Here is a 71,310-nt window from a genome sequence, read left to right as displayed (position 1 = left end):
AAGCGACGTAGCAATGACGAAAGTCACTGAAGGGGGAATAGTCAATTTCACACATATGTACATATGTATGTATGTCACTGCACGCGTAGATAAAAGCCCATCGACCGTTTTTCACTGGTGTAGGCCGAGCAAGGCTTGTCTGTGTGTGGACCCACGCCAGTACACGCTGCGGTTAATACAGTGATGCTCACATGTATGCAGACGCCCCGCCGAAAGAAGATTTGGGGGCGAAGACGGCTACTGTAGTCGATCGGGACGCTGGGTATTTATATGTGTGGTAAGGTGACGAGACTGTAGTGGGTACGGCTTACGGCACTACGACCGGCGTTTCGTACGGACTTACGTACGGCCAAACCTATGGTTAGGTTTTTAAGAAAAAAAACGAACCTTAATTTTCTGTTGGCCGGCAGTTGGGGTACAATTTTCCCTCACCCGATGGGTTCGGCCTTCGCTTAATAAACGTAGGAATGGTCGGCTGATCTTTTGACTAGGTCTTAGCCACGATGGACACGCGGTAATTACGGTCGAGGTTAGAATTTTTCCTTTCACTGCACTACTTGAGTATTTTCCTCAGACGTCCGTCTGGGATCGCGAGCAAAATTGGAAAGAACATGCCCAAGCCACTCTCCTTCCGCTTGAGCCCTTGGTTCTCTCATTCCCCTTTTCTCACCACACCTTGACAGTAGCCGCTGTTAACTTATGTCATTTTTTTTTCTTGCGCTTAACTGCCCAAAAGGTGCAAGGTGCATGTCTAAGGGAAGGGGAAACCGTGGGACGGTTATCCGATATTTTTGAGCGTGACGTCGAGCGCTGCGTAGCCACTGCAAATTGATTTGTTCCTATTGGCTATAAAAATGATCTGATCTGATCCAGATTCAGCAATCTGATAGATATGGTCATCTATGATTCTGCGTTTTTAGATTTTCGTCCTTTGTGTGGGCGGAAGGAGGTGGGGCGAAATTTTGAGATATACGTTTTATCGTGAGATCTAACAGGAGTGCGGATACTAAATTTGGTTACTCTAGCGTTAATAGTCTCTGAGATTTGTGGATGCCCCAGATTTTCGTCCTTTGCGGGGGCGGAAGGGGGTGTGGCGAAATTTTGACACGAAACGGTCAAGGTCCGATATCACAGGAGTGTGGATACCAAATTTGGTTGCTCTGGCTCTTATATAACAGAAGTCTGGATCCAAAACATCGTTGCTCTAGCTCTTATAGTCTTTGAGCACTAGGCGCGGTCATAGCCGAGTAATACCATCTCGCCCAAGTACTCGTTATCCATTACAGTAATAATTAAGAAGATCTTTATTTTTGGCGCCCAACGTGGGGCCACCTTGTGTTGTACATCGGATTGACTCCGATTAATTAATACCAGGAGGACTCACACATTACATTGACCACAATTGTTTTCTTTCCCATCTGTCTTATTTACCACCTTGTATTGTCTGAGTGAATAGCGTAGGGTAGCTGTCCGTAAAGTTTACGCTGGTTAGCGTATAGCTTTGATGGCAAATATCTGTTTCACTACAAAGTTTTCTGCGAGCATGGAACCATGACAAAAACTTGGAATGCAGCCAAATTAGCCTCAGAGGCGATAACCTGTCCAGTGAGATGTGGGTTCGAGCGGGATTTCTATATTTTCAACAAGTGAAGGGACGACTGGGATAGAATGCATAGGAATTCAGAATGGGTCGGCTGCGAGCAGTTGCCTTCTGACCACATTTACCTAGCGATAGTTTTCACTTAACTTTATCTTTTATTTGTTTTGATGTTTTTGTTGAAAAGCCATTCTGACGATTGGAAATCAAGTTGATTCAACCTTAGGGATGAATCTCTGACCACGGCAGATGGACTGGAACGGAAACATGGCAGTTCTTCTATTTGTTTGTGATCGAGAAATTGAGTCGAGTAGGAAACAAGGAGAGTTTTTTTTGTCATGAAATGCCTCCTGTCCACGATTTATTTGTGTTGGTCAGTTTCATAAATTTGCTATTAGACGTTACCAAAAAAAAAGCGGACAATTGGTGTGCAGCTTCTGCAAGGAGCTATTGGGAGTCGGGAGATCATTCTTTTCTTTTGATGGTATAATTTCAAAGAATTAAATTTCTTTATATATTTGTTTTATAGAAACATTTTTATATTTTTCTTCTATATTTTTTTTTATAATTTTTTGTATATCTTATTTTTGTTATTTTTTTTTTTTATATATACTCACATACAGTGGCGAGCACGTGTGGATACATGTTTATCACTTTTCACTTTAAGCGCCTGTAAAATCTTTAAAAATGAAACAATCCTTGTGATTTTTATACCCGATACTCAAAATGAGTATTGGGGTATATTAGATTTGTGGTAAAAGTGGATGTGTGTAACGTCCAGAAGGAATCGTTTCCGACCCCATAAAGTATATATATTCTTGATCAGCATCAATAGCCGAGTCGATTGAGCCATGTCTGTCTGTCCGTCTGTCCGTCTGTCCGTCCGTCCGTCTGTCCGTCTGTCCGTCCCCTTCAGCGCCTAGTGCTCAAAGACTATAAGAGCTAGAGCAACGATGTTTTGGATCCAGACTTCTGTGATATGTCACTGCTACAAAAATATTTCAAAACTTCGCCCCGCCCACTTCCGCCCCCACAAAGGACGAAAATCTGTGGCATCCACATGTTTAAAGATACGATAAAACCAAAAAACGCAGAATCGTACAGGATGACTATATGTTCTAGAGTGTAAAATCTCAACCAGATCGTATAATTATTATAGCCAGAATCAAGAAAACAATTTCATTCTTTCTCGCTCTGTCTCTCTCTAACACAGGTTTCATGGTCGGCTTTGCCAATTGCAAAATATGAGTTCAAGGATCTCAGAACCTATAAGAGCCAGAGCAACCAAATTTGGTATACACACTCCTGTGATATCGGACCTTGACCGTTTCGTGTCCAAATTTCGCCACACCCCCTTCCGCCCCCGCAAAGGACGAAAATCTGGGGCATCCACAAATCTCAGAGACTATTAAGGCTAGAGTAACCAAATTTGGTATCCGCACTTCTGTTAGATCTCACTATAAAACGTATATCTCAGAATTTCGCCCCACCCCCTTCCGCCCCCACAAAGGACGAAAATCTGTTGCATCCACAATATTGCAGATTCGAGAAAAATAAAAACGCAGAATCATAGATAATGACCATATCTATCAGACTGCTGAATCTGGATCAGATCGGATCATTTTTATACTCAAAAGGAACAAATCAATTTGCACTGGCTACGCAGCGCCCGACGTCACGCTCAGACTGATTTTCTGTCTCTCTCGCACGCACTCTTTGTCGTGTCGTTTAATATTAGCGGCGTCTGCCGGAGGGGAGCCATACTGACTTAGTATCGGGTATAACTGTAGAGTTGCGGTGTCCGCAGCAACTCACAACGTTCCCCCTCGTTTTTTGTTTCGGACGGCCATATGCAAGTTAATATAACAAGAGTGCCAATCGCCACATAGCGGTAAGTTGGACATTGGGGTTTAGGTGTCGCTAGGTAGTGTTAAATGGAACATGGGTTTTATTCTATTACAGAATTCTCCCTTGGAAATCTACTTGGCACTTTGTGGTAATAGCGGAAAAAGATAATTGGGATCGATGACCGAGCCGGCCACAGCCACAACCAGCTGGCCATAGAAAGGGAAGAGAAGAGACTGCGCTCCCGAAAAAAAGCACAAGAACCGATCGAATTCGCCGCTGGCGCAGAGAAGCACAAGGCAGAGAAGAGTCCGCCGCTCCAGCTGTGGATCCGACTCAGTGCATCAGCAGCATCGTCGGCGCCGGGAAGCTGCGAAACTAAAGCGGAATATCGAACTTTTTTTTTTGCCCCAACTTTTTTTTGCGTAAATATCTTGCCCTCGGCCGACCTGGCTTAGTGAAAAAAAAGTAGAGGGAATAAAAACCCAGATCAAAATTATACCCATGAGCCAGTGCAGCGCCGTTAATTCAGTCTTGCTTTTCTTTTCCCTTAAACGGTAAGGGCTAGCCCTATGTGGAGCCCAAAGAAAAGAAAGGCATAAGGGAAAAGAAATACAATATCAATGCACAAAAGCAAAAAAAACACCGCAACTCTACAGTTATACCCGATACTAAGTCAGTATGGCTCTCCTCCGGCAGACGCCGCTAATATTAAACGACACGACAAAGAGTGCGTGCGAGAGAGACAGATTATCAGTCTGAGCGTGACGTCGGGCGCTGCGTAGCCACTGCAAATTGATTTGTTCCTATTGGCTATAAAAATGATCTGATCTGATCCAGATTCAGCAATCTGATTGATATGGTCATTATCTATGATTCTGCGTTTTTAGTTTTCTCGAATGTGCAATATTGTGGATGCAACAGATTTTCGTCTTTTGTGTGGGCGGAAGGGGGTGGGGTGAAATTTTGAGATACACGTTTTATAGTAAGATCTAACAGGAGTGCGGATACCAAATTTGGGTACTTTAGCCTTAATGGTCTCTGAGGTTTTTGAATATCCCCAGATTTTCGTCCTTTGCGGGGGCGGAAGGGGTGTGGCGAAATTTTGAAACAAACTCGTCTCGGTCCGATATATTAGGAGTGTGGATACCGCTAATGTTTTACTCTAAGCAAAGCCGCCTATGCTACGTGTGTGTTAGAGAGAGACAGGGCGAGAAAAAATGAAATTGTTTTCTTGATGCTGGCTATAATAATAATACGATCCAATTCAGATTCCGCAGTCTTAAAGATATGGTTATTCTCTACAATTCTACGTTTTTGGTTTACTCATATCTTTAAAATTGTGGATGCCACAGATTTTCGTCCTTTGTTGGGGCGGAAGTGGGCGGGGCGAAGTTTTGAAATATTTTTGTAGCAGTGACATATCACAGAAGTCTGGGTCCAAAACATCGTTGCTCTAGCTCTTATAGTCTTTGAGCACTAGGCGCTGAAGGGGACGGACAGACGGACAGACAGACAGGGCTCAATCGACTCGGCTATTGATGCTGATACTTTCCGTATCTTTCGTAGTGATGAGACGTGTTTTTGTTTGGCGCTCCGCATTTTTTCCTTTTGTTTTGAATAAACAGCCGGTGTTTTCCTAACTAAATTTTAAATTTACTTCCTAACCAGACGACAATCTGGAAACCTATTCTATTACGCGAGTGCATGCCTTTTGATTTGTGTTAAAACATTATTTAACTTTTTATTTTTCGGCGTCGGCTTGTGCTTGTGCTTGTGTTTGTGTTGTTGCAGTGAGTGAGTACGCATTACATTGCATTGCAGTCCGCTCTCGTCTGGTAGCTTTTGTTGTTTTATCACTCTCTCGCTATCACCTCAACTTCAATAACTGTTCTTACTCTCACGCTCTTTAAACTTTCTGAGCAATAGCGCTCTCTGCTTAGTAGCTCTCGCTATAACCGCTCTCCACTCTGCTCTCTTTTTTTTACCAATTCCGCTTTGAGCGTTGTCTGGCACATTGGTCTGATACCAATTTGTTTTGCAAACAATAGTATATATATAAATAAATAATAAAATAAAATGGAATACGCTGTGGTCTGTGCCAAAAAAAGCTGTAAGAAGCAGATCACCCACGATCAGCCGAATGTCCCCTGCTGGCTCTGCGACAGCGTAGTGCACGCAAAATGCGCTGGATTTTCTGGCCTCGTGAGTGATGCTATAGCCAAACGTAATGGCTTGCATTACAGTTGCGAGGCATGCCGTGCGGTGGAGAAAGACATGGTGGCTTTCATGAGGCAGACGCGGAGTGGCTTTAAGGAGCTGACCGTTGGTTTTAAAAACCAATACGATCGGCTCCTAGCCATGGAGGCTCAGTTTAGCGGTTTAAAACTGCTGAATGAGTCTCCGAGGCGCAAAAAGGTCACTCCGCGGGATCTGCAATTGCCAACCGTCACTCAGCCGTGCGCCGCCGAAAAACTGACTCCGACCACTCCAAGTGTGCAGCAGTTGATCTCGTTTGCCACTCCAAGGGCAACGACAGCTGCTGGCGACGCAGATTCGGTAGCCGAATTCATCGCCTCGGAGAATGTGCAGCCAAGTACGTCTGCAGCGTCCGTGTCCGTGGTGTCCGCAAGTTCGCTAGTTGTCCCGTCTATACCGATCCCACCAGTAAATAGACGTTCCGGACCTCCGGATATTGCCACCACAGGTACTAGGCCTGTGGTGACTAAACCACTGGTGGGAGTCCCACCAAAACGACAAGTTTTTGTTTCACGGCTGGCCCCTGACCTCACATCTAATGATGTAATTGCTTTTATTCAAAGCAAAATAAAAGCCGTGGGTTTAAAGGTGGAGAAATTTAACTTCTCTTATGCCAGGGAGATAGCCTCGTTTAAGATAAGCATCTCCCCAACTCAATTTGACACCATTTGCTCCGCCAAATTTTGGCCGGAGCATTTGGTGGTGAAGGAGTTTAAGGCTAAGAAGAAGAATAGGCCCCCCATATCCTTTCCAAACCTTTCCAGTGTGCCACCCTCAACCTCAACCTCAACTTCCTCTTCCTCAACTTCCCGTCTTGCTTCCACCTTTCCAAAAAACTAACTTCTCTTTTAGTAACCTATCAGAATGTAAGAGGCTTGCGTAGTAAGCTCAGCATTCTTTTCCGGGATAGTGTTGCATTTGCTTCCCACGTTATTGTGTTTACTGAAACCTGGTTAAAGCCGGACATTCTTAGTTCCGAGGTTTTGGCAGGTCGGTACACAACTTTTAGAAAGGACCGTTCGTCTCGACGGGCAGGGGGGGTTCTAATTGCAGTGGACTCTTACTTCACGTCGGAGCACTTCACAGTCCAAGTTCAACAGGAACTGGAATTCCTGTGTGTAAAACTGATTCTTCCCGCTTTCGCTATATTCATTACTTGCTCGTATATCCCACCTTCTTCGGATATTTCAATTTATGAGCAGCACTTGTCCGCTTTAACCGCTGTTTCTTCCTCGCTATCTGGTAAAGATCGTATGATAGTTCTTGGTGACTTCAACTTGCCAGGAACTGTTTGGTCTTCGGTAAACGAGTCTAGTATCCTAGTGCCCATGTCACGACATGACTTTGTTGACGGCTTGCTTGACCTATCCCTGTCTCAAGTCAACCATGTGAATAATTCCTTGGGTCGATTGCTTGATCTGTGCTTTGTATCGGATCCGACCATAGTGTTGTTAACCCGAGCCCTTCCGCTCACTATACCTGAAGACGCCTACCACCCTACTTTCGAGGTGTCGCTAGATAAAGGACCAACTGTATTGGATCGGTCGAGTAGGCTGCCCGAACGTGTCCGCTGCTTTCGTAAAGCCGAGTTTGCGAAGCTTAATAACCTCATTAGGGATTTTGATTGGTCCGTTTTGTACTTGTGCACTGATATCATAAAAGGCACAAACATTTTTTACAATGCTCTTGGCACATTTTTCGATTCTTGTGTCCCGCTTTCTTGTCCGACTAGATCTGGAAAACCCCCTTGGTTTACCAAAGAGTTATCCAGTCTAAAAATTTTAAAATCAAGACTTTATAAAAAATTTCAAGAAGTGGGTTCTCCTACTTCTCACTCTCGCTATGTATTAGCTCGGTCAAACTTTTCAGTTCTTAATGCTCAATGCTATAAGAACTACCTATCTCGATGCAGGATACGTTTTTCTCAGGACCCTAAACAGTTTTACAGCTTCGTAAACAGTAAGCGTAGAACGTCCGCACACCCATCCTCGCTATCATTTTGTAATACGTCGGCAAATAATGATCAGGCAATTGCCGATCTTTTTGCCCAATTCTTCCAAACCACCTATTCTGAGGAAAGCTACTCTGGTCATCCGTACCCATACTGTTTACCGAGGTCGAACGGCATTTTCAGTCCCTTGTTAAATGAATGTTCCCTACTTCATGATCTTCGACTAGTTAAGCCGGTGTTTTCACCGGGTCCAGACGGGGTTCCAGGTTGTGTACTCAGGTACTGCGCCGAGGCTCTGTGTGGACCTTTGCTTAAACTATTCACCCTATCCATTGATTCTTCTTGCTTCCCCCCGATCTGGAAGGAATCGTTTATAATTCCTCTCCATAAAAAAGGTAGCAAGTCTGATGCAAAAAATTATAGAGGTATAGCAAAGTTATCCGCTATTCCTAAAATGTTTGAGAGGGTTTTAACTCCGCACTTGCAACATCTCTGCAAGTCACTTATATCTCCAACTCAGCATGGATTTATAGGGCGGCGATCAACCACCACGAACTTGTTAGAGCTTACCTCTTTCATTATTAAAGGCTTTCAAGGTAACTTACAGACGGATGTTATTTACACCGACTTTAGTAAAGCATTCGACTCTGTAAACCATTCCCTTTTAGCGCATAAACTTGACCTTTTAGGGTTTCCGCCCAACCTCCTGAGATGGATTTCTAGCTATCTTTGTTCTAGGTCTCAAAGAGTCCTCTTCAAAAACTCCCTCTCTTTCCCAGTAAAGGTTTCTTCGGGAGTACCACAAGGCAGCCATCTAGGCCCCTTACTCTTCACACTCTTTATTAATGACTTACCTTCAGTATTAACATACTCTCGAGTACTTATGTATGCGGATGATGTTAAACTCTGTGTCCAGTACAAGGACATTTCATTTCATTCTCGCTTGCAATCCGATCTCAATATCTTTCAGTCATGGTGTTGTGCAAACTTGTTACACCTTAATGCCTCGAAATGCAAAGTTATGACATTTCATCGTTCTAGCCCTTTGTTGGCTCCTTACACCCTATTTGGTGGTTCTCTTGAGAGAATTACCCTGGTGGATGATCTGGGTGTTATGTTAGACCCCAAGTTAAAGTTTTCCGAACACATTTCTACCATGGTAAATAAGGCCATGAGCGTGCTTGGGTTTATAAAGAGGTGGTCAAAGGAATTTGACGACCCCTATATAACAAAGACTCTCTATACCTCGCTTGTTCGTCCGATCTTAGAATACGGCTCCTGTGTATGGTGCCCTCAGTACAAAGTACACCAGGACCGTATAGAATCAGTACAGAAAAACTTTTTACTCTTTGCTCTGCGGGGCCTTAACTGGGATGCGGGTGTAAGACTCCCATCTTACTCTAGTAGACTACTATTAGTAAACCTCCCATCCTTAGTTAACCGTAGAAAAATGCTTGGTGTGATATTTATGCACAACTTGATCAGGGGTGACATAGACAGCCCTGATCTGTTGAGCCGCATAAACTTCACGATTCCTATTAGACTGACTAGAAATTTTATACCGTTGTTCCTTCCACTTTGTAGATCGAATTATTCCTTGCATGAACCGTTTAGGGTCTTATGCTCGGATTATAATTCCCTCTACCATATTATATCCACCACTAATTCTCTTCCTCTTATTAAATTATTAATCCTTACACACCTTTCTATTAATTAGTAACTGTAGTGGTATTTGTACTTTGATTGCATGCTTAGTTTCTTAGTAAGATTAGTACTAATTTTCCTCGAATGTTAGTCTAATAGCTATCTTTCTTGCATGTTCGCGTTTGGTTCGGCTACGCACCGCGCGTCATGCGGCAGCGCCCCTCGGTCGGTTGGGCGGGAGGAGGGCTGCGTTTTGCCTGGGATCCGCGCGTAACAGCCTTCTGCTGGTGTCACACGGGCCACTTGACGGTGCAGTAACTGCATCGCCTCTTGAAAGATGCAGTCATTGCATGTCAACGTCCACTAATATATACTTTATGGGGTCGGAAAAGATTCCTTCTGGACGTTACACACATCCACTTTTACCACAAATCTAATATACCCCAATACTCATTTTGAGTATCGGGTATAAAAAAAGAGGGGGAACGTTGTGAGTTGCTGCGGACACCGCAACTCTACAGTTATACCCGATAGTAAGTCAGTATGGCTCTCCTACGGCAGACGCCGCTAATATTGAACGACACGACAAAGAGTGCGTGCGAGAGAGACAGAAAATCAGTCTGAGCGTGACATCGGGCGCTGCGTAGCCAGTGCAAATTGATTTGTTCCTTTTGGCTATAAAAATGATCTGATCTGATCCAGATTCAGCAATCTGATAGATATGGTCATTATCTATGATTCTGCGTTTTTAGTTTTTTCGAATCTGCAATATTGTGGATGCAACAGATTTTCGTTCTTTGTGGGGGCGGAAGGGGGTGGGGCGAAATTTTGAGATATACGTTTTATAGTGACATCTTAAAGGAGTGTGTGTACCAAATTTGGTTACTCTAGCCTTAATATTCTCTGAGATTTGTGGATGCCTCAGATTTTCGTCCTTTGCGGGGGCGGAAGGGGGTGTGGCGAAATTTTGACACAAAATGGTCAAGGTCCGATATCACAGGAGTTGGATACCAAATTTGGTTGCTCTGGCTCTTATAGGTTCTGAGATCCTTGAACTCATATTTTGCAATTGGCAAAACCGACCATGAAACCTGTGTGTTAGAGAGAGACAGAGCGAGAAAGAATGAAATTGTTTTCTTGATTCTGCCTATAATAATTATACGATCTGGTTCAGATTCTGCACGCTAGAAGATATAGTCATCGTCTACGATTCTGCGTTTTTAATTTTCTCGTATTGTCGAAATTGTGGATGCCACAGATTTTCGCCCTTTGTGGGGGCGGAAGTGGGCGGGGCAAAGTTTTGAAATATTCTTGTAGCAGTGACATATCACAGATGTCTGGATCCAAAACATCGTTTCTCTAGCTCTTATAGTCTTTGAGCACTAGGCGCTAAAGGGGACGGACAGACGGACGGACGGACAGACGGACAGACGGATATGGCTCAATCGACTCGGCTATTGATGCTGATCAAGAATATATATACTGTATGGGGTCGGAAACGATTCCTTCTAAACGAAACACACATCCACTTTTACCACAAATCTAATATACCCCAATACTCATTTTGAGTATCGGGTATAAAAATGATCACGATGGAATATGGGCTTTTTGGTCCCCTATTAGTATACAACAGAATCTGTTTGGACTGTTCTTTGGAACACGCTAATTTACATTTCCGCCGGTCAGCCAACCATAACAAAACCGACAGAGTGAAGTTGGGTAAACTGAATAGAATCCAGGCTAAAATGTAAAACCCTAAGGGGAATACTACTAGAAATAGTGAAATGTGCGTGGTGCATTGTTTAATTTATTTGCACAAAATCATACTCTGGTAATGATGTATTAGTTTTACTTTCGGATAAACAGCTTACAAAAACTTACCAGAAATAAAAAATTGCTGAAATGGAGGGCGAACTTGTAATTGAAACAGAGCTTCATGCTTAATTTGTAGCGTGTTTTCTTCGGGTGTGGTTCAATCAATTGGACAGAGTGCAATATTTACAGCATGAAGAACGATAAGGAAAGCCTTTTGTGCAAGTCTTTGTAAACTGCAGTAGGCATGCTTGTAAAGTCAGAGGGGGAGCTCTCGATAAGTGAAAAATGTAACTATTTTCATCCGACGCGTCTTGCTTAGCTGCGAATTAAAAACTGAATAGCAGAGCGAGGCAAGAGCAATGTGTGGCAAGTTCAAAGCGAAAGCGAGACACTCGAGAGAGTAAAAACTATAATGGTCTCTTCTTTTTGTACTCCCACTCATTCGCTCGCTCCATCTGCAGCCAGATGGAACCACTTGTAAAAAGCTAAGGTACAACAAATACATGATGAACTATGCACGCGAGGGTTGATTTTTAGATTCATTATACTATACAGTTCTACTAGTATACCTATATAAAACCACAAACAATTTGCTTTCGAAATGGGGCAAATGTCGAGAGTCTTCGTGTAATGGGTGGGTATCTCTCTCTCTCTCTTTCTGTGGAGAGTTTGTTTAATCGTTATCGTTCACGATAGCCTACATGGCATACACGGCAATGTTCCGAGGCTTCTGCGAGTTCACCCAGGACCACCCGGTCACCGACAGGACAGCGACACATTCGGGCAGTCTGTCGTAACTTGGGGGATGCAGAGCACGGCCTTGGCGGGGCTGCGGTTCTGGCCCGTCTTGATCAATTTCCCCGGTGCTCCAGTCGCTCCAGTACACGTAGTCCTAGCTGCCAACCAGTACCTGACACTTGTTGCCATACAGAGTCGTCTCGTCTCATGGTCGAATATGAGCTCCCGGCCATGGTTGCAGCTCGGATCCGTCCATCGTGGCGCGGCTTATGGAGTCCGAGGCGACTCTGTTCAAGTACATGTACCCGCGACGCGTCTCGAGGACCAGGGAACGCGGCTTCCTTCCACAAGAGCACGACTGCTGCCATCCACTACGGTGACCTCGCCACCGACACGTTTAGGGCGTGCGCATCGCCCACATCCTTGAAAGTGTTCACCTCGCTGTACTCGGTCGAGATGCGGTCCAATGTGCTCCTGGCGCGAGAACAGCTGGAAAGCGGCAGGCACCACACAGGGCGCTCGCGGGGCCGGTACTGGCAGAGGTGGAGCAGGCCCCTCCCCACGGCACACGCGATCTTGTCTTGTCGGTCTTTCCATCGCAGCAGACGCCCGTTCTCAGACGAACAGCTGTTCCACCCCTACCCCACGTCCGGGGTCTGTTCTTCTTCTTCCTTTTTCAATTGTTTTTCAATCAAATTCGTCTTCTGGGGGCTGAGTCAGGGAGAAGTGGGCCACACAAAGGGCGTCGATGGTCGTTTCGGTATCGCAACTGCAGACTCTGTGGCTCGACTTTAACTGTAAATGCGAAGAATGTGGAATGCACGGAATAGCCGTGGAACAGCGGGGAGTGCCCTGTGACATCAGGACTTACTGTCATTTGAAGCCACTGTAGGCAGACGCACAAGGCACTTTTGCTCAAACAACAGAAATAATATAAGTATAAGAAGTATAATATAAGAGTAATATAAATCTCCCAGTCTGGCAATGATATTCATCTGATTTTTGTGCATCTGGCAGCCCTGCAGAGCGCACAAGCAACCTTGGGCTTGGCGGCAAATTCAAACTGTATTGGCGCTCAAACGCACCCTTGAGTTTTTCAAATTTCTTAATATGTTATGCGAGCGCCAGAAAGCGGAAGTATGCAGCGTGTGTTCTCAATTTAATTTGTGTATAAAGGGATTATTTTGGTTCATATTATTTGGTTGACATTTACTCGTTTTACTAAATTTTACCCAATACTAAAATTGTGCGTATATATTGTCTGAATTGGGTAACATCTAAACATTATAAACATTTCAATACTATCCTCATACAACACAAAGGTTAGCTTATTATTAATGTTTGGTCTTCACTAGAGATTTCCTCCAGCCCTTATAAAAAAGAGTTTTAAAAATATATCCGAGGAAGTCCTTTGGGGGTATAACTGTTTATCGCTCAAAGAGTTCGTGGAAGTCGAACCCACGCAACATTGAAATAAAAAAACACAGTCAAGAGACTGCACACAAGTGATAGGGTCGAAAGGAGTTGTATAGCAAAAAGAAAAGGACACAGTAGTAGACTTCAGTCATCAAGTTGAATGGCGAGTCTGGTCTGGCGTGTCTGGCGTCGTCGGCTGCGTGGGAAAGGCAAACTGTGAGTTTCCATGGTCTAAAAATATAATAAATTATGTGTGGTCACAAAAGGTTGCGCACAAGGAAACCGATAGGACAATGCAAGACAATTATAGATTGTCAGAAGGGGCCTTCGAGTTTCATAGAAACTGCCAAAATTCGCATCAAGGGTCGTAAAAGTGTTGCCAAAGGATTGCTCTTTCTGCTGGCAGTTGTGTAATTTACGGTCACTCCGAATCAGACTGACCAGCATTTTAAGCAGCTGCTTTCCGCCTCACAGCGTGATTGCACCACACGCCTTTTCGCTGCACGTGGTCAGTATTCCCTTTTGAATCCTTTCAATACATAATGCACAACATTAAATTACAAATTTTTGTAGCATAACCAATCGTATTGTGAAGCATGTCCAATTTAGAATTTGACTTTCTAATAATTACCCTTTGGCGGCAGACCGCAGTGCTGTGTGCTCAAGCTAAGATTAAAGAAGAATATGTACATTTCCTAAGAAAGAACTACTTTAGACTGCAGTGAAAATACTCTAGATAGTTTGTACCTTTAGCCACATTCATGTGCTATGAACATCCACGGGAAGCTGACAGGAAGTCAAATGATAAATTAACTCGAGTTTTTCTTCAAGTCGCGGGCTGAGACTTTCGCTGCACATTAGACATTTATTTTTACAGTCGTTGACATTTTATACCCGATACTCAAAATGAGTATTGGGGTATATTAGATTTGTGGTAAAAGTGAATGTGTGTAACGTCCAGAAGGAATCGTTTCCGACGCCATAAAGTATATATATTCTGGATCAGCATCAATAGCCGAGTCGATTGAGCCATGTCTGTCTGTCCGTCTGTCCGTCCGTCCGTCTGTCCGTCTGTCCGTCCGTCCGTCCGTCCGTCCCCTTCAGCGCCTAGTGCTCAAAGACTATAAGAGCTAGAGCAACGATGTTTTGGATCCAGACTTCTGTGATATGTCACTGCTACAAAAATATTTCAAAACTTTGCCCCGCCCACTTCCGCCCCCACAAAGGGCGAAAATCTGTGGCATCCACTAAAAACGCAGAATCGTAGAAGATGACTATATCTTCTAGAGTGCAAAATCTGAATCAGATCGTATAATTATTATAGCCAGAATCAAGAAAACAATTTCATTCTTTCTCGCTCTGTCTCTCTCTAACACACAGGTTTCATGGTCGGTTTTGCCAATTGCAAAATATGAGTTCAAGGATCTCAGAACCCATAAGAGCTAGAGCAACCAAATTTGGTATCCACACTCCTGTGATATCGGACGTTGACCATTTTGTGTCAAAATTTCGCCACACCCCCTTCCGCCCCCGCAAAGGACGAAAATCTGGGGCATACACAAATCTCAGAGACTATTAACGCTAGAGTAACCAAATTTAGTATCCGCACTCCTGTTAGATCTCACTATAAAACGTATATCTCTCCACACATAAAAAAATCAATTTGCACTGGCTACGCAGCGCCCGACGTCACGCTCAGACTGATTTTCTGTCTCTCTCGCACGCACTCTTTGTCGTGTCGTTTAATATTAGCAGCGTCTGCCGGAGGAGAGCCATACTGACTTAGTATCGGGTATAACTGTAGAGTAGCGGTGTCCGCAGCAACTCACAGCGTTCCCCCTCGTTTTTTTTAAAGATTCATTAATTTATTGAGAATGAAAAAAGACAACAATTTCAATTCAAAAAGATCCTTTTCCTTAAGAGATTTTAATTTTTTCAAAAAAAAGAGCATGTATCCACTTTTGCACGTTTCAAATTTTTTTACTTTAAAAATTTTTTAAAAATATTTGTTCCAAAGGGCCTTAGCTTTTATCATATTCCGAATAAGTATTGGCATGCTCTCGACTAAATTTAGTAGGTGCTGGCAAGGTATCATGCGCCACTCCGACCTCTCGCGCTCCCAAAGACTCACCCAATCCCTTTTGGTGGAATGTTCTCCAATTGGTTTAAATCGATGGAATAATGAAGAAAGAATATTATCTTTGTATTTATGAACCCATTTTGTCAAATTTTATAGAGAAATGTGACTTCCCCATATCCGAGATCACTTTATAGCAAGACGGTAGCCCGATGCACAAGGCTAAATTCGTGAAAAATCGTCCCAATAACTCGAGTTTTCACTTAATCCAGTGGCCTGCTCAATGGCCCAGATCTAAATCGCATTGAAAATCGATGGGCTCTGTTTAAAAAACACTGGAAAAGTAGGAGTCTGCACTAAAGGGATTGGGTGAGTCTTTGGGAGCGCGAGAGGTCGGTGTGGCGCATGATACCTTGCCAGCACCTACTAAATTTAGTCGAGAGCATGCCAATACTTATTCGGAATATGATAAAAGCTAAGGCCATTTGGAACAAATATTTTAAAAAAATTATTAAAGTAAAAAAATTTGAAACGTGCAAAAGTGGATACATGCTCTTTTTTTGAAAAAATAAAAATCACTAAAGGAAAAGGATCTTTTTGAATTAAAATTGTTGTCTTTTTTCATTCTCAATAAATTAATGAATATTTAAAAAAAAAATCACAAGGATTGATTCATTTTTAAAGATTTTACAGGCGCTTAAAGTGAAAAGTGATAAACATGTATCCACTCGTGCTCGCCACTGTACATACATTCATTATACAGGCTACATAAATAGATTTGATACATTTATTGGGGGGTTATTCCGCAATATGATGAAATTAATTCTGGGAAGAAATTAAATAGTTCTATGGGTCTGGATAGATCGCCACGAAAAGGGGTGCCTCCTCGAAGCATAGAATGCAGCTTATGCAAGTCAGAGTTGGGAACTGGGGAAAATTATAAAACGAAGTGCGGACATCCGTTTCATAAGGCATGTATAAAAACTAACTATAAAATACTAGCAGGAATACTTCTTTGGAGCAGCTACTAGGAATCAATGGGCAGCAACCAGATCCGGGGTTACCTCCGCGTGCTAACAGCGCCCGATCGGTAGGTTCGGAATTGGCCCAAAGACCAGACAAAGTATGCCACATAATGTCGAACTGGAAATTAAGATTTTCAGGAACCACCGATACAATAGGAATCGATAGCTTTATCTATAGAGTTGAGGCCCTTACTCATCAGACGTTAGAGGGAAATTTCTCACTTCTGTGTGGTAATGCGAATTCGCTATTTGATGGCAAGGCATCTGATTTCTTTTGGCGATATCACACGTCGGTAGGAGTAGTTCGTTGGCAGGAGCTTTGTGCTGCGTTGAGGAAGCAATGCCGAGACTCCAGAACGGATGTGGATATCCGCCAAATGATAAGGGATAGAAAACAGAGGGAAAAAGAAACGTTCGAAAGTTTCTACGATGCCATCCTAAAGCTAACTGATAGGCTCGACCAGCCTCTTAGTGAGAAGACGCTAATTGAAATTGTGAGGCGTAATTTACGTGCGGAAATTCAGCATGAAATTCTTAACATACGGGTAGATTCGATGGAAACCTTGAGGGATATATGCAGGAAAAGGGAATGCTTTTTAGATGAAGTCCGTAAGAATCATGGTTATCAGAAACCATCGGTCTTTAAGAAGCAGATATCAGAGCTCTGGGAGGAAGCAAACATCGATGATGCCGTAGAATTTTCTGAAGGAGAGGTAGAGGATGAGATAGGCGCTTTTGCTCTCGTATGCTGGAATTGCAGGAAGGAGGGGCATAGGTATCAAGACTGCGCGGAAAAAAAAAGAATTTTTTTGCTATGGATGCGGTATTCCTAATGCCTATAAACCTTCATGTGCGCGATGCCAAAAAAACGCGCAAAGGAGCACTGCAGCATCTCGTCCACTGACCAGTGTTCCCAACCGGCAAGCGGCGACAAAGGAGTGAGGATATATAGCAGTGGTGGGGAGCGGGAAATGACACACTCCCTTTCGGCTGGTCAGGCAGAGTATTTTTGGCATACTAAGCTGGAAAATATTAGGAAGATTGGGTTTCCGAGCTTTGGCGGCAAAGCAAAGACAAGTTCTCGCAGCAGTCGGCGGTTAAAAAAATTCTGGGAGTCAGTAAAGTACATAAATAGCATTAGAAGAAACAAAGGGGACAAACGCCCTTATGCTGAAGTTGGTCTTCTGGATAATAAGCGAGTGGGTTTGCTCGATACAGGAGCTGCTTTGACTTGCATCGGAGGGAAACTGGCCAAAGAATATATTATCAGCAGGAAGCCGTTTAAAAAGGTGCTGTCCAAGGCATGCACCGCTGATGGAAGTCATCAGAAAATAGTTGGTAAATTTAGGACTAGTATAGAGTATAAAGGTATAAGTAAAGAATTAGATATATACATAATCCCTTCGTTAAGTCAGGATGTTTATTTAGGAATTGATTTTTGGATGTCGTTCGATCTTTTGCCCTCACCCTTAGAGGTGGCAGAAATATCAGCCGCCACAGAGCAGCACGTTCTGACAGACATTCAGAAATTGAAATTGCAGGGAATGGTCCAACGTTTTCCATCATTTTCGACATCGGGTCTCGGGAAAACTTCGGTGTTGTCACACTCAATAGACACTGGAAACGCGAAGCTCGTTAAGCAGCGTCATTTTCCAGTTTCCCCGGCAATTGAGAAGTTATTGTACACTGAGATTGACAGGATGCTTCAACTAGGAGTGATTGAAGAATCAGAGAGCCCTTGGTCCTCGCCAGTAGTACTTGTCCGGAAACCGGGAAAAGTCAGAGTATGTTTGGACAGCAGAAAAGTGAATGAGGTTACGGAAAAAGATGCGTACCCCCTTCCCCAAATAGATGGCATTCTCAGCCGTTTACCGAAGGCAGTGTTCATAAGTAGTCTCGATCTGAAGGATGCATATTGGCAGATCCCCTTGGATCCGGCATCTAGGTGTAAAACTGCATTTACGGTTCCAGGGAGGCCCTTGTATCATTATAAAGTCATGCCGTTTGGTCTCTGTAATGCCTCTCAAACCATGACACGCTTAATGGATAAAGTAATTCCTGCGTCGCTTAGAAACGAAGTCTTCGTTTATTTGGACGACTTATTGCTGGTGTCAGATACGTTTGAGAGACATTTACTCGTTTTGGACACCGTGGCCTCGCGGATTCGGAAAGCTGGCTTGACCTTAAATATCGAGAAAAGTAAATTCTGTGTGCGCTCTGTGAGATACCTAGGGCATATAATAGGAGAGGGTGGTATTCGCACTGACCCCGAAAAAGTCTCGGCTATTTCGGATTTTCCATTGCCGACGTCGTTGAAAGCGTTGAGAAGCTTTCTGGGATTGGCAGGGTGGTATCGAAAATTCATAAACAACTTTGCGTCTGTATCCGCCCCGACCTATTAAAGCCGAAGCAAAAATTCGTGATGACAACAGAGGGCAAGGAAGCTTTTGAGCGGTTAAAGGGCATGCTTTGCAGTGCTCCGGTCTTGCAAAGTCCGGACTTCGGCAAACCATTTTTTATACATTGCGACGCCAGTAAAAACGGGGTAGGCGGAGTACTGGTACAGAAGTCGGTCGAAGGGGAAGAACTGCCGATAGCCTTTGTTTCGAAGAAGCTTAACAAAGCCCAAAGAAACTTTACGGTTACAGAGCAGGAATGTCTCGCTGCTCTGGTGAGCATAAAAAGATTCAGAGCCTATGTAGAGGGTCAGGAGTTCACTGTAATTACGGATCACGCCTCGCTGAAATGGCTCATGTCTCAAAGTGATTTGAATTCGAGGTTAGCGAGATGGGCTTTAAAACTGCAAGGTTTCCGGTTCAGTATCCAACACAGAAGAGGGAAGGTGAATGTTGTTCCGGATGCCTTGTCCAGGGTCCCATATGACCAAGTGGCTGCAGTGGATTTCAGCAATGGCTTGGTGGTGGTCATTGAGTCAGCTCATTTCAAATCGGGCGAATATTTTTAGCTGATAGAGGGAATTAAGAGCAATATGGCTCAACTGCCCGACCTTAAAAAAGTTGATTCTCTGATCTATCGGCGATCCGAGCATGTAAAAGGAGACATCCTTAACGACGCGTTTGCTTGGAAGTTGTGGGTACCCAGGGGGATGGTCACAGAAGTGCTAAAGAGAGCACACGATGATCCGCTGGCTTCCCATGGTGGAGTCTACAAGACACTCGAGCGGATCCGCCGTTATTATTTCTGGCCCGGGCTCGTCAATGACGTAAAAGACTACGTGGCAGCCTGCGAGCAATGTAAAATGTCAAAAGCTCCAAACGCTCCGTTACGTCCACCGATGGGAAAAGCGGCCGAGTCGCAAAGGTTCTTCCAGCGTCTCTATATTGATTTCTTAGGTCCGTATCCTAGGTCTCGCAGTGGAAATATAGGAATTTTTGTTGTCCTGGACCATTATTCGAAATTTGTTTTCCTCAAGGCTGTTAAAAAATTAAATGCGGATGTTGTGCTGAGGTATTTAGAGGAGGAGTTATTCCATACTTTCAGAGTTCCAGAGGGAATTGTATCTGACAACGGATCGCAATTTCGATCCGAGAAGTTTCAAGGCCTGCTCAGAAGGAATCGAATAACGCACACGCTAACAGCTGTCCACGCTCCCCAAGCCAATGCTTCGGAGCGAGTCAACCGTTCGGTCATCGCTGCCATTCGGTCGTATATTCGCAGTGACCAGAAAGACTGGGATGAGAGTCTTAGCAAAATATGCTGTGCGTTGAGGTCGGCGGTTCACTCAGGGTTAGGATCCACGCCCTACTATATGGTTTTTGGCCAGCAGATGGTGTCTTCAGGCGCAACGTATTCTTTGCTGAGGAAATTGGGGATGTTAGAGGACAAGGCAGCGACCTTCACACGTGAGGATTCATTGGATATCGTCAGAAAGAGAGCGTGTGAAGTGATGCGGAAGCAATGGGAGCGAAATCGACGCCATTATGACCTGAGGGCACAGGAAGTATCGTACCAGGTGGGGCAGGAAGTGCTACGGCGAAATTTTAAACAATCAATTTTCAAGCCGGCTACAACGCTAAGCTAGGGCCAATGTTTCCTTAGACGGAAAGTGGGGAACTCGATTTATGAGCTGGAAGATCTGCAAGGAAAGCTCATCGGAAGGTACCACGGGAAGGATATCCGGCAAGTGTAGCTCCAAGCCAGTCAGCCTTATGGATTCCTCAAGGCAGGCAATATCCCCAAGTCTGACTTTGGCAGGGGGGATTTTGTAAGAGGCTTGTAGCTGAGCTAAGGGCGAAAACTAAATTGACCGCCAACGGCGTTGTATGGGCAGCCATAGTCTCGCTGGTACAGGGGGTTTAGGAGTCAGGGGCTCTAAAACGGTGATCTGAAAGGTTGGCTCCCTCTGGGGGTGAGTTAGCGCTGATGGCAGTTGAAGAGAAAGAGGAGAAAGCGATGACATTCGAACGTCATCCAGCGGATCCGACCGGTCTCATAGTGGATGGGAGCGTGTCCATCTTCCTTTTGGAATTTGGATGTCGAGCGACCAACATCGCCCCGAACAGGCTCAGCAAAAATCATTAAGGAAAAAGTTCCAAAGTCAAGAAAAGAATATTGTCAAAGCGCGAGTGGTATCCAGCAGCAGCAAAGCAAAAGTCGCGGGACTAGGAAAACTGAAGCTAGGTCGGCCACTGGGGCCAAGATTGACGGGTAAGAGGAACAAAAAGTGGGATACCACAGATATTTCAGGGCCGAATACGTTAGACGGTTCTTTCTCCCTGCACTAGATTTGGCGCCTAGCAATTTGGGCTGGCGAAGCAGCGGCGCTCCAAGCAGCTGATCCGTCGCAGCACAGAGCGAGGGAGCAGAGACGCAGAAAAATTCAGAGAGGCTCGACCTTTGCGGCCAGCCGGATCGACGTCGGTGATGCGGCGGCCACAAAGCGGGACGGTCGATAATCCGCGATAGCGGAAAGTGCAGCAACCGGCGAAATACGAACGGAGAAAAAGGAGGAAAATCGCGCAAATCCTACCTAAACGTGCCGTATGGCAAATTAAGTTAACAAGGCCCAGTTAAGATCCGCAGTTTACATAGTGAAGGAAAGTGGTAGTGTGTTGTTGGAGTTCAAGACTCAGAGCTGCAAGGGTAATGCCAAAAAAAAATAAAGAGGGCGAGCGGAGCCAAAGGTGATGCGCGCATATGCAGAGAGTGAAAGAGGGGGAGAGAGAGAACACGCAAGCAGCAAAGGCAGAGCCCAATAGGAGAGGGAGCGAGCTATAAAAACGTTCGCCAGCAACGGAGCCGAAGGGGGCTGGCGATAAGCCGAGAGAAGTAACCTAAGTTAACATAAGAGTAAGCAGAATAGTACCGAGCAGCAGAACAGCTATTTAAGTTTACATATATATACATAAAAAAAGAAATGCAGAAATGAAGAACAGCAGTGAGGGAGCATAGAGTAGGAAAAGAAGGGCAAGAGGAAGAGTGAATATGAAACTAAAACAAATCCATAAATAGATAACCTTCCATGCACAGATCAAAAAAAAAAAAAAAAATAACAAAAACCCATATGTTTATAACCGAAATGCAATAATAATACACCCGAACCCAAAATATCATATTAACCACAGTTTTGCAGCAACCATCAGAAAGCGCTTTCGACGGTGGATCCGCAGTAAAAGTGAGTTTATTTACTAGGTGTTTGATCACAATCATTTGGGCATGGAAGAAATTGTCTATGGGTGTTCCGACCAAATTGCCTTACCGTTTCGTAGCCCGTAAGAATCAACATTTATATTATATCTTTAAATTTTAATCTTTACCATTGCACATTTATTCAAATACTAGTTTATAAGTTTACCTGATCCTAGTTCAAGGGAACCAGGCCCAGGTAGCCTATGGGAGGGAACATATACCCCGTATTTTTATGTATAATTTAGTTCCAATAAATATCATTATAATGTTTAACTAAACCCTTCTTATGATCTCCCCTTCCAAGCCCCTGTAGCGCGTGTCGGCACACCAAGGGGTCATGGCCGACAGATATATGTATGGAATGGCATGACCAAGGTAGGGTGGGCAAGGGGTCCTCGAAACGGCTGAGGATCGTCCGTCTGTCTTTTAGGTAATCGTCCGTGTTATATGGTCATTGGTAGTGAACTCTGTCCGGTGAAGTATATGGCTTGTTTTTTTTCTTGCACGTTAAATTTAAAATAAAGAAAGTAAAGGGCCTCGGACTATGACAATAAAACACCTACACCCCCTTGCCGACGAGCCAGCAGCCGGAAACAATGCGTGCTGGTCATAGCCGAGTAATACCATCTCGCCCAAGTACTCGTTATCCATTACAGACTTTATTCGTTGTTTGTATGTTTTTCAGGTCTGTGATGGTTATTCTTGATAACGCATCTGCTACATGATTATCTTTACCCTTTAGATACTCGACTGTAAAGTCGTATTCTTCTTATTCGAGCCGCATGCGTGTGAGTTTTGAGCTGGGATTGACCATTGAAAATAGGTATGTTATTGGTCTGTGATCCGTTTTTACTGTAAAGTTTTTACCATAGATATATGGTCGAAAATGGGTAATTGCCCAATGAATTGCTGCTAATTCCTGTTCTGTAGTACTTTTGTTACTTTCACCTTTTGTGAATGAACGTGATGCATATGCTAATGGGAGTTGGAGTCCGTTATGGTTTTGAGTTAAAACCGCTCCACATGCTTGTTTACTAGCATCGGTGATTATGCAAAATTCTTTCTGAAAATCTGGGTACTGTAAAAGAGTGGGTTCCATAAGTTTATCTTTTAAATATTGGAATGCATTTTGACATTCAGTTGACCACTCAAAGGGGACATTCTTTTTACATAATCTAGTTATGTGCCGGGAATAGTCGGCGAAGTTTTTAATAAAACGTCTATAATAATTGCAAAATGCAATAAATCGTCTAGCGCTGTCCGCATCATGTGGGACTGGATAGTTTTTGATGACGTCATATTTCTTGTCATCTGGCAAGATTCCTTTATCTGTGCATTTATGACCAAGAAAGGTCACTTCATGCATAAAAAATGAACATTTTTGTGGATGTAATTTTAGGCTGTGTTTCCTACATATCTCAAAAATATCTGTTAAGTTTTTAAGCATATGTTTTTCGGAACAACCCATGACTATTAGATCGTCCATATACAGGAAGGCTTGCGAAGCTTCAAGTCCAGAGAATGCTATAGTCATCATTCTTTGAAATGAATTCGGCGCTATTTTTAAACCAAATGGTAGTCGCGTGAAGCGATATGAGCCATTGCTCGTTGAAAAAGACGTTATATTTCGCGAACTTTCTTCTAGTTCGATTTGATGAAAACCTGACATTAAGTCAAGGCATGAGAAATACTTTGCTCTACCTAGTTGATCCAAAATGTCATCAATTCTAGGTAGTGGAAATTTTTCGGCCAGGAGTTTTTTGTTTTTTTGACGATAGTCACCTTCTAATCGCCATTTCTTTTGTTCTGAACCCGGAAGGGCTTTCTTTGGGACAAGTAGAAGTGGGCTGTTGTATTCTGATACGGATGGTTCGACAATATTGTCGTTGATTAATTTTCCTACTTGTTTTTTAATTTCCTCAGCTTGGCTATGCGGGCTTCGATAGTTCTTTATATATATAGGTTCGTCATCCCTCAATCTCAATTTCTGTTTATAAAAATTATTTGTTGTGATTGATTCGGTTTCAAGCCCGAATACGTCACTAAAATTGGTGCATAGTTTAGTTAATTGCTTCTTGAATTGTACTGGGAAATGTTTGCTTAATTCAGCTGACAGTTTTTTCTCGAATTTTTTGAGTTGTTTGAATAACCTTGTAATTCGAAAGTGATTCATATTGTATGTTATTTATATGTACTAATTGGTTGGTACTGGTTGTATTCAGCAATCGGACAAATGTATTATTTTTTGAAGTTATTGTATTTGCTACATATTTACCAGGTTGAATTTCCTGGTTTGGGATTAATATGGTTTCTATATCGGACGCTAATTCTATTTTTCTGACAACTTGTGATCTTGCTGGTAGAAGAATTGTATTGTTACCAGAACTGTATGTTATTGGAACATAAATTTTAATTTTTATATTATTTGGTCGTATTATTAACCAATCCTCTGCAGGTTTTAAGTCTATTAGGCAGTTTAATTCTTTTATGAAATCAATGCCTATTATTCCATCACACGGAATTGCAAAATTCTGATTAACTAAATGGAAATTGTGTGGAATTATGTACTTATCTGTCTGTAGCTCTATTAGGGCAAGGCCTTGGGATGTTATTATACCTTACCCTATTCCTTGAATATCTATTTTATTTTTTGTTTGAATGTCGTTAAAGACATCTGAATTTTCTTTTAATAGTGATATATTGGCACCTGTATCTATAAGGAATGTAAGTTGTTTTCCTGTTTTAGAACTTAGGAATGCCACGAATATATTGAGATTGAGGTTGATTGTGTGAACCGCAGGATTTTTTAATTTAGGTTATCTAAAGGATCTTGGGAGTTTCCCGAAGCTGTCTGGGTAACACGAACATTGTTCTGTCGTGTGTTTCCATTGCTATTGTATCTTTGGTTGTTATAGGTTCCACCGTTATTACGGTTATTTCCCCTATAGCCAACACGACCTCTATTGTTATTATAATTATTGTTGTTGTAAATATGGTTGTGGTTGTAACCACGACCATTTCCTCTACCACGATAGTTACCTCGAAAGTAACTACCGCGGTAGACTTGTCCTTGTCTGGTGTACAATATTGAACTTGCATTACCAGTCATATCTGTACTACACTGTATATATTTTGCTACGGCATCATTCATTGTTGGGAATGTGCCTGCTTCTAGTATTGTTTTTAGTCTGCCGTGCTCGCAATTTTTAACCATTGTACTAATGGCCTCTTTGCAGCTGAACTTATCGGCGTGTTCCGCTGGCAAACCCTCATCAATGTATGATGCTTCTAGAAGTTTTCTCATATCATCAATCTCTGTTGTGAATTGGGCGGCTGTTTTGCCTTTTTGGCATACTTTTGCCATTTTAGCCTTTATAACATCTGATGACTCTCCGACAATAGTGTCTTGCAATTTCTTTATTATTGCGTTAATGGTGGTTTCATCTTGTATTTTATACAATGTAGTTCCTATTACTTTTGATTTAATTACTTCTATAGCTAAATTTTCGTATGGTCCTTTCGTTAGATTGACCAATTTGACTGCCGTAATGAATCATTGTAAATGGAGTTTCTGTCCATTAAATTCCGGAATGGCGTGCGAAATTTCTTTGATATATGCCCGTTGGGCAATTGTTTCGTCTGCCATTGTGGTTGGTTCTTGCCCAACCACGCTGTTTGCTGAACTAGTCGACGGTTTGTCGTCGTTTACCGGATGGTTCGATCTATTTGATCGAGAATCGTCTTCCGATATGATGATAATATTTTTTACATTCGTGGGCCTGGGACTTATTGGCCTTGATTCCGATTCTACAGCTGGTATATATGTCGCAGCTGTGTTTAGAAGATTTGGTACGTTTGAAGACGTCTGTAGCTTGAAACCAATGTATATCAGTAAGTCTTTGTTTGTTCTCTAGAAAAAGTTCTCTGACCTCATTATATTTGTTTACCAAATTAGTTGTATGTTTAATGACCGTACTATTTTGTGTAGGTCTGTTCTGCGTTTAGCATTTATATGACTTATCGAATTCTGCTCTTAGAGTGCAAACTTTAGCGCAGATCGTAAGCCAGTCCATATGTGTTTTTTAATGTTGTCCATTCCGATTGGAAGACAATCTAACATTAGCAATCACAATTCTTCCTAGAATTTCATTTTCTATTATTTGGCTGTTTACGAGGATGCCGGGTATGGTTGATAATAACCCTTTGTGTGGCAACACAATGAATTAGTGGTGAAAAAGGTAAATTATATTCGTTCATATATGAGTATTCGAACTCGTCTTTGCTAATTGGATTGGGGAATACGGCTAAGATTGCTTTAGCTCTATATTCGAAATTCCAAACCGATAGGAGAGGAATCGAAGTACCCTGCCTGGCTAGCTCGTCGGCGGCGTCATTCCCCTCGATGTCCCTGTGGCCGGGGACCCATATAAGGAAGAGATCTAACTGCTCTGCGATCTCGTGCAGAGACCTGCGGCAGTCATTTACAGTCGCTGAGTTCGACGATATTGAGCCTAGAGCTTTGATAGCTGCTTGGCTGTCCGAGAAGACGCACACTAAGTGCGTATCTAGAAGTAGTTTGGAGACGATCGAAATGGCCTCCTTGATGGCTTCAACCTCCGCTTGGAACACACTACAGTGATCCGGGAGCCTGAAGCAATGACTGATGTTCAGCTCGCTGCAGTAGACTCCGCCTCCCACGCGGCCGTGTAGCTTTGAGCCATCAGTGTAGAAGTGGACCGCATTTGCAGGTCCTGGTTCGCCCATCTCCCAGTCCTCCCTAGATGGGATTGATACCTGGAAGGGCGTCGAGAGGTGATCACTGGGGATACAGTAATCTGTCCTCTGGTAATTGCGGGAGTCTCATCAGGATTCCCGAGTGCCCAACCGCGGATGCTTTCCACAGTCTGGCTTCTCTCATTCTGAGAGCGGAAAGTGTTGCCACCTTCTTTCCATGAGATCCACAGGGAGGAGGTCCAGCACAGTATCCAGGGCTTCCCCTGGAGTAGTGCGTAGACCGCCAGTTATGCATAGCTCTGCCATGCGTTGAACTCTGCTGAGTTTATTGAGGCATGTCCTTCTGTCCAAGGCTGGCCACCATACCACCACTCCATAGAGCATGATTGGTCCGAACTATATAGGGGGTCATTCCCCATTTTAGTCCGATGGCTTTCCTGCAAGTATAGAGGGCCACTGTGGCCTTCTTTACTCTATCCTCTATGCTCAATTTCCAATCGAGCTTTCTATCGAGGATTAGGCCAAGATACTTGGCGTTGTTGCTGAAGACTAGCGCTTCCCCACATAGTCTTGGGGAATCAGTACCGGAACTTTGTACTTCCTAGTGAAAAGCACCAGTTCCGTTTTAGACGGGTTGACGCCTAACCCGCATTTGTCTGCCCATTTCGACATTTTCGTGAGAGTGCTTGTCATGCACTCACACAACGTCTGCGGAAATTTTCCGGAGAATGCCTTGGCAACATCGTCCGCGTACGCCACCACACGGCAGCCACCCCCCTCTATCTCCCGCAGCAGTGTATTCACTGCCACGTTCCATAGGAGGGGCGAGAGGACTCCGCCCTGCGGTGTGCCTCTGCTGACAAATCTGGTACACGTTGACGTCCCCAGTGAACCGTCCTGCATTGTAGCATCTGATCGATCAGGCTCACCGTCCTGGAGTCAACGCCCAGATCCGTCAGTGCGCCCGTGATGGCGGTCGGAAGGATGTTGTTAAACGCGCCTTCTATGTCGAGGAAGGCTACAAGGGTGTACTCCTTAAAATTAAGGGACGCTTCGATGATCGATGTGATCGAGTGTAGGGCCGTTTCGGTGGATCTTCCCTTCCGATAGGCATGCTGGGAGTCTGAGAGCAGACTGGACGGAATGCACGCCGTTAGATGCAGCCCCAGGAGCCGCTCCATCGCCTTTAGAAGAAAATACGATAGACTTATGGGTCTGAAATCTTTTGGGGCAGTGTGCGAGGGCTTGCCTGCCTTGGGTATGAATACGACTTTGGTCTGAAGCCAGGTGTCAGGAATGCACCCGTGGGAGAAGATTCCCTCGTAAATTATTTTGAGCCAGTTAATGGCCTTATGTCCCGCGTGAATCAGTTGGGCAGGGAAAATGCCGTCTGGCCCCGCGGACTTGTAGGGTTTAAAGCTTCTGATCGCCCAGGAAATGTTCTCCTGGCTTAGCAGTCTCAGGATGGCATTTGAGGCGACAGAAGGAGGCGCGAGGTAGTTGGGTCTGTTTTCATCGAAGCCAGGGAAGGGGTATTTAGGAGAAGATTTAGCGACTCCTCGCTGGACGTAGTCCACGACTGGTCGGTGTTCTTCAAGTAGCCCAGGGTGGGTGTTATCTTCGAGAGAACTCTGCGCAAGCGTGAGGCTTCTGAGTTACTCTCAATTTCGCTGCAGAACTTACGCCAGGAGGCGCGTTTGGCTTTTCTAAGTTCTTTGTTGTAGGTTGACAGACTGGCCTTGTATTCGGCCCAGTTTTGCTCAACGTTTTCAGCCTTAGCTTTATTGAAGAGTCTCCGGGAGGCTTTCCGGAGTTCACCCAGTTTCGGATTCCACCATTCAGGTTTCTTCCGGCCTCTGTTCTTGCCAGAGGGGCATGCTTTGTCGAGCGCCTTATTGCAGGCGTCGGTAAAGATCTTAAGAAGACGAGTCGTGGCCTCCGTGGAGAACTCCTCCTCAGATGGGGGCTCAGGGAGAACACGACAGAGGTAATCAGAGTACCGAGTCCAGTTTGTCCGCCTGATGTTCCGGAATCGGACTGGCTTCGGTACTGATAAGGAGAAGACAGTTTCCACATACCTGTGGTCCGAGAAGGAGTGCTCTTCCAGGACCCTCCAGAATACAATGTTACGCTGTATCTCATGAGAGGCAAGCGTGAGGTCCAGGACCTCCTTGCGGTTTTTAATGATAAAGGTGGGATCACTACCCCGGTTTAATAAGACCATCTGAGTGGTCAGTAAGTAACTGAAAAGGTACTCACCCCTTTCGTTTGTGTCAGTGCTTCCCCACTGACAGTGATGTGCATTGGCATCGCACCCCACAATTAGGCCGATGTCCTTGGCCGAGCAGTCTGCGATTAGAGCCCGGAGAGGCGCGTGTGGAGGGGGGTCTGGTTGTTCATGCCCCATGTATGCGGAGCAGATCCTCAGTGAGCGCTCCTGGCCTTCGAGGCTCACTGCGGTGTGGTCTTCATTGCTGAAATTTGGGAGCAAAAATAAGTGCAACTCTCTTTTTGCAAGAATGCAGGTACGAATTTTACCTGCGGTTTCAGCTACATATAGCTTGTAGTCAGAAGTCCTCAGACCGGAGACCCTGTTTCCGAGGATCCAGGGCTCCTGAATGAGGACTATGTCGGCTCCACCCTTGGCCAGGTGGAGCAGTAGAGCAGCGCATGCTGCCTTACAATGGTGGAGGTTTATCTGCAGGAGCGTCAACGACATTCCTGAGGCTCGCCTCCACCATTGTTGCTTCTAGATCGCTGTCAGGGGACTCCGGCTCCTCCCCGACAACGATGTGGCTGAGACCTCTGGCTAGGTCGCTTTCGTCGAACGCGTTGTGTACTCCTTAAAATTAAAGGACGCTTCGATGATCGATGTGATCGAGTGTAGTGCCGTTTCGGTGGATCTTCCCTTCCGATAGGCGTGCTGGGAGTCTGAGATCAGACTGGACGGAATGCACGCCGTTAGATGCAGCCCCAGGAGCCGCTCCATCGCCTTTAGAAGAAAAGACGATAGACTTAAGGGTCTGAAATCTTTTGGGGCAGTGTGCGAGGGCTTGCCTGCCTTGGGTATGATTACGACTTTGGTCTGAAGCCAGGTGTCAGGAATGCACCCGTGGGAGAAGATTCCCTCGTAAATTATTTTGAGCCAGTTAATGGCTTTATGTCCCGCGTGAATCAGTTGGGCAGGGAAAATGCCGTCTGGCCCCGCGGACTTGTAGGGTTTAAAGCTTCTGATCGCCCAGGAAATGTTCTCCTGGCCTAGCAGTCTCAGGATGGCATTTGAGGCGACAGAAGGAGGCGCGAGGTCTGTTTTCATCGCAGCCAGGGAAGTGGGTATTTAGGAGAAGATTTAGCGACTCCTCGCTGGACGTAGTCCACGACTGGTCGGTGTTCTTCAAGTAGCCCAGGGTGGGTGTTGTCTTCGAGAGAACTCTGCGCAAGCGTGAGGCTTCTGAGTTACTCTCGACTTCGCTGCAGAACTTACGCCAGGAGGCGCGTTTGGCTTTTCTAAGTTCTTTGTTGTAGGTTGACAGACTGGCCTTGTATTCGGCCCAGTTTTGCTCAACGTTTTCAGCCTTAGCTTTATTGAAGAGTCTCCGGGAGGCTTTCCGGAGTTCACCCAGTTTCGGAGGTTTATCTGCAGGAGCGTCAACGACATTCCTGAGGCTCGCCTCCACCATTGTTGCTTCTAGATCGCTGTCAGGGGACTCCGGCTCCTCCCCGACAACGATGTGGCTGAGACCTCTGGCTAGGTCGCTTTCGTCGAACGCGTAGTCGTCCAAGATGTCGTCCGACATCATGGACGCCGCATCCGACGCCGGGTTGTCTTCCTCGCACGAGGCCCCTCTTTCGGGATCTCCGGCAGCTCCGGGTCTGGCTCGACCTCCGCTTGCCTGCCCTTGCGATCGGACTTGTAAGTGGATATGGTGACCTTCTTGTAGCCATAATCCACTACACCGTCCGACTTTGCGAGGAGATCAATGGATTCCTCATTTAGGACGAGGATAATCTGGCGCCTCTGCCCTTGGATATCCTCCACCTTTGCCACCTTCCAATCGGCTGTAGGAAGGTGTGGGTTGCAGACCTGCAGTAACCTGAGGATCTTCTCAGGCTCTGCAGTCTTAGCCGAGACCCACGCTCTGGCTCTCGGGCGACTAGGGACATCTTTCCACTTCACGGCCTCCAGTTTCGCGCTTGGATAGACCTCTTTTAGGGCCGCCACCGCCTTCATGTAGAGGGCCGCAGAGCGAGCGTCTTGGCAGGCGATGGCTTTCACCTTGCCTTGATGCCACCCTGCGTCCTCACACTTTGGCGGTGGTCCGCCGTTCTCCTCCAGTTCCAGTAGGAACCGGTCCTGGAGCTCGTTCTCCACCAGGTGCCACTTATCGCGAGGGACATGGCCGTCCTCGGCGCCCCTGTCCAGGACACCGATCAGGGTCTTGCCCCTCGCCACCTCAGCGAACGACCGGTTCGTGAGGTGGGTCTTCACCCGCTTGGCTTGCTGGGCTTGGCCTGGCTGATTTGCGGGTCCTCCGCTGAGCGTTGCCGCTTGTTGGGGGCATTGGCTGCGCCCTTTCCGGCTTTGGCTGGCTGGAACAGTGGAAGGATTGAGCAGGCCCACAGCCTCTGCTCCTTTCCTTCGGCTGACGCCTTGAAGTTCGGGTCTTCGTTGGACAGGATGAAAGCCGCTCGTCTCCTGTCCTGGTACGACGGCTTTCCTCCCCGTTGTGCAGAGACGCTGCCCGCCGGGGCTCCCATGGGTTCTTGGGAGTTGGGGGTACTTCAATTAACAACAAATTTGGAACGCGGAACATTAACAAATGAATTGTTTAACGAACATAATCAGATTACTTGCCGTCGGGGCAAGCCATCTGAAACAGAAACTGAACGATGGTGCGAGTGGGACGGCCAGTCATGCGGTCCTTCAGCAAATATGGCAGCGGATTGTAGCGCGTCAGCATGCCCACGTTGCGGATGTCCAGGTGGGCCCAGTCGACGCACGGCACCAGCTCGTGCAAAACGGCGGCAGCGATGCAGCTGGAGGCGGGGCCACGTCCGCGGTTGCTGATGTCAAAGGTGTCGTTCGGCATGATCAGCTCCTTGAAGTAGCGCCACAGGGGCAGACACCAAACGTAAGGGCACCGGCCTTCTCGAACTGCTTGTAGACGAAGTTCGAATTGCTGAAAATCCCGGCTGCTGCTCCGCCCAGCGCTGGGCAGACGTCGTAGCCCACTGTAGCAATGTCCACGACCATGCGCGGCTTGTAGATCGTCTGGGCGTAGAGCAAGGGATCGGCCATGGCCATCACACCAGCCCTGCTGGCGTCCACGAAGCCGACAGTTTTGCCATTGAGGAGGGACACCACGTCGCCAGGCTTGGCAGCCATTCCGGAGGGCATGTTCTCGCACAGCGGCAGCAGTGCAGCAGTGCAGGGGCAGCGATAGGGCGGCGGCGGCTCGGATGACGCCCACGCAGGCGGCTGCACCGGACATGCAGCCGCGGTACATGGACAAGCAGTCCTTGGGACGGAGGCAGAGGCCCCCGCTGTTAAATGTGATGCCCTTGCCCAGCAGGAGGATGGGCTTGTCCTCGGGTGCGGTGCCGCAGTAGGCGATTTCCAAGATGATCGGCGGCTCGCAGCTGCCCTTGGCCACCATCAAGAAGCTGTTCAAGCTCTTGGACTCGATCCAGTCTATGCTGCGTACCTCCACGGATACCCCGTTGACTGGGCGAAGATTGTGGGCGTCATCTGATTGGCCGGGGTATCGGCCAGGCGACGGGCCAGGTTCTGCGATTCGGCCTTGAACAGGCCCCGCATCCAGGCATCCGAGTCGGGAGAGTCGTACAGCTCCAGTTTGGGAATGAGTGTGCGGTCCCGACGGCCAAGGCGCTCCCCTCGGCCGCCTGCTCCGCATACTCCATCGACTCCACGAATACATCTGTGCAGCCCTGCAGTTGAAGGGAACGAGCCCCCACGCCGACAGCGACGCGAGCGTTCTCCATTCCCTCGTCGATCATCTCCAGGTCGTTGAAGCCGGCCCCCTCCTGTCCCACGCCGACCACGGCCACCGCACGGAACTCCGCATCCACGTTCATGAAGACGGCCTTTTCCCAGCTGGCCACTCAGGCCCGTCTCGCGTATGAGATCAGTGATCTTACCCTGGACGCGATCGTCAAACTTCTCGCCGGATGGCGAGACGCCTCCTTGGCGTACACGCCTACCACAACGCCTTTGATCACCGAGTCACATTTCTCGGCGTAGTGCCGTCGCTGTTCCACATCTCTGCGTCTGGCCAGGAATGTGTGCTGGACACGCCTGCACAGGTCGTGCATCAAGCGTACAGACTTCGTCGCTTAATGATAGTGACAGTCCCTCGCGACAGGTTACGAAAGTTCTTTTATTTTTCAGACAGTTCCAGACAAATTTAGCTTTTTTTTCCGAATAAAAAAAATGTAAATCTAAAAAATAGAGAGAAAGATGTGCTTCCAACAGCTGATTCGAAAGGAATGAGATATCCCAAGGCTCAAGCTCTGGCAGGGAAACATTGCCAACGCTTGCTGAGATTCGAGGAATTTATGAATTTCCGAACAAAACGAAGAATAGGTCTCCGAAGAATAGGTCTCAAATCGAGGGAAGTATTCCACAGACATACATTTATATTTCGCGTAATCAAAAGAAACAAAAGATTTATCCCTCATCGGAATCGGATTGATTTGTCGGCTTGAGGCTGCCAAAGACCTTGGCCGGTATGGCCTTTTGTTCGAGGCGCAGTTTCTTCATGATGAGGCCCTCGTCATCGGTCTTGGTTGTGGCCTGGCCTGCCTCGGCCTGGTCTCCACTCGGCTGCTGCGGGTCCTCCTCCTCATCGTCGTAGTCGTCCTCGCTGTCGCCAATATCAATCTCATCAGGATTGAAGACTGTATTTTCCTTGCCCTTGGCCCCGCCCTGGGTCTCGCCGCGCACAAACATGATATTGGAGGCAGCCTTCTCGGCGGGCTTCTGCTTGGCATCGGCCGCCGCCTGGCGGGCCTTCTCCTCGAGCAGCCGCATGGCATCCGGTCCGGAGCCAGCACCAGCATCGGCAGCCACACCATTCGTGTTCGTGTTGACAAACTGGGCAGCCATCATGTTGACCTGAGTGTTGTAGGTCTTGATCCGCAGCATTTCACGCATCGTATCCTCGTTGCCATGACGCACCTCGAACTCCTTCCAGGTATGCCAGAAGTCCGCCGTGATGCGGGGATCGCACACCTGTTGGGACAAAGCAGAAGAGAGCTTAGAATATTGACGATCCAACGGTTAAATGTCGACTCACCTGTGAGCGTAGATGGCCCTGGCTCGATCCACCTAGCCCAGCTTCGTCTCCAGCTCGGCGAATTTGACGCACATGTGGCGCATATGCTGCTCGTGTAGAGCCTCGATGGCCTTCTCGTAGATCTCCCTGGTGCGTGGCAGGCCGTAGATCTCGACGGCCTTCTTCACGAATATGTTGTACATGTCGAACATCTTCTCTTCCTTGACGGCGGACGTGTCGCGATCGTAGAAGGACATGGCATGCCGGGCCAGGCCGTGCTCCTCCTCCAGCTTCGCGTAGAGCTGGTAAAAGTACTTGTATTGCTCAGCGGGTCACTGAACAGTGCCTGGCACTGTTCGAAGAGGTCGCGCGCCCGCTCCAGCTTTGTGCCCCCGTAGCGCGCGAGGAACTTGCTTAGATACGAGTTCCAGATGTCGTACACATTCGGCCACTTAAACAGGGCAATGCCCTTCTCGTAGGCCCGATAGGCATCCTCGAAGTAGTTGTGCTCTTCGAGAAACATGCCATAGTTGATGATCACCTGCGGCGTGCAGATCTTCAGGTCGATGATGCTCTCGTAGACGGCCTTGCAGGTCTTGAAGGTGCCAAAGGACTCCTCCAGATCGGCGTACATGGACCACACCTTCAGGGATCTGTGGAGGCGCGACTGCACTGTCTCCGAGTCGTCGTGATACGCCACCTTCCGCTTGGGCATGGCCGTGGCACGTTGCATAAGCTTGAGGGCTGCCTCGAACTGCTGCTGGCGCAGCAGATCCGCCACCTTGACGTACTCCACCTCGGTGCCCCGCTCGAAGACCACGCGGGCGTCCTCCACCTGGCCATTGGACTCGTAGAACTTGGCAAACCCCACCCAGAGGGTGTGCAGATTTCCCACCGCCAGCTTGGGCTGGACTGTCTGCACGGCCTCGGTGTAGGTGTTGATGATCTCCGTGGGCTTGTCCTCGTACAGGTTGACCCGCTTGTGCCACTCGTGAACGTTGTGCGGATTCTGGCGCAGCAGGACACTGTTCAGCAGCAGCAGACGCCTCTCCATGAGGTATTCGAAGCGCGACAGGCGCAGCTCCACATCGATGTCGTCCTCCTCGGTGGCCTCCTCGTTCTTGGCCACCTCCTCCATGCGCTTGTTAAACGACAGCTCCTCGAACTGCGCAAAGCTGGCCTCGCAAAAGGGCTCTGCTGCCCCAACAAAGGCCAAAAGACTGTGGACCAAGGTTGGCAAGGGGACAATAGAAGCCAAAAGATTGACAGAGGCGAGTGAATTCCGTAAATTTAAGAGTGCGTGCGAGAGAGACAGAAAATCAGTCTGAGCGTGACGTCGGGAGCTGCGTAGCCACTGCAAATTGATTTCTTGCTTTTGGCTACAAAAATGATCCGATCTGATCCAGATTCAGCAATCTGATGGATACGGTCATTATCTATGATTCTGCGTTCTTAGTTTTCTCGAATATGCAATATTGTGGATGCAACAGATTTTCGTTTTTTGTGGGGGCGGAAGGGGGTGGGGCGAAATTCTGAGATATACGTTTTATAGTGAGATCTAACAGAAGTGCGGATACCAAATTTGGTTACTCTAGCCTTAATAGTCTTTGAGATTTGTGGATGCGCCAGATGTTCGTCCTTTGCGGGGGCGGAAGGGGGTGTGGCGAAATTTGGACACGAAACGGTCAAGGTCCGATATCACAGGAGTGTGGATACCAAATTTGGTTGCTCTGGCTCTTATAGGTTCTGAGATCCTTGAACTTATATTTTGCAATTGGCAAAACCGACCATGAAACCTGTGTGTTAGAGAGAGACAGAGCGAGAAAGAATGAAATTGTTTTCTTGATTCTAGCTATAATAATTATACAATCTGGTTGAGATTTTACAATCTAGAACATATAGTCATCCTCTACGATTCTGCGTTTTTGGTTTTATCGTATATTTAAAAATGTGGATTCCACAGATTTTCGTCCTTTGTGGGGGCGGAAGTGGGCGGGGCGAAGTTTTGAAATATTCTGGGAGCAGTGACACATCACAGAAGTCTGGATCCAAAACATCGTTGCTCTAGCTCTTATAGTCTTTAAGCACTAGGCGCTGAAGGGGACGGACAGACGGACGGACGGACAGACGGACAGACGGACGGACGGACAGACGGACAGACAGACAGGGCTCAATCGACTCGGCTATTGATGCTGATGATGCTCATTTTGCGTATCGGGAATAACAAATATCGTAGGTCTCAGAATAGACAAATAAAAAGAACACCACCCTTTTGCCGACGAGACAGTAGCTGGCATGATAGCGTGCTGGTCGACCTCTGAGGAAAACATCAGTCCTACTAACCGTTGTCCACTACAACAATGATAATAATAAACATTTTTATATTTGGCGCCCAACGTGGGGCCACAACGTAGATGTACTAACGTACATTATACGAGTGTGGCTCACTTTTCATTACTGATGGCCAACTAATTTCCTTTCATATTTCACGATCAACCTTTCAGATCAAAGAAATCAGTGACGGTTTTGTGCACTGCTAAGTGTCACCAAAGCAGAGTGGCTAAACTTATTCCTTAATTTCCTTCTTATTTCATTCCCTTATCAAGCATTGGACTCCAGGGGGAGGCCTCTTAGTGACTTCTACCTGACCATGACTGATGTGGGTTTGAATGATCTAACTATTTTCAATGAGTTTTGGCAGCTATGTGAAGTGATACGGAAAACAGCGGAATTGGCTCTAAGGAGTTAACCGGTGGCCACATCTATCGTAGTTAAGCTCGAACTCATTTTTCTAACTAATTGTGTAGGATTCGCCCACGGAAGTCCGATATCAAACGCATAGGAAATGCAGGCTAGTCGATTAAATTTGGTACGCCTGACCACGGGTGATGGACAAGTGAGTGAGTCTTCTAAAAGCTAGTACTGATGTGCTTGCGAGGTCAAAATGAGGATGGCATGGATAACAGGCGGAGTGACTTTAGAAGTTGCCACTGTCCACTGTTTTTATGAGACAGAATGCCATAGTATTTCAGTTTGTGTGTGTTTTTTTTTTCTCTTTTGTCTTACACGTGCATGAGGGTGACAGAATGGATCAAAAATTAGGCCGCCGCAGGGAGCTAAAATATCGGAAATCAGTAAATTTTATGAGCTATCTTATCGGAAAAAAATATATTTTTTGTTATCAATTATCAAATTTAAAACTATATCCTTACATCTTAAATCTTTATTATAAAATTACTACTATCTACTTCATTAGCCCAACATTGAGTATCGCGACGTCCGTTATTTATCAACATGGGGTTAGATAGATCAGACGATGAAACGGAGGATGCGCCTCCAAAGTGCACTTTATGTTTGAAGGAACTAGCTGAAGCGGATAAATATGTGACAAAGTGCAACCATGAGTTTCACAAGTCCTGTATAAAGACCCATTTTATGGCAATAAACACTTGCCCAACTTGTCAAACTCAGTGCTTCGCCACAAAGTCTTTTCAACCCGTTCAGTTACCTTCAAGAACGCGTTCGGGGCAGGGAACCTCAGAAGATGGGAATGCAAGGGCACAACTCAAAGATCAACCTTCAACAAGCTCTAAGCTCGAGCAGCATGACCGCACAGATAAACGCAGCGGTTATGAAAATGCAAAACGAACTATTGTCACAGTTGACAGAAAAGATGGCAAACCTAATAACCACAAGCCTCGAATCTCACGTGGGTGCACCACAGCAACCACCGACCCCCCATCTGACTGACAACGCATCTCTGGATCACCTCTTAGGGCTCTCCGGAGCAAATGAGGATATGGGATCCCCGCAACCACGGCGATCAATAGCTAGGTCCATTGGCACAGACTTGGCTCAAAGGCCAGATAAAGTTGGTCACATTATAAATAATTGGAAACTTCGGTTCAATGTTCTGATGGTCTAAATGTGGACAGCTTTATTTATCGAGTGGAGGCCCTGACCCATCAAACCCTTGACGGGAATTTCGCCCTGTTATGCGGAAACGCAAACACCTTGTTTGAAGGCAAAGCTTCCGACTTTTACTGGCGGTACCACAAGACCGTTGGTGTGGTGCGATGGAAGGACCTTTGCATGGCTTTGAGAAAGCATTTCAGGGACCCTCGGACAGACGTTGATATTAGACAAATGATAAGAGACAGGAAACAAAAAGAAAAAGAGTCGTTTGAGGTATTTCTTGAATCTATCCAGAAGCTTACTGACCGACTAGATCAGCCGCTATCGGACAAGACCTTAATAGAAATTGTTCGACGAAATCTACGGCCGGAGATCCAGCACGAAATTTTGAATATTCCGATAAATTCGATCGAAACGTTGAGGGACATCTGCAGAAAAAGAGAATGTTTCTTGGAAGAGTTGCAACGTACGCACGGATTTCAAAAGCTAGGACCTTTCAAAAAGCAAGTCGCGGAGCTCGTAGAGGAAGCGATCAGTGACGAGGCAACTGAATTTTCAGAGGGGGAAGCTAATGAGGAAATAGGGGCAATGGCGTTAGTATGCTGGAACTGTAGGAAAGAGGGACATAGATACCAGGACTGTGCAGCGAAGCGGAAGATATTTTGCTACGGTTGTGGTATTCCAAATACTTATAAACCGTGTCAAAAAAAAAAGGGAAGGGGAACCCATCAGACACTCGTCAGCTGACAGGTGTTCCACACCGAAAACCGACGAAGCAGGATTAGAAGCAGAGAATCGTACTGATGGACAGGGAAAGATGCCCGAATTGGCTCAGGTAGCGGAACCTTTGTACTAGCACAGAAGAATATATAGTTTTAGAAACTTAGTTTTACCTATTAGGTCGCAGAAAATAAGAAGTGTCTCGAGAAGCACGAAGCGTCTTAAGGCATTTTGGGAAGCTTCAAAAGTCATAAACTCCATTAAGAAGAAAAATGGGGACCAACGTCCGTACGCAAAAGTTAGAGTGTTTGAGGAATCTAGAGTGGGTTTGTTAGACACGGGTGCGGGGATGAGTTGTGTGGGAGGGCAACTAGCCAAGGATTTGATATGTAGCGGAAGACCTTTCAAGAAGATAATGTCAAGCGCAAGTACAGCAGATGGAAAAAGGCAACAGATAGTAGGCAAATTAAGGACTAACATGGAATTTAAGGGAGAATCCAAGGAGATAGAACTATTTACCATTTCCTCTCTAAGTCAAGACTTATACTTGGGGATAGATTTTTGGAAAATCTTCAACCTATTACCATTGCCGTTACAGATAGCAGGAATAGAGGCATCTCAGAATAAACACATCTTGTCACTTGCCCAAGAATTCGCATTAAAAACAATAGTGGATCAGTTTCCTTCCTTTGCTGTTTCTGGTCTCGGTAAGACATCAATTCTGAGCCACGTGATAGATACGGGAAACGCTAAGCCCATCAAACAACGGCATTTTTCGGTTTCACCTGCCATAGAGAAGCTGATCTACGCGGAAGTAGACAGGATGATCAAGCTTGGGGTAATTGAGGAGTCGGAAAGCTCATGGGCCTCGCCTGTTGTCTTAGTCCAAAAACCAGGGAAAGTGAGACTTTGCTTGGACAGTAGAAAGGTGAATGCAGTAACTGAGAAAGATGCCTATCCGCTTCCCCACATTGATGGCAAGACGGCGTCCACTATACCAGGTAGACCCTTGTATCAATATAAGGTTATGCCATTCGGGCTGTGTAATGCGTCTCAAACGATGTCGAGACTGATGGATAAAGTCATTCCGTTTGCACTTCGCAACGAAGTATTCGTGTACTTGGATGATTTGCTCATAATCTCTGATAGCTTTGCCTCACACATGAAAGGGCTGGAGACGGTTTCTTCGAAAATTCGAAAGGCTGGACTGACAATAAACATCGAAAAAAGTCATTTTTGCATGCAATCGGTTAAGTATCTCGGGCATGTAATAGGTGAAGGGGGCATAAGGACCGATCCCGATAAGATTTCGGCCATTACCAACTTCCCTTTGCCAAAAACATTGAGAGCACTGAGAAGCTTTTTAGGCATGGCTGGCTGGTATTGGAAGTTTATTCTCAGTTTTGCTTCAGTTTCAGCTCCATTGACTGATCTGCTGAAACCAAACCAGAAATTTGTCATGTCCAGTGACGGAGAAAAAGGCTGAAAGAATTGCTCTGCAGTGCTCCTGTTTTGCGTAGCCCAGACTTCACTTAGCCATTTTACATCCATTGCGATGCAAGCAAATCAGGAGTTGGAGGGGTGCTAGTTCAGAAGACAGACGAGGGAGAGGTATTACCCATCGCTTTTGTGTCAAAAAAAATTAAATAGGGCACAGAGAAATTATACCGTTACGGAGCAGGAGTGCTTAGCTGTACTGGTCAGCATAAAGCGATTTAGGGCGTATGTCGAGGGCCACGAGTTTACGGTTATCACGGACCAAGCCTCATTAAAGTGGCTAATGTCACAAAGCGACCTGCACTCAAGATTAGCTAGATGGGCACTCAAACTCCAAGGCTTTCGATTTAAGATTGACCACAGAAAAGGGAAGTTAAATGTAGTACCTGACGTTTTATCGAGAGTCCATGAAGATGACATAGCGGCTATGGATATGAACCAGTGGCTATTGGTAGATACAGATTCCCCACACTTTAAATCGGCAGATTATTTAGATCTAGTAGAGCGTGTAGAAGTCAATAGTTCGAAACTGCCAGATGTAAAAGCTGTTGATGATTTGATCTATCGTCGAGCAGAACACTCAACAGGGTATAGTGCATGATTCTTTTGCATGGAAGCTCTGGGTACCGAAAGAGATGATAAAGGAAGTGTTGGAAAGAGCACATGACCATCCCTTGGCCTCCCATGGAGGGATACATAAGACTTTGGAGCGTATCAGGCGCTATTATTATTGGCCGGGTCTGGTGAATGACCTCCTATTGGAATACCGGCGGAATCACTGAGGTTTTTCCAAAGGCTCTACATCGACTTTCTGGGGCCATATCCAAGATCGCGAAGCGGACATGTTGCGATATTTATTGTACTAGATAACTATTCGAAGTTTGTTTTTCTAAAGCCCGTCAAGAAATTAACAGCAGAGGTGGTAATAAGTTATCTCAAGGAGGAACTGTTCCACACGTTTGGCGTACCGGAAACCATTTTCTCAGACAATGGCTCCCAGTTTAGAGCAGACGCATTCCAACATCTATTGAGAACTCACAGAGTAAAGCATACGTTGACGGCCGTGCATGCGCCGCAAGTAAATTCATCGGAGCGAGTAAATCGCTCGGTTATCGCTGCCATTAGAGCATATGTTCGACCGGATCAGAAGGATTGGGATGAGCATCTGAGCAGCATTTGCTGCGCCTTAAGACCGGCAATCCATTCGGGGATAGGGGCTACTCCTTACTATATGGTGGTTGGGCAGCAGATGATCACATCCGGGGAAACTTATTCGCTTCTGAGGTCGTTAAAATTGCTGGAAGACAGGGCAGCAAGTTTTACGAAAGAAGACTCGCTGGAGGTTATCCGGAAAAAGGCCAGCGAGGTCATGCAAAAGCAAAATGAGCGAAATCAACGGCAGTATGATAAAAGATCTCGGGAAGTGTCGTATAAAGTTGGGCAAGAGGTATTTAGGAGAAATTTTAAGCAAAGCAGTTTCCCAGCTGGTTACAATGCAAAACTTAGCAAGGTATTTGTGAAGGCGAGAGTTCGGAAAAAGATAGGGAATTCTATCTATGAACTAGAAGATTTACAGGGTAAAAGTATTGGCAGGTATCATGCGAAGGACATGCAGCAGTAGTGGCACCTAAGCTACGGGTTGGATCAGCCTTGTGCTTTCGGCCGTGTGACAGCTCTGTTTCGCTACCCCAAGTCTGATTTTGGCAGGGGGGAATTTGTAAAGTGCCCTGTAGCTTTGGGGGAATTCAATCGGGGAATAGGATAGCTTCTCGGCAGACCAAAATTCAGGTACATCTGGCCGTCCTAACAGCACTGGGGGTGGAAGAAAAAGAAAAATAAACGCGCCACCTATAGGTCAAGGATCGTATCTGAGGAAAGAGTAATGGAAGTTGACAGTTGAAGGGTCGAGCAGAGAAAGTAGGGTCCGAGTGTCGAGGCAGAATAGCATTCGCTTTTTTTCGTCTTGGACACTGAGCCAACTGGTAGCTTCTAGTGAAGCTCAGGAAGTAGATTCGGAAAAGTGCGCGAGCTTGCTAGAAAGAGAAAGAAAAGCAGTCAGCAAAGAAATTCCACTGCTAAATTGGGGCAGATCCGCGGTCGGAACTTTTGCTACCCCTTAGGTTTGGCACCCCAGCCTCAGTTAAATCTCAAGGCAAAGAGCACCGCTTCAACATAAATCCACCTGGCAAGGGGATGGCACAGCAGAGGGGAACCATAAACAAGGGGAACCTAGAGCGCAGCAGAGGCGATAAAAATTCGGCTAAGGCTGGCCTACCCGAATCTCAGTTTAATCTCAAGGCAAAAAGAGCACCGCTTCAACATAAATGCACCTGGCAAGGGGAATGCAAAGCAGAGGGGAACCATAAACAAGGGGAAGCTAGAGCGAAGCAGAGACGATAATAATTCGACCAAGGCTGGCCTAACTAGCTGAAGAAAGAGACAGTTGCCGTTGGGAAATGATATATTCTTTTGATTTACGATACACGACGTGCTGCTTCCCAACGGCAACTGTCTCTTTCTTCAGCTAGTTAAGCCAGCCTTGGTCGAATTATTCAACTGTCAACTTCCATTACACTTTCCTCAGATACGATCCTTGACCTATTGGTGGCGCGTTTATTTTTCTTTTTCTTCCACCCCCAGTGCTGTTAGGACGCACAGATGTACCTGAATTTTGGTCTGCCGAGAAGCTATCCTATTCCCCAGGTAATTTCCCCTAAAGCTACAGGGCACTTTACAAATTCCCCCCTGCCAAAATCAGACTTGGGGTAGCGAAACAGAGCTGTCACACGGCCGAAAGCACAAGGCTGATCCAACCCGTAGCTTAGGTGCCACTACTGCCGCATGTCCTTCGCATGATACCTGCCAATACTTTTACCCTGTAAATCTTCTAGTTCATAGATAGAATTCCCTATCTTTTTTTGCATTGTAACCAGCTGGGAAACTGCTTTGCTTAAAATTTCTCCTAAATACCTCTTGCCCAACTTTATACGACACTTCCCGAGATCTTTTATCATACTGCCGTTGATTTCGCTCATTTTGATTTTGCATGACCTCGCTGGCCTTTTTCCGGATTACCTCCAGCGAATCTTCTTTCGTTAAACTTGCTGCCCTGTCTTCCAGCAATTTTAACGACCTCAGAAGCGAATAAGTTTCCCCGGATGTGATCATCTGCTGCCCAAACACCATATAGTAAGGAGTAGCCCCTATCCCCGAATGGATTGCCGGTCTTAAGGCGCAGCAAATGCTGCTCAGATGCTCATCCCAATCCTTCTGATCCGGTCGAACATATGCTCTAATGGCAGCGATAACCGAGCGATTTACTCGCTCCGATGCATTTGCTTGCGGCGCATGCACGGCCGTCAACGTATGCTTTACTCTGTGCGTTCTCAATAGATGTTGGAACGCGTCTGCTCTAAACTGGGAGCCATTGTCTGAGAAAATGGTTTCCGGTACGCCAAACGTGTGGAACAGTTCCTCCTTGAGATACCTTATTACCCCCTCTGCTGTTAATTTCTTGACGGGCTTTAGAAAAACAAACTACGAATAGTGATCTAGTACAATAAATATCCCAACATGTCCGCTTCGCGATCTTGGATATGGCCCCAGAAAGTCGATGTAGAGCCTTTGGAAAAACCTCAGTGATTCCGCCGGTATTCCAATAGGAGGTCTTAATGTGGTGTTGGGTGGTTTTGTTGGTTTGCATTGACTGCAGGCATTTAAGTGTGTCTTCACGTCATTCACCAGACCCGGCCAATAATAATAGCGCCTGATACGCTCCAAAGTCTTATGTATCCTTCCATGGGAGGCCAAGGGATGGTCATGTGCTCTTTCCAACACTTCCTTTATCATCTCTTTCGGTACCCAGAGCTTCCATGCAAAAGAATCATGCACTAGATCCCCTGTTGAGTGTTCTGCTCGACGATAGATCAAACCATCAACAGCTTTTACATCTGGCAGTTTCGAACCATTGGCTTCTACACGCTCTACTAGATCTAAATAATCTGCCGATTTAAAGTGTAGGGAATCTGTATCTACCAATAGCCCCTGGTTCATATCCATAGCCGCTATGTCATCTTCATGGACTCTCGATAAAACGTCAGGTATTACATTTAACTTCCCTTTTCTGTGGTCAATCTTAAATCGAAAGCCTTGGAGTTTGAGTGCCCATCTATCTAATCTTGAGTGCAGGTCGCTTTGTGACATTAGCCACTTTAATGAGGCGTGGTCCGTGATAACCGTAAACTCGTGGCCCTCGACATACGCCCTAAATCGCTTTATGCTGACCAGTGCAGTTAAGCACTCCTGCTCCGTAACGGTATAATTTCTCTGTGCCCTATTTAATTTTTTTGACACAAAAGCGATGGGTAATTCCTCTCCCTCGTCCGTCTTCTGAACTAGCACCCCTCCAACTCCTGATTTGCTTGCATCGCAATGGATGTAAAATGGCTAAGTCAAGTCTGGGCTACGCAAAACAGGAGCACTGCAGAGCAATTCTTTCAGCCGCTCAAATGCTTTTTCTCCGTCACTGGACATGACAAATTTCTGCTTTGGTTTCAGCAGATCAGTCAATGGAGCTGAAACTGAAGCAAAACTGAGAATAAACTTCCTATACCAGCCAGCCATGCCTAAAAAGCTTCTCAGTGCTCTCAATGTTTTTGGCAAAGGGAAGTTGGTAATGGCCGAAATCTTATCGGGATCGGTCCTTATGCCCCCTTCACCTGATCTAGTCGGTCAGTAAGCTTCTGGATAGATTCAAGAAATACCTCAAACGACTCCTTTTTTTTTGTTTCCTGTCTCTTATCATTTGTCTAATATCAACGTCTGTCCGAGGGTCCCTGAAATGCTTTCTCAAAGCCATGCAAAGGTCCTTCCATCGCACCACATCAACGGTCTTGTGGTACCGCCAGTAAAAGTCGGAAGCTTTGCCTTCAAACAAGGTGTTTGCGTTTCCGCATAACAGGGCGAAATTCCCGTCAAGGGTTTGATGGTTCAGGGCCTCCACTCGATAAATAAAGCTGTCCACATTTAGACCATCAGATGCTCCATTGAACCGAAGTTTCCAATTATTCATAATGTGACCAACTTTATCTGGCCTTTGAGCCATGTCTGTGCCAATGGACCTAGCTATTGATCGCCGTGGTTGCGGGGATCCCATATCCTCATTTGCTCCGGAGAGCCCTATGCGGTGATCCAGAGATGCGTTGTCAGTCAGATGGGGGATCGGTGGTTGCTGTGGTGCACCCACATGAGATTCGAGGCTTGTGGTTATTAGGTTTGCCATCTTTTCTGTCAAATGTGACAATAGTTCGTTTTGCATTTTCATAACCGCTGCGTTTATCTGTGCGGTCATGCTGCTCGAGCTTAGAGCTTGTTGAAGGTTGATCTTTGAGTTGTGCCCTTGCATTCCCATCTTCTGAGGTTCCCTGCCCCAAACGCGTTCTTGAAGGTAACTGAACGGGTTGAAAAGACTTTGTGGCGATGCACTGAGTTTGACAAGTTGGGCAAGTGTTTATTGCCATAAAATGGGTCTTTATACAGGACTTGTGAAACTCATGGTTGCACTTTGTCACATATTTATCCGCTTCAGCTAGTTCCTTCAAACATAAAGTGCACTTTGGATACGCAGCCTCCGTTTCATCGTCTGATCTATCTAACCCCATGTTGATAAACAACCGACGTCGCGATTCTCAATGTTGGGCTAATGAAGTAGATAGTAGTAATTTTATAATAAAGATGTAAGATGTAAGGATATAGTTTTAAATTTGATAATTGATAACAAAAAATATATTTTTTTTCGATAAGATAGCTCATAAAATTTACTGATTTCCGATATTTTAGCTCCCTGCGGCGGCCTAATTTTTGATCCATTCTGTCACCCTCATGCACGTGTAAGCAAAGAGAAAAAAAACACACACAAACTGAAATACTATGGCATTCTGTCTCATAAAAACAGTGGACAGTGGCAACTTCTAAAGTCACTCCGCCTGTCATCCATGCCATCCTCATTTTGACCTCGCAAGCACATCAGTACTAGCTTTTAGAAGACTCACTCACTTGTCCATCACCCGTGGTCAGGCGTACCAAATTTAATCGACTAGCCTGCATTTCCTATGCGTTTGATATCGGACTTCCGTGGGCGAATCCTACACAATTAGTTAGAAAAAAGAGTTCGAGCTTAACTACGATAGATGTGGCCACCGGTTAACTCCTTAGAGCCAATTCCGCTGTTTTCCGTATCACTTCACATAGCTGCCAAAACTCATTGAAAATAGTTAGATCATTCAAACCCACATCCGTCATGGTCAGGTTGAAGTCACTAAGAGGCCTCCCCCTGAAGACCAATGCTTGATTAGGGAATGAAATAAGAAGGAAGTTAAGGAATAAGTTCAGCCACTCTGCTTTGGTGACACTAAGCAGTGCACAAAACCGTCACTGATTTCTTTGATCTGAAAGGTTGATCGTGAAATATGAAAGGCCATCAGTAATGAAAAGTGAGCCACACTCGTATAATGTACGTTAGTACATCTACGTTGTGGCCCCACGTTGGGCGCCAAATATAAAAATGTTTATTATTATCATTTTTGTAGTGGACAACGGTTAGTAGGACTGATGTTTTCCTCAGAGGTCGACTAGCACGCTATCATTCCGGCTAGTGTCTCGTCGGCAAAAGGGTGGTGTTCTTTTTATTTGTCTATTCTGTGACCTACGATATTTGTTATACCCGATACGCAAAATGAGTATTGGGGTATATTAGATTTGTGGTAAAAGTGGATGTGTGTAACGTCCAGAAGGAATCGTTTCCGACCCCATAAAGTATATATATTCTTGATCAGCATCAATAGCCGAGTCGATTGAGCCCTGTCTGTCTGTCCCTCTGTCCGTCCGTCCGTCTGTCCGTCTGTCCGTCCGTCCGTCTGTGCGTCTGTCCGTCCCCTTCAGCGCCTAGTGCTCAATGACTATAAGAGCTAGAGCAACGATGTTTTGGATCCAGACTTCTGTGATATGTCACTGCTACAAAAACATTTCAAGACTTCGCCCCGCCCACTTCCACTCCCACAAAGGACGAAAATCTGTGGCATCCACATTTTTAAAGATACGATAAAACCAAAAACGCAGAATCGTAGAGGATGACTATATGTTCTCGAGTGTAAAATCTCAACCAGATCGTATAATTATTATAGCCAGAATCAAGAAAACAATTTCATTCTTTCTCGCTCTGTCTCTCTCTAACACACAGGTTTCAAGGTCTGTTTTGCCAATTGCAAAATATGAGTTCAAGGATATCAGAACCTATAAGAGCCATTGCAACCAAATTTGGTATCCACACTCCTGTGATATCGGACCTTGATTGTTTCGTGTCCAAATTTCGCCACACCCCCTTTCGCCCCCGCAAAGGACGAAAATCTGGGGCATCCACAAATCTCAGAGACTATTAACGCTAGAGTAACCAAATTTAGTATCCGCCCTCCTGTTAGATCTCACTATAAAACGTATGTCTCAGAATGTCGCCCAACCCCCTTCCGCACCCACAAAGAACGAAAATCTGTTGCATCCACAATATTGCACATTCGAGAAAACTAAAAACGCAGAATCATAGATAATGACCATATCTATCAGACTGCTGAATCTGGATCAGATCGGATCATTTTTGTGGCTACGCAGCGCCCGACGTCACGCTCAGACTGATTTTCTGTCTCTCTCGCACGCACTCTTTGTCGTGTCGTTTAATATTAGCGGCGTCTGCCGGAGGAGAGCCATACTGACTAAGTATCGGGTATAAATGTAGAGTTGCGGTCTCCGCAGCAACTCACAACGTTCCCCCCCGTTTTTATATTAAAAGAGCGTGCAAGAAACTTAACGACATGTACAAGTACAATTCCAGAACCGGAGAGAAACAAAACTTTTGGCCATTAGACTTCACTTACACATATGCACACGCACGCGACACGAACGGATCAAAAGTCGTCCTCAGCTGGAATGAAGGACCACGCCCACCCCTCCTTGGTCATAGTCTACCATCTTCCTCTATTCTTTATGACCCCTTTTCTTTAGGGCTCGCTACTACAGGGGCTGGGTATCGGAAATCAAGATCAACGCTTAAGGAGACATTATAAGTTTATTCATTAATAGCTAAAATTTAAATACATTACTAGCACTTAGTTTACCCTCTCCAAATATTTTCAATTTCCCTTAACTTAACTCCCCTGCGCTTAAACTTGGTTTTATTTGTATTCTTCGAAACTCAAAGATTGGCCTTGCTGCGTCAGCAGCTGATCCCCTCTGTCAAACTTAAACGCTCGATTGTCGGCTCGACAGACTTCAAAGTAACCGCATTTCTTTTTCGTTTCTCCCCAATAGAACAAGTGTGATTTAGCCAATTGTCATCATCGGCAGAACCGATTATTAAAATGACTTTGCTTTATGGTTTTATTTACTCACTGTTTCTTTTGTTGTGTTGCGGTCCATCGGCGAAAGCGCTTTCTCGATGCCAGCTGATAAATCTTCGTGAGTGATCAAGAGTTTTTTATTTATTTATTTTTTTGTTGTACCTGTATGTGTAAACTGGCACTTCCACTCACACTCGCCCTAGGAGAGCACAACGAAATCCCCCTTACCCCTTTGCAGTGGAATTAATAGGTATGTTTTTTTTTATCTTTAGCTTATTATAAATTCATTATTTTACTCATTTGCGCTACTTCCTCTTCCTATTCTTTTCTCCTTTCCCGTCCACTCGCACTCTCTCTCCTTCTGCGTTCGACCGAAAATTTGAGCTGATCCCGCTACCTTTCCGCTAACTCGCTCTGGCTTTTCGGTTTCGGTTCAACCACTGGAGTTCTATGACACTGCGGCACTGAGACGAAGGGTTCTTCCGTTTACAAAAAAAGTTTGATCGAAAATTAGTTTTCGTTTTCTTTTGATCTGCTCGCGATACACGACGTGCTGCTTCCCAACGGCAACTGTCTCTTTCTTCAGCTAGTTAGGCCAGCCTTGGTCGAATTATTCTCGTCTCTGCTTCGCTGTAGCTTCCCTTGTTTATGGTTCCCCTCTGCTTTGCATTCCCCTTGCCAGGTGCATTTATGTTGAAGCGGTGCTCTTTTTGCCTTGAGATTAAACTGAGATTCGGGTAGGCCAGCCTTAGCCGAATTATTATCGCCTCTGCTGCGCTCTAGGTTCCCCTTGTTTATGGTTCCCCTCTGCTGTGCCTTCCCCTTGCCAGGTGGATTTATGTTGAAGCGGTGTGCCTTGAGATTTAACTGAGGCTGGGGTGCCAAACCTAAGGGTTAGCAAAAGTTCCGACCGCGGATCTGCCCCAATTTAGCAGTGGAATTTCTTTGCTGACTGCTTTTCTTTCTCTTTCTAGCAAGCTCGCGCACTTTTCCGAATCTACTTCCTGAGCTTCACTAGAAGCTACCAGTTGGCTCAGTGTCCAAGACGAAAAAAAGCTAAAATGCTATTCTGCCTCGACACTCGGACCCTACTTTCTCTGCTCGACCCTTCAACTGTCAACTTCCATTACTCTTTCCTCAGATACGATCCTTGACCTCTAGGTGGCGCGTTTATTTTTCTTTTTCTTCCACCCCCAGTGCTGTTAGGACGCACAGATGTACCTGAATTTTGGTCTGCCGAGAAGCTATCCTATTCCCCGAGTGAATTCCCCCAAAGCTACAGGGCACTTTACATAAGTTGATAAACTTTTACCAAGAATCATCTTTCTTATAGGAGAAAATACTAAAGGCAAACAGGACTGTTCGGAGCAGAACCCAGCCGATTAGCTGCTTGCCAAATAGCACCTAATTCTTGGCCCTCAGCCGCTTATTTTGTTTGTTACTTATGTCTATGTCACTCATTTGTTTGTTAAAGCTTTGCGCTTGCTTGCCCTGCTAAACGCTCTCTGCCAGCTCGCTCTTCGCTATCTCCGCTTTGCGTCTGCCTACCGACGTCGGCAGAGCGAAGCTGCGCTTAGCGATCGAAGCGGCAATGTAAAGGGCAGGCAAGCCACACTTGCAATTTGGATGTCACGCATTAAAGAACATATCGTAATTTTATTTCTGCGCCGAGTTTTATTTAATTCGAAATAATTAGTCGGCCGATTGGGGATAAAAAACATTATCTCCACATTATCTCCAAATTTGGCGACCCCGACGTGATCTCTGAGTTGCAGTGTCAATTAATAATCATGCGCGGTCGACATTCGTTAGCCCTAGCAAATTTTCGGCGGTTAAGCACAATTCGGTGCTAAAACACACTTACATACACCTACATACACGCATTGCTGGCTATTAATTTCTCTGTCGCGACAATTCGGTCAGTGCAGTGCGGTAGGCAGTGCAGCGAACTCACTAATACACACAAGCGGAGTACAAAGCGGAATCGGACAGCTCGCACAGCCGCACAGCTAAAGGCAGCAGGTAAAGGAGCTACTTTCGATGTTTTCCCATACGTAAATGGTGTTCCAATGAACCCGCTGCTTTGGAAGGCGTATCGGAGGCGGATCGCGAAAAGTTCCTTACCTTTCATGACTGGACTGAAGTAACCAAGGCGCTTGGTCTAGTTTGGGATCCCACCACGGACAATCTTCTGTTTAGCTTCGCTCACGTCGGAACCGCTGCAGGCCCAATATCGAAGCGTTCGGTCCTGTCTACACTAGCTAGGTTCTACGATCCTCTAGGGCTCATCACTCCCATCATCACAAAAGCTAAAATATTTATGCAGTCGCTATGGAACGAAAGCCTAAAGTTGAATTGGGACGAAAGCCTGCCCCAGGATCTACATACGACTTGGATTGAGCTGACTTCGCAGTTGTCGATGGTTAAAAACTTTAAGTTTCCACGTTACGTGCTTCGGCAGCAAGCCAGATTAGAAATGCACGCGTTTTGTGATGCGAGCCAAGCAGCATATGGCGCCTGTGTATACATGCTTTCGGAAGCTCTTGGCATTGTGCAAAGTCATCTCTTATGCTCTAAATCCAGAGTCGCGCCCTTGAAAAGTATGACTATCCCAAGCTTGAGCTATCCGCTGCCCTCGTATTAGCCGAACTAGTGTCCACCATAGTTAAGGGATTATCAGCTCCATGCCAAATACATTGCTGGTCGGATTCGTCCATAGCCCTTGCCTGGATTCGAGAATCACCATTGAATTTTAATATATTTGTTTCTAATCGAGTTCAGCGGATTCAGGAGCTCACCGCTGGAATGACTTGGCATCACGTGCCCACAAAGTTGAATCCTGCCGACATCATATCACGTGGATCCACGCCCGCTGAACTAATGGATAGAAGCCTTTGGATCTCTGGACCACCATTCTTGCGTCTTGCAGGCTTGCAATTGCCGACCGATGTACCAGAACGTCGTCATGCAGCATTGGTTGTTTCAAACGAAAGGGATGTATCGTACGATTGCAAATTTCAAAACTCATTCGGATCCATGCAGCGCGTCTTTGCTTACATATATCGATTCTACATTCTCAAGGACAAAGGCATAGCGCGGTCGAAGGGTCAACTTACCGTAATCGACATCAAAAATGGTACGCATTTGCTCATAAGGGCAATACAGCAGCAACAATTTTCGGAAGAGATAAGGGCCCTCGCCAGCAAACAGGCCCTACCCCCAAAAAGCACGATGGCCTCACTGAATCCATTTCTGGATAGCTTTGGATTGCTGCGTGTTGGAGGCCGCCTCCAAAATGCCGAATTGGACTACGACGCGAAGCACCCGATCCTGCTTCCTAAGGGACATCCTGTCACTGTCTCTATTATTATCTTCTTTCACGAAAGGTTTCTCCACGCAGGAGCTCAAGGATTGCTCGGACTGCTTCGGCAAAAATTCTGGCCTATTGGTGGACGCAAATATGTTGCGGGAATCTTTCGCAAATGTGTTAGATGCTTTCGTTTGAAGCCAGTGCTGAGCCAGCATTAATTGACAGCCAGCATTCCACACAACGGGCGTTGATTTTTGCGGACCCTTTTATCACAAGTCGGAAGTCAGAAGCAGGCCTCCTATCAAATGTTACATCGCTGTCTTCGTATGCTTTAGCACCAAAGCAACTCATTTGGAAGTCGTTCGGGATCTATCTACAGAATCCTTTCTGGCAGCATTAAGGCGTTTTATAAGTCTACGTCCCAAACCTCGAATCATCTGGTCAGACAACGCTACAAATTTTGTAGGAGCAAAAAATGAGCTTTTGGAGCTTCGGCAAATGTTCCTCAGCGATCCTCATACGTCGGCTGTGTCACATCTCTGCGTTTCTAGTATAATCGATTGGAAATTCATCCCCCTCGCTCAACTCATTTTGGGGGTTTGTGGGAGGCGGCTGTTAAAGCAGCTAAATATCATTTTCATCGCATCGTCGGGACCTACATTTTTACTCTTGATGAAATTCAGACCTTGGCTTGTGAAATCTCTGCTTTGTTAAATTCCCGTCCGCTTTATGCAATTACAGAAAGTCCCGATGATCTAGATGTGCTCACGCCAAACCACTTTCTCAATGGAGCCCCGAAAGCTGCATTCGACGAGCCAGATGTGGCGCATCTCCGGGTCAACCTACTTAGTCGATGGCAGCGGCTGTGTCAAATGAAGCAGGCGTTTTGGAGAAAATGGAGCACGGCGTATCTTTCGATTCTTCAGGAGCGGAGCAAGTGGCGGTCATCGTCTCTAAACATCAAGCTAGGAGCGCTCGTCATGATCAAGGAGGAAACGCTGCCACCATTAAGGTGGCCGCTTGGCCGCATTGAGAGCGTCATCCCAGGAAAAGATGGAACCATCAGAGTAGCCGTCATCCGCACTCAAAGAGGCCTTTTCAAGAGGGCCGTTGGAAAAATAGCGGTTCTGCCCCTTCAGGATGGATCTGTTGAAAGCCTTTGCCTTCCAACGGGGGGTGCATGTTCGGAGCAGAACCCAGCCGATTAGCTGCTTGCCAAATAGCACCTAATTCTTGGCCCTCAGCCGCTTATTTTGTTTGTTACTTATGTCTATGTCACTCATTTGTTTGTTAAAGCTTTGCGCGTGCTTGCCCTGCTAAACGCTCTCTGCCAGCTCGCTCTTCGCTATCTCCGCTTTGCGTCTGCCTACCGACGTCAGCCGAGCGAAGCTGCGCTTAGCGATCGGAGCGGCAATGTAAAGGGCAGGCAAGCCACACTTGCAATTTGGATGTCACGCATTAAAGAACATATCGTAATTTTATTTCTGCGCCGAGTTTTATTTAATTCGAAATAATTAGTCGGCCGATTGGGGATAAAAAACATTATCTCCACAAGGACTATAAAAATAACGAAAAATACCGAAAAAGTCAACTTCGGCTTATCTTAAAAGGTTTTCAGTTCAAAGCTAATGAAAATATATGCCTGTTGTTTTCTTTCAATTTAGAGAATAATATCGGGAGAAACGTATATGAAAATGGGTTTAATTATTTATTCTCGTATATTGTTTTTTTGACAGTGTATGCCTCGCCCTGACTCACTTTATAATTGTGATTTTTGTTGTTGCTGTTGTTTCTGGTCAAGTGCTGTGAAGAGGTGGGGAATTTATGTTTCCGACTAAAGTGTTTCTTTTGTAAATCACTTTCGAGCTCCAGAGCCATGCAAAGGCTGAGGTTGAAGGTTGAATTAAAATTCCTGCACTTATAATTATCTCCTGCTGTTGTCCTTTACATGTGTACATATGTACTTCCTTTCACCGCATGTATTTTCAAATGTCAATTAGTTGAGTTAATTGTGCGAAAGTGCAAAATGTGAACCGCAATATCGTTTAGATACATTTACGGAATTCACTCGCCTCTGTCAATCTTTTGGCTTCTATTGTCTCCTTGCCCCCCCTGGTCCTCGGTCTTTTGGCCTTTGTTGGGGCAGCAGAGCCCTTTTGCGAGGCCAGCTTTGCGCAGTTCGAGGAGCTGTCGTTGAACAAGCGCATGGAGGAGGTGGCCAAGAACGAGGAGGCCACCGAGGAGGACGACATCGATGTGGAGCTGCGCCTGTCGCGCTTCGAATACCTCATGGAGAGGCGTCTGCTGCTGCTGAACAGTGTCCTGCTGCGCCAGAATCCGCACAACGTTCACGAGTGGCACAAGTGGGTCAACCTGTACGAGGACAAGCCCACGGAGATCATCAACACCTACACCGAGGCCGTGCAGACAGTGCAGCCCAAGCTGGCGGTGGGAAAGCTGCACACCCTCTGGGTGAGTTTGCCAAGTTCTACGAGTCCAATGGCCAGGTGGAGGACGCCCGCGTGGTCTTCGAGCGGGGCACCGAGGTGGAGTACGTCAAGGTGGCGGATCTGGCCGCCGTGTGGTGCGAGTGGGCGAAGATGGAGCTGCGCCAGCAACAGTTCGAGGCAGCCCTCAAGCTGATGCAACGTGCCACGGCCATGCCCAAGCGGAAGGTGGCGTATCACGACGACTCGGAGACAGTGCAGTCGCGCCTCCACAGATCCCTGAAGGTGTGGTCCATGTACGCCGATCTGGAGGAGTCCTTTGGCACCTTCAAGACCTGCAAGGCCGTCTACGAGAGCATCATCGACCTGAAGATCTGCACGCCGCAGGTGATCATCAACTATGGCATGTTCCTCGAAGAGCACAACTACTTCGAGGAGGCCTATCGGGCCTACGAGAAGGGCATTGCCCTGTTTAAGTGGCCGAATGTGTACGACATCTGGAACTCGTATCTAAGCAAGTTCCTCGCGCGCTACGGGGACACAAAGCTGGAGCGGGCCCGCGACCTCTTCGAACAGTGCCTGGATCAGTGACCCGATGAGCAATCCAAGTACTTTTACCAGCTCTACGCGAAGCTGGAGGAGGAGCACGGCCTGGCCCGGCATGCCATGTCCATCTACGATCGCGCCACGTCCGCCGTCAAGGAAGAGAAGATGTTCGACATGTACAACATATTCGTGAAGAAGGCCGCCGAGATCTACGGCCTGCCACGCACCAGGGAGATCTACGAGAAGGCCATCGAGGCTCTGCACGAGCAGCATATGCGCCACATGTGCGTCAAATTCGCCGAGCTGGAGACGAAGCTGGGCTAGGTGGATCGAGCCAGGGCCATCTACGCTCACAGGTGAGTCGACATTTAACCGTTGGATCGTCAATATTCTAAGCTCTCTTCTGCTTTGTCCCAACAGGTGTGCGATCCCCGCATCACGGCGGACTTCTGGCATACCTGGAAGGAGTTCGAGGTGCGTCATGGCAACGAGGATACGATGCGTGAAATGCTGCGGATCAAGACCTACAACACTCAGGTCAACATGATGGCTGCCCAGTTTGTCAACACGAACACGAATGGTGTGGCTGCCGATGCTGGTGCTGGCTCCGGACCGGATGCCATGCGGCTGCTCGAGGAAAAGGCCCGCCAGGCGGCGGCCGAGGCCAAGCAGAAGCCCGCCGAGAAGGCTGCCTCCAATATCATGTTTGTGCACGGCGAGACCCAGTGCGGGGCCAAGGGCAAGGAAAATACAGTCGTCAATCCGGATGAGATTGATATTGGCGACAGCGAGGACGACGACGACGATGAGGAGGAGGACCCGCAGCAGCCGAGTGGAGACCAGGCCGAGGCAGGCCAGGCCACAACCAAAACCGATGACGAGGGCCTCATCATGAAGAAACTGCGCTTCGAACATAAGGCCATACCGGCCAAGGTCTTTGGCAGCCTCAAGCCGACAAATCAATCCGATTCTGATGAGGGATAAATCTTTTGTTTCTTTTGATTACGCCAAATATAAATGTATGTCTGTGGAATACTTCCCTCGATTGGAGACCTATTCTTCGGAGACCTATTCTTCGTTTTGTTCGGAAATTCAATAATTCCTCGAATCTCAGCAGGCGTTGGCAATGTTTCCCTGCCAGAGTTTGAGCCTTGGGATATCTCATTCCTTTCAAATCAGCTGTGGAAGCACATCTATTCTCTCTATTTTTTAGATTTACATTTTTTTTATTCGGAAAAAAAGCTAAATTTGTCTGGAACTGTCTGAAAAATAAGAGTACTTTCGTAACCTGGCGCTAGGGACTGTCACTATCATTAAGCGATGAAGTCTGTACGCTTGATGCACGCCCTGTGCAGGCGTGTCCAGCACACATTCCTGGCCAGACGCAGAGATGTGGAACAGCGACGGCACTACGCCGAGAAATGTGACTCGGTGATCAAAGGCGTTGTGGTGGGCGTGTACGCCAAGGAGGGCGACCGCCAGCCCCAGATGACACCATCCGGCGAGAAGTTTGACGATCGCGTCCAGGGTAAGATCACTGATCTCATACGCGAGACGGGCCTGAGTGGCCAGCTGGGAAAAGGCCGTGTCTTCATGAACGTGGATGCGGAGTTCCGTGCGGTGGCCGTGGTTGGCGTGGGACAGGAGGGGGCCGGCTTCAACGACCTGGAGATGATCGACGAGGGAATGGAGAACGCTCGCGTCGCTGCCGGCGTGGGGGCTCGTGCCCTTCAACTGCAGGGCTGCACAGATGTATTCGTGGAGTCGATGGAGTATGCGGAGCAGGCGGCCGAGGGGAGCGCCTTGGCCGTCTGGCGCTACAACAAGCGCCGTCGGGACCGCACACTCATTCCCAAACTGGAGCTGTACGACTCTCCCGACTCGGATGCCTGGATGCGGGGCCTGTTCAAGGCCGAATCGCAGAACCTGGCCCGTCGCCTGGCCGATACGCCGGCCAATCAGATGACGCCCACAATCTTCGCCCAGTCAACGGTGGATGCCCTGTGCCCCTGCGGGGTATCCGTGGAGGTACGCAGCATGGACTGGATCGAGTCCAAGAGCTTGAACAGCTTATTGATGGTGGCCAAGGGCAGCTGCGAGCCGCCGATCATCTTGGAAATCGCCTACTGCGGCACCGCACCCGAGGACAAGCCCATCCTCCTGCTGGGCAAGGGCATCACATTTAACAGCGGGGGCCTCTGCCTCAGTCCCAAGGACTGCTTGTCCATGTACCGCGGCTGCATGTCCGGTGCAGCCGCCTGCGTGGGCGTCATCCGAGCCGCTGCCGCCCTATCGCTGCCCCTAAACATAACGGCACTGCTGCCGCTGTGCGAGAACATGCCCTCCGGAATGGCGGCCAAGCCTGGCGACGTGGTGTCCCTCCTCAATGGCAAAACTCTCGGCTTCGTGGACGTCAGCAAGGCTGGTGTGATGGCCATGGCCGATCCCTTGCTCTACGCCCAGACGATCTACAAGCCGCGCATGGTCGTGGACATTGCTACAGTGGGCTACGCCGTCTGCCCAGCGCTGGGCGGAGCAGCAGCCGGGATTTTCAGCAATTCGAACTTCGTCTACAAGCAGTTCGAGAATGCCGGTGCCCTTACGGGGGATCGCGTTTGGCGTCTGCCCCTGTGGCGCTACTTCAAGGAACTGATCATGCCGAACGAGACCTTTGACATCAGCAACCGTGGACGTGGCCCCGCCTCCAGCTGCATCGCTGCCGCCGTTCTGCACGAGCTGGTGCCGTGCGTCGACTGGGCCCACCTGGACATCCGCAACGTGGGCATGCTGACGCGCTACAATCCGCTCCCATATTTGCTGAAGAACCGCATGACTGGCCGTCCCACTCGCACCATCGTTCAGTTTCTGTTTCAGATGGCTCGCCCCGACGGCAAGTAATCTGATTATGTTCGTTACACAATTCCTTTGTTAATGTTCCGCGTTCCAAATTTGTTGTTAATTGAAGTACCCCCACCACCACCCCCCCCAACATTTTCACGCAAATTGCCAAGAGGTACACACCCCAAGAGGTTACACGAACACATTTTTATTATTGTTCAATTTTAATCCACAGTTTACAATTGAGCTTCCATGCTGATTGAAGGATAAAAAGAACCACATAAAATATGCAAAAATCGAGAATATACATGACATATAATGAAATCTGGCCGAGGTGAGGTCATTACAAATCAGGCTCGTTAAAAACCTCGAAAAACATTTTTGCAATACAAATGGTGGAGAAATTAGCCGCTTATTTTAATTTTCCTCAACGCTCAAGAATCTATACTTATGCTCATTATTGCGTTGCTATTGCTTACAGAGGCTTTACATAGAGCTCTCACATGCACAGTCAAAAACCGCAACTGCACACACATGCACACGCATACAGCGATGCGTTCGGTTTTCGCATTGGGAGCGACGCATCGCGTGATCTTCTAATTCTCTTTCGCTCGCCTTCTTTTCGTTGAGTGGAGTAGCTTAGAAATTCCAGTTGCTGTACCGTTGCCACTTAGCCGCGCCTTCCACTTACTTAACCCACTAATTTAATAGGATTATAAATACAATCAATGGCCGGAAAGAATTACATATATTTACATATGTATATGTATATGTCAACGTGTCCCGTTTATTTTGGTGATCTGTTGTTATTCGACCAAAAATTGCTTCCTTCTCGTTTCATTTGTTGTACCGTTGTAGCTGAGCGTCCTTGGTGCTAAGTGCGTCTTGCGGGAAAAATTAGTGGATTATTCGCGCACAAAAAGAGCCGATCGCGGAAAGAAAAATATGAATATATTATAAAATTCATTTGTTTTTCTGTTTGTTTTTTTTATACCCGATACTCAAAAAGAGTATTGGGGTTGTGAAGGCATAAGCCTCCACAGCACTAACCACGACACCATCCCCTGGAGGGACCGCCCCGACGGCTGGTTATCTAATTTCATTATTTCATTATCACTTTTTATCCGATTCTTATTACTTCTATTATAATTAGTATTACTTAGACAACGAACAATGAATCCTTAGTTTCCCCAATTAAAATAAGAAATAGGCTAAGAAAACACCTAAAATAGTGAGGCGTTTTACTTATTAGCAGCGAAGAGACAACACGAAAGAGAGACGCCTACTACGGCCAAGCAGCAAAGAGAGCCGACATGGAAGAGAAGGATACGAAGAGACTCGCCGGTCGCTCTTACGCCCACGCAGCCAAAGCAAGAGAGAGAACGGCCGAAGGCAAAGGAACAGCATGCAAGAGAGCGAAGCGGTAGAGAAGCCGCCGATCGCCCACGCAGCCGAGGCCGACAGCCGAAAGCTGCGCAGCCACGAAGCGGCGGAGAAGCTGCAAAAGGTAAAGCCGAGGCCTGGCACGGTCCAGCGCGGGCCAGGCTCGGGAGTGATCTCGGAGGGCTAAGCCAGACCTGTTGTGCGGCGGAAGCCAACATAGATTTAAAAACTAGACGTGACCGCGCCGTGTACGCAATAAGCCGGACGCGGTGAATAAAAACCAGCTGTGACCGCGGTGTGCAAAGGAAGCCACCGACGTGACGAGGACCGGCCGCCGTACCCAAGGAAGGGAAAGCAATGGTGAGCCACCTCACGTATGTGAGCTCTGGGGGGATAGATCGGTGCAGTAGGCAGGGTGTACGCACAGAACCAGAAGTTTTCCCGAAAATGTAAATTTTTGTCATTTATTCCCCCCACAATAAAGACACCCACCTCAACCCACCGGTTTCAGAACTTTCGCCCGTAGGAGTCCCTCAGCCCCACCCCCTCTCTTCCCTATTCCCTGGGGGCCCGGCGAAGGGGATGTGAGTCGTGGATCATGCGGCATCCCCCAAGCTGGGCTTCCCTTCCCCATACCTGTCTGCCCTGGGGACCCGGCGATGCTGGATGTGAGTCGTGGATTCACGCGGCATCCGCAAAGCTGGTTTCCCTCTCCTACACCCTCGCCCTGTGGGACCCGGCGATGCTGGATGTGAGTCGTGGATTCACGCGGCATCCGCAAAGCTGGGTTCCCTCTCCTACACCCTCGCCCTGGGGACCCGGCGACGCAGATGTGAGTCGTGGATCATGCGGCATCTGCTAAGCTGGGCTCCCCTCTCCCCTACCCTTCCGACCCCTGACCCAAACCCCCTCCTCCCGCCTCGCATGACCCCCAACACACGTCTCGGCAGCTCCCCAAGCACGGGTTCACCCGCGCCTCGATCCACCCCACGGGTGCGCTTTCGCTGCGAACGGTTCTCCCCTTAGGTCCTCACACAACAAATTTTGCTGTGGGGAAGGACCGGGCCCTGGACAGACTGAGAAGCTGTACCTCGGCCTGAGAACTTCCTTACAGATGGCGCCCGAGCAGGGACACGAGGGGAGAGTCGGTGAGCATAGGGAATAAGTGAAAAGCAGTTAGAAGTGAAAAGGGAACCAAGCAGCAGCCAACAATTAAAAGGCAAGACCCACAAAAGCAAAACGGCAAACGATGTTTAGGAGCCACGGATCAGGAAAAGCAGCAGGAGAAAAGGATGGAAAACTTAAAATCAGTGATCAGCAGCCAAAAATCAGAGTCCCGGCAAATAGCCAGCACCAATCGTTGATCCCTCGACTTATGTACAGCTGAGGCTGGTTTCTCTAATACCCCCCAAGCAACAGCCGCCGGCACGTGTCCCAGACGCGCCGGCGAAAACCACCAGCCAGCCACCTACGCGCCAGAAAGAGACGGGGAGAGACGCGAAAAACCACGCAGACAGCCACCTACGCGACAGAAAGAGACGGGGAGAGATGCCGAAGACACAGCACCGCGTGCCGGGAGAAAATGGCCGCGGACGGCGCCTAAAACTTTGGCACGCGACGGCGACAAAGCGGCACCAACGACAGTAGCAAAGCAGCAGCAGCGGCGCAGCGGCAGAGCAGGAAAGCAGCGACGACAGAGCAACGAGGCAGCGGCAGAGCGGAGAAGCAGCAGCGACAGAGCAACGTGGCAGCGGCAGAGCGGAGAAGTAGCAGCGACAGAGCAACGTGGCATCGGCAGAGCGGAGAAGCAGCAGCGAGGCAGTGACCGAGCAGCGAGGCAGTGACAGAGCAGCGAGACAGTGACCGAGCAGCGAGGCAGTGACAGTGCAGCGAGACAGTGACAGAGCAGCGAGACAGTGACAGAGCAGCCAAGCAGTGAAGCAGCGGTAGACCAACGGAGCAGTGGTGGACAGAGGGCGATCGCAGAGGAGCAGCTACATGGCAGAGGAGCCCTCGGCCACAAAGCAATGGCCACGCCACGGCCAATATAAGGCGGAACAGGAACACCGGTCGAGACAGTCATTACCGAGCAGTCGGACAGTTCTTACCGAGCAGTCAGACAGTCATTACCGGGCAGTCAGGCAGTTGTTACCGAGCAGTCAGACAGTCATTACCGGGCAGTCAGGTAGTTGTTACCGAGCAGTCACACAGTTACCACCGAGCAGTCAGACAGAACCTTTCCCTGTACCGCGCCACGTATCCTTCGACAGGATCATCCAACCCAGTGCTGTGTATCCTAGTATAGGATCACCGATCCAGTACCGTGCCGCGCGTCCTTCGAACAGGACTCTCCACCCAGTGCCGCGTATCCTAGTACAGAAGCCCCAGACCCAGTACCGTGCTGATAAGGACTCGTACCGGTGCCCCGATTAGTGGACCAGCATCAGGATGAACATCCGCTGGATAGCGTCCCGCAGGAAGGACGAGCTGCAGAGCCTGGCTAAGGAGTTTGGACTAGGAGAAACTGGGACTGTAGAGGACCTACGGAGCCGAATCACCGCATTCATCGCACGCCCTGGGCACCCCGAAGCCGTGCAGGCAAGGCTGGACGAATTGGCTACATACTTTGGGAACATACCGAGCCCCAGGGACCACCGGAGCCCAGCCACGTCACCCGGGCCAGGGAGCCGGACGAAGATGGAAGACAGCAAGGAGGGACCAAAACTGCGATTAATTGTACCCGAGCTGCCCAGCACGAGCCGAGGATCCACCCACGGATACCGCGAGTCAGCAACCGAGACACCGGCCGCCCAGGACGAGCAACTAAAACGAGCTGCCCAAGGACCACTCCAAGGAACCAGACCAGAGGCGTCCAGCAAGAACCACGCGCCAGTACCCACTACCGCTGGACCCCTGGCCACGCCTAGCCACCAGACAACCACGGAAGGAGAACAGCCACGTCTTCCTCAGGAACATAGGGTCTCACGCCCCGGAGGGGGTGAGATCTCGTACTCGTTACTGGCGGACAAACTCCGGAAATGGGGATTTACTTTCGACGGTCACGCGGACCCACTAGCGTTCATCGAAAGGCTCGAGGAGCGAGTGGAATCATACGGTGGGAGCCCAGAGCAGCTGCCGCGAGCCATCTCCGGTCTCCTTACAGGTAAGGCCGAAGGATGGTTCCGAACTTTTCAGATGAAGGGACAGAATTGGACAGACTTTCGGAAAGAATTCCTAGAATTCTTCCTGCCCCCCAGATACTTCCAGCGGCTGGAAGACACCATACGAAGTCGGGAACAGAAGCCCAAGGAATCCTTCCGGGATTACCTTATCGAGTTGCGTCTGATGATGCAACGAGCCCAGTATACTCGGGAACAGGAACTCGAGCAGATCTACGAAAATCTCCGTCCAGAGTATCAAATGTATACGCGCAGACAAGATTTCCGATCACTCACAGAATTGACCCAGCTCGTCTCGGCCTACGAAACCGCGCGGGACGGAGACGCACTCCGCAGCATCGGGACCACGCAGAACCATCGACCCCGTGCCGCCTTTACCGGCAATGGAACCAACCCCCAACGGGCCAACACACACGAGACGGCCAAGATCACCAACCGAGGAATCGGCCAGGAGCAAGAGCAGTCGATCGATGTACAACGAGCCTGCCGGAACTGCGGGGAAAACGGCCATTTCAGTGGTGCGTGCACAAACCGACAGAAGCTGTTCTGTTGGGAATGTGGCCACCGAGGGGTCCGGACCATCAACTGCTGCCGGAAGCCAGCGTCGGGAAACGGATTGGGTCTCCGCCCAACTGGGACATGGACGGAGGCGCGCACCCAGGAACAGGAGAAACCCACCCATTAAGCATGACCGGAGCAAGGATCGCTGCCCTGGTGGACATCAATGGGAAAGCATTTGCGGCCACCCTCGACACTGGAGCCACACGATCCTTCATCAGTGAGCGGCTGGCGAAGGAGATAGGGACGACCGAGAACAGGCGAGAGGTGAGGACCAGGATCCGCCTGGCAGATGGAACCAGGAAGGAGATCAACCAAGCGATAGCAGTCACAGTGCGCCTGGATCAGCAAGAAACACAGGTATCTCTTCTTATACTCCCCACGGTATTAGACGACTTCCTCTGTGGCATCCGCGCAAGGATCCACTGCGGACGGGCATATCTACAGCTGAAGTTGCAGCAGAAACCCGCCGGGACGATACCATCATGCACCGCCCAGCCACGCCCACGGTCTGTCACGTTTGCGGACTCCACTGCCATCCGAGACCAGCCGCAGACCAACACGAACCACGAACCATCCAACCGCAATGACAACAAAGCCCTACCAGACAAGATCAAGCAACAACCCCAGGACTACGCCACCACAACAGGACACGACGAAAGCTACGACGGAAAGAACTGCGACACCAACAGGACAACGCAACAAAACGAAGACTTTGGCAGAGACAGCTCCGGCTCCACTGGATCAATCCAGGGCCAGCTCGTCGAACCAGGAGTCACCAACAGGACACAGCAGGAAGCAAGGGACTTGGGCAGAGACAGCTCCGGCTCCACTGGATCAATCCAGGGCCAGCTCGTCGAACCAGGAGTCACCAACAGGACACCGCAGGAAACAAAGGACTTGGGCAGAGACAGCTACGGCTCCACTCGATCAATCCAGGGCCAGCTCGTCGAACCAGGAGTCACCAACAGGACACAGCAGGAAGCAAGGGACTTGGGCAGAGACAGCTCCGGCCCCACTGGATCAATCCAGGGCCAGCTCGTCGAACCAGGAGTCACCAACAGGACACAGCAGGAAGCAAAGGACTTTGGCAGAGACAGCTACGGCCCCACTGGATCAATCCAGGGCCAGCTCGTCGAACCAGGAGTCACCAACAGGACACAGCAGGAAACAAAGGACTTGGGCAGAGACAGCTACGGCTCCACTGGACCAACCCAGGGCCAGCTCGTCGAACCAGGAGTCACCAACAGGACACAGCAGAAAGCAGAAAACTTCGGCAGAGATAGCTTCGGCGCCGCTAGACCAACCCAGGGCCAGCTCATCGAACCGGGAGTCAGCAACAGGACCCAGGAATCACCAGAATACTCCAGCAAAGATAGCTGCGGCCCCGCGGGACCACTCCAGGGCCAGCTCATCGAACCGGGAGTCACCACGAAGTAACCCAGCACGACAGACATCACGCCAGCCACGAACCCCGACACCACAGGACGAGATCAGAGAGATCTCGACGACGGACTACCAACTGGAGCCATTAGCCGACGTCGAAATAGCCCGGGAACGAAACCCGTTTCGCCCAGCCGACTCGGATGACGAGAACGCGATCTTGGCCGCCATTACCGCCCGGAAACTGGAGGACCTATCGCCGTGGCAGCAAGACCCAGACCCTGAACCACCCCCCACGCCGTGGGCAGGCAAGTTTCTGGAAGAAGAACTGGCGAAATTCGACGGACTAGCTGGAGTCTCCCACATCGCCGAACACACGATAACAATGCGAGACGACAGGCCCGTGAAGCAACGCTATTTCCCGAAGAACCCGGCCATGCAGAAGATCATCAACGCGCAGGTGGACGAGCTGCTACGGGACGAAAGGATCGAGCCATCCCACAGTCCCCACAGCGCCCCAATCGTCTTGGTAGGGAAGAAGACCGGAGAAATGCGAATGTGCGTGGATTATCGCCAACTAAATGCCCGCTCGGTGCCGGACGCATATCCGCTGCCACGGATTAACCACATTCTCGAGAGACTTCGCCACGCTCGCTACATCTCCACGCTGGATCTCAAAAACGGATACTGGCAGATCCCGGTGGCCGAGGGCAGCAGAGAGGCAACAGCATTTACCGTCCCCGGCAGAGGACTCTTCCAGTGGAAGGTCATGCCTTTCGGCCTGCACTCAGCCCCAGCGACGTTCCAGCGAGCGTTGGACAGCGTCATCGGATCCACCATGGAGCCGTACGCGTTCGCATATCTCGACGATATCATCGTCATCGGAGCCACGCTAGAAGAACACATCGACCACCTTCGCGAGGTTTTCAGGAGGCTGCGAGAGGCGAACCTCCGACTGAACAGAAACAAGTGTAGCTTCTTCAGGAAGAGTTTAGTCTACCTCGGCCATGTCATCAGCGAACGAGGCATCCACACGGACCCAGACAAGGTCAGCGCAGTCCAGAAACTAGCACCGCCCACCACACTGAAAGAACTGCGACGCTGCATCGGGATGGCATCCTGGTACCGACGTTTCGTCCCCAACTTCGCCACGGTGGTCCAGCCCAACGGGACGCTTCGCCCGCTGGGCCTTGGAGCTCCAGCAATATCAGTTTGACATCCCCTACCGCCGAGGAAGCCAGAACGTTGTGGATGACGCCCTCTCACGACAACCAGTAGAAACTCTGCAGCGAGCGGACGAAGACCGGGACCCTTGCCCCTGCCCCTGGCTGCAGAGGCTCCGCAAGCGGATCCAGGAACAGCCGGAAGGACACCCGGAGTTCATCATCGAGAGCGACCAAATATACAAACAAGCCAGCAGCAGAACCAGCGAAGAAGACCCTATCAAATGGAAACTGTGTCAACAAGGACCACCGCCGACGCGTGCTAGAAGAGTGCCACGATCATCCGACAGCAGGACACCTCGGAATCAGGAAGACGGCGACACGAATAGCCCAGAGGTACTACTGGCCCGGACTGCACCGAGATATCGCCCGATATATCCAGCAGTGCACCAAGTGCCAGCAGTACAAGGTGAGTCAAACCAAACCAGGAGGGAAGATGCACACCCGCCAAGCCCAAGAACCACTGGACATCGTCTGCGCCGACTTAATTGGACCATTGCCCCGATCCAAACACGGCAATAGTATGTTGCTGGTGTTCTTCGACGCCTTCAGCAAGTGGGTGGAGTTGGTCCCACTACGCAAGGCCACCACCGCACTACTGGAGACCGCTTTCCGGGAACGGATCCTGAGCCGATTCGGAACCCCACGGAAGTTCGTATGCGACAACGGGACCCAATTCACAAGTCGCTCGTTCCGAAAGTTCTGCAAACTAGCAGGCATGGAATTGGAGTATACGGCGCCCTATACGCCACAACAAAACCCCACGGAACGAGCCAACAGGACGATCAAAACCATGATCGCCCAGTACATCGATGGAGACCAGCGGACATGGGACGAGCTGCTGCCCGAACTCAGCCTAGCCATCAACAGCAGCACATCGGACACCACAGGCTTCAGCCCAGCATTCATCGTACTCGGCCGGGAACCTCGGTTGCCTGGAGCCTTGTACGAAGAGACGACCCCAGGACTAGGCGAAGTGACAGAGACCCCAAGAGACATGCATACACACATATATACACGCTTCCAACAGCGCTGAGCATATTCACACATATACATACTAACATATAAGAGATAAGAACACATATGTAGTTCTCCGCGGCTTTTGGCTTATGAAAGTCCAAACACAATTGTTAAATTTAATCAACAAGAACCAACAAAACAGATCGGAGGGTTAACTCCCGTAAGATCAGAATAAAGAAATCTACTTATATTTTACAAAGAATTATACTTCTTGTTACATGGCGACCGTGACAGGACACTTTGTGAAAAATAAATTAGTGAAAAATTATAAATACGCAACCGGAAGGAGCACACGCCAATAACCATTCTTTAACTACAATGGAACAATTAACCAATGGACAATTAAAATTAAAAGTGAACTAAAAGTGCGACAAAAGAAAACGGAAGAAGATAAAGACCTCAAAAGGCACCGACAACGCTACAAAGAGCGTGTGTCACTAGAAGCACCTGTGCGATGACCAGCACCGGCACCGCCTGAGCTCATAGGCCTAAAAGAAGAAAATAAACTACAAACATAACATACAAATATATAACTTGACCTGTGCGATGACCGGCACCGGCACCGCCTGAGCCCATAGGCCCATGGAAAAGGAACCAATGAAAAATGCTATTCCTATTGAACAAAGGGACGCACCGACGCTGAAAGAGGCGCTTGAGGTGTGTCCAGCTGATGGACCACGCCCACTCACAATAGCTGAGTACAGGGCAAGACACGAAAAAAGGCCAAGGAAGAAAACAAAGAGGGGCGGCCGGATCAAATGGCTGCTTCAACAACGACATCTGGAGCGGGACATGGAAAAAACCTTCACAAATGAAGAGGACCGACAACGCTGCCAAGAGAGAGGAAATTAATAAACAACTTCGCCAATAAAAGAGCGAAGTAACGCAAATGAGCTGCAGAAATGCCATGCCTCATATTGCCAATAATTATAATTTTCTAACTCAAGTTGAAGCTCCCTTAAAGTGCAACTTGAAAATACTATCCTCTGTTAGGCTATTACTAAAACCATGTGATCGATGTTGAATTATGTAATGAAAAACCTGTAAATCGATCACATGTCCCTTAAAATTTTTTTTTCCTTCCTTCATTTTGGTCAAATATTAAAAAAATATATATTGTTAAAGTTATTTTATTTGTAAGACATCAGAAGATCAGTATACAGAATTATATGTGCTTCCGAGTAACATACGCAAGAGACAGACGCCGAAAGAAGAATATCGATATGAGAACATCGATATGAGAACATCGATATGCAGCAGGGCACATGCGCAGTGTTGTTAGAGATCAATATCTAATTATCGTGGCGGTCACTTTGAACACTCCTCCTCAACACAACGCATGTTTACAAACTTTAAATATACTTAACTAATATTAAATAACATGTCAAGCACTTATAAACGATCTTTTAAACCAAATGCGAATACAAATTTATGGTGCCTAACCTTGGCTAAGTTCTTTGTGAGGACATCTGCTATCATCTCATCGGTTGGCAGATACGCAATGTTGACTTCACCTCTCTTGAGAACCGCTCGAATATGATGTATCTTGACGTCTATGTGCTTTGTACGTGCATGAAACATGGGGTTTCTAGCAAGCTGCTGTTCTCCAATGTTGTCGCCGTACATCTGAATAGCTGACTCCTTTGAGATCAGCTTCAAGTCAATCAGTAGGCTGCGAAAGTATATCGCCTCTTTTGCTGCAGATGATAAGGCTATGTACTCTGCCTCCGTGGAACTGAGGGCAACCGTCGATTGCTTTCTTGACTCCCAAGAAACCGCTCCTCCTGCCAACATGCATACATAGCCAGTGAATGACTTTCGGTTCGTCATATCACTTGCCCAATCTGCATCAACAAAACACTCAATTGCCTTTCCTTGCTTTGTGTAGCATATCTCCCAGTCGATAGTTTTTGCCAAATATCGAAGGATGTGCTTGGCTGCCGCTTCATGCTCGGAATGAGGATCCTTGTTACGTTGTGCTAATTTGTTCACCGAATGCGCAATGTCCGGACGAGTCATAACAGCAAGATAAGATAACTCTCCAATTAGCTTTTGGAACGATGTGATGTCGACCCTGCGGCAGTCCTCTTTGTTGCATGCCACCTGGTAACCAGCTTCAAGAGGCGTGGACGTCTGTCGACAATCTTTCAAATTGTACTGCTATTAGACACATATTTTTACCTGTCTTACAATACAGACAGGGTTCGTTGACAGTCGGTATAAAACCAATGCGTCTCAGCGTTGCATCCAACGTAGAGTTCCACACTCTACCTGATTGTTTTAGGCCATATATACTTTTGTGAAGCCTCAAAACGTGATTTGGGTGAACTTCGCTGATGAAGCCCTCAGGTTGTCTCATAAAAACCTCATCTTCCAATTCGCCGTTGAGATACGCCGTGACAACATCTATTTGATGTAGGTGGAGACCATGTTCGACTGCAAGTGCAATTATCAACCTGATAGTTGCGTGGCGTACAACTGGTGCAAATGTTTCCTTGTTGTCGATCCCGTAGCGTTGGCTACAACCTTTCGCCACCAGACGTGATTTGAGCCTGTTCACGCTTCCATCCGGATTGGACTTAACTGCGTAAACCCATCTGCATCCAATGGACTTTTTCCCGCTAGGCAATTTAGTAAGAGACCACGTGCCGTTCTTCACGAGAGATTCGTACTCGTCCTTCATTGATGCTTTCCATATCTCGCCTTCAGTAGACCGTTCTGCTTGTGCGTAGTTTTGTGGAACTTGTACGTCTGCTGCCAGTATCGCATTGAGCATATGATACTGCTTCCTTGGTCGTCCTGGTTTGCCCGTCCGTACTATGGCTGGGCGTCCTGGTCCTCTTATTGGTTCTGGAATTACAAGAATGTCATTACTAGACCTAATCTCCTCCTGATTTTCTGGCTCATTTTCTGGATCTTTAAATTGCTCGCTATCCATTTCGGGTTCAGAGTCCTGGTTTTGTTGAACCTCAATTGATGCCATGTCATTGGAACATGATGCATCTAGTTTGCCCCCTTCAGGTTCTACAAAAATGACATCCCTACTTTCTACGAGTTTCCTGGTTTCTTTACTGACCAAACGGTATGCTTTGGCCGTATCCGAGTAGCCCACCATTATATACTCTAAGCCTTTCTGTGCGAACTTTGATTTCTTTGTTTTATCTAGAGCTATCGCTACTGAGCCAAAAACTCTTAAATGCGATACCACTGGCTTTCTACCTGTCCATATTTCAAAAGGTGTCACTCCGCTCAAGCAGCTGCTTTCCACTCTATTTCGCAAATACGTGGCAGTTCGAATCGCTTCTGCCCAATAGCATTCACTTAACCCAGCATGCAGCAGCATACTTCTTGCCATTTCTACCAATGTTCTGTTGGCCCTTTTTGCAACTCCGTTTTGTTGAGGTGTATATGGCACTGTTAAGTTTCGCTTTATTCCATTTTGGTTTAGGTAATTATCAAAAACGTTTGATATGTATTCTCGGCCATTGTCGCTTCGTAAAACCTTGACTTTTCTCCCAGTTTGGCACTCAACTTGACTTTTAAATTCTTTAAAAGCCTCGAAAACCTGATCTTTGGTTTTTAGGAAACTTACTGATACATATCTTGAACAATCATCAATAAATGTGGCGAAATATCGATTGCCTCCCATTGACTGCTTTTGCATTGGACCGCATACATCAGTATGTATTAAGTCTAGAACGCCCTTTGACCTGTTTGTGCTCGATTGAAATGGTTGCACGCAAATTTTACTTTTTGCGCATGTTGCACACACTTGTTTTGGCTTGTATATGCCCTTGAGACCTATTACCATCTCCTTGTTAACCATTTCCTTTAATGCGTCAAAATGTACATGGCCGAACCTATTGTGCCATTTGAATGCATCTGCCTCAACATTTATAATGTTCATACACTTTTCCTGATTGTCCTGAACCATAAACAATCCATTTTCCAGGTGTGCCGTTATAACTATTTTTCCGTTTTCAAAAATCATCGCTTGATTTTTCTCAAACACAACTTTTTTTCCATGTTTTAATAGTTTTGTGACCGATATAAAATTGTACTGCAAATCTGGTACCAAGATAACCTTTTCCAGCGTAACGGATCTATCACCGAACTTTACTTGAACAGTTCCATGACCTTCAGCAATAAGTGATTTACCGCCGGCTAAAAATACTTTTTGATTATCTTCCGTGAACGACACAAAGCGTTCCTTGTCACAACATAGATGCGCCGTTGCGCCACTGTCTATGCACCATGCATTTAACATCTGGACATTTGGCTTAGCTAAACTTAGGATTGGTACATATTTTTCTGGTTCCACTTTGGCATATTCGCTTACGCAAAGCATTGTACCCAATCTTTCCCCGCTTTTACTGTTTGCGGCCTTGTTGTTTGCTCCTTCCTGCTTGATTTTAGCACGGCATTCCGATTTAAAATGCCCTTCCTTCCCGCACTTAAAACACTTTTTTCCCTTCTTAAAGTTTTTCTTAAAATTGTTGTTGTCATAACTGACGTGTAGTTCCGCGCTACTTGTAATTTCCTTGCTAATGCTATCCTCCTGCCTATTCGCTTCTTCAGAAATTTTTATTTTTAGCATGCTCAAGCTCGGCAAATCATTTCGCGTCTCAATCGCAACAACAAAACTTTCATACGATTTAGGCAAACCATTTAGCAACACAACTGATAAGATCTTTTCATCAACCTTTATGTTGACCTCTGCTAAAGCCTCGTGTACCACCTGGAATTTCCGCAAATATTCCTGTGCACTTATACCATCCGACATTTTTAACGTCAACAATTGTTTAATTAAAAGCACTACCCTTGCTGGTCCGCTTGGCCTGTGAATTTTATTTAGCTTT

At 47.3% G+C, this 71,310-nt stretch overlaps 3 protein-coding genes, 1 long non-coding RNA gene and 1 pseudogene across 4 annotated transcripts; 3 read left to right on the top strand and 2 right to left on the bottom strand.

Moving 5' to 3' along the window:
- Positions 1–21,259: 21,259 nt before the first annotated feature.
- On the top strand, positions 21,260–22,289 carry LOC117191404. Its single transcript, XR_004474051.1, has 2 exons — positions 21,260–21,368; positions 21,840–22,289. It is a non-coding gene; the product is annotated as an uncharacterized LOC117191404 (long non-coding RNA).
- A 9,553-nt stretch (positions 22,290–31,842) lies between these two features.
- LOC117190132 (cytosol aminopeptidase-like) lies at positions 31,843–32,846 on the bottom strand. The gene is made up of 3 exons (XM_033395214.1): positions 32,597–32,846; positions 32,159–32,475; positions 31,843–32,022 (listed from the first exon to the last, which is right to left on the bottom strand). The coding sequence occupies exons 1-3, from the start codon at positions 32,844–32,846 to the stop codon at positions 31,843–31,845; spliced, it is 747 nt and encodes a 248-aa protein (XP_033251105.1).
- A 531-nt stretch (positions 32,847–33,377) lies between these two features.
- On the bottom strand, positions 33,378–36,697 carry LOC117190128 (pre-mRNA-splicing factor syf1 homolog). The gene is made up of 4 exons (XM_033395211.1): positions 36,690–36,697; positions 34,399–35,265; positions 34,067–34,355; positions 33,378–34,002 (listed from the first exon to the last, which is right to left on the bottom strand). Exons 1-4 carry the CDS (start codon positions 36,695–36,697, stop codon positions 33,439–33,441), a joined length of 1,728 nt encoding a protein of 575 aa, XP_033251102.1. The 3' UTR covers positions 33,378–33,438.
- Positions 36,698–36,890: 193 nt separating this feature from the next.
- Positions 36,891–55,414, top strand: LOC117190127 (annotated as a pseudogene).
- Positions 55,415–56,060: 646 nt separating this feature from the next.
- LOC117191011 (cytosol aminopeptidase-like) lies at positions 56,061–58,029 on the top strand. Its single transcript, XM_033395985.1, has 2 exons — positions 56,061–57,757; positions 57,941–58,029. Exons 1-2 carry the CDS (start codon positions 56,188–56,190, stop codon positions 57,949–57,951), a joined length of 1,581 nt encoding a protein of 526 aa, XP_033251876.1. The 5' UTR covers positions 56,061–56,187; the 3' UTR covers positions 57,952–58,029.
- The last annotated feature ends 13,281 nt before the right edge of the window (positions 58,030–71,310 follow it).

The sequence above is a fragment of the Drosophila miranda genome (assembly GCF_003369915.1).
Source record: "Drosophila miranda strain MSH22 chromosome Y unlocalized genomic scaffold, D.miranda_PacBio2.1 Contig_Y1_pilon, whole genome shotgun sequence".
NCBI classification, from domain to species: Eukaryota; Metazoa; Arthropoda; class Insecta; order Diptera; family Drosophilidae; genus Drosophila; species Drosophila miranda.
The sequence above is the reverse complement of the archived record's forward strand: the minus strand, read 5'-3'. Positions and strand labels throughout refer to the sequence as shown.

What these genes read in the sequence shown, in the direction of transcription:
- LOC117190132 (XM_033395214.1), bottom strand. Translation starts at nt 32,846, where the DNA reads ATGAACGTGGATGCGGAGTTCCGTGCGGTGGCCGTGGTCGGCGTGGGA. An exon ending in CTCATTCCCAAACTGGAGCT is followed by an intron (nt 32,476 to 32,596) that starts GTACGACTCTCC and finishes ATCTTCGCCCAG; the next exon opens with TCAACGGGGTATCCGTGGAG. An exon ending in ACTGCTGCACTGCTGCCGCT is followed by an intron (nt 32,023 to 32,158) that starts GTGCGAGAACAT and finishes CTCTACGCCCAG; the next exon opens with ACGATCTACAAGCCGCGCAT.
- LOC117190128 (XM_033395211.1), bottom strand. An exon ending in GCGCGCGACCTCTTCGAACA is followed by an intron (nt 34,356 to 34,398) that starts GTGCCAGGCACT and finishes AATACAAGTACT; the next exon opens with TTTACCAGCTCTACGCGAAG. An exon ending in AGGGCCATCTACGCTCACAG is followed by an intron (nt 34,003 to 34,066) that starts GTGAGTCGACAT and finishes TTGTCCCAACAG; the next exon opens with GTGTGCGATCCCCGCATCAC.
- LOC117191011 (XM_033395985.1), top strand. Translation starts at nt 56,188, where the DNA reads ATGAAGTCTGTACGCTTGATGCACGCCCTGTGCAGGCGTGTCCAGCAC.